This window comes from Electrona antarctica (assembly GCF_951216825.1).
Source record: "Electrona antarctica genome assembly, chromosome: 8".
In the NCBI taxonomy this organism is placed as follows: Eukaryota; Metazoa; Chordata; class Actinopteri; order Myctophiformes; family Myctophidae; genus Electrona; species Electrona antarctica.
Genome location: NC_136789.1, coordinates 31398551 through 31468691, shown reverse-complemented (window position 1 = coordinate 31468691; position 70141 = coordinate 31398551). Strand labels below are relative to the sequence as shown.

At 44.2% G+C, this 70141-nt stretch overlaps 5 protein-coding genes across 6 annotated transcripts; all 5 read left to right on the top strand.

Moving 5' to 3' along the window:
- Positions 1-9826: 9826 nt before the first annotated feature.
- LOC306928010 (carboxypeptidase inhibitor SmCI-like) lies at positions 9827-16426 on the top strand. 2 transcript variants are annotated; one of them, XM_079507932.1, is made up of 3 exons: positions 9827-10072; positions 10686-10862; positions 16100-16426. In XM_079507932.1, exons 2-3 carry the CDS (start codon positions 10709-10711, stop codon positions 16342-16344), a joined length of 399 nt encoding a protein of 132 aa, XP_079364058.1. In that variant the 5' UTR covers positions 9827-10072; positions 10686-10708; the 3' UTR covers positions 16345-16426. The 2 variants fall into 2 exon arrangements, with proteins under 2 accessions (XP_079364058.1, XP_079364057.1); XM_079507931.1 differs by having other exon boundaries at positions 9842-10121.
- A 3087-nt stretch (positions 16427-19513) lies between these two features.
- Positions 19514-21428, top strand: LOC306927738 (BPTI/Kunitz domain-containing protein-like). The gene is made up of 3 exons (XM_079507581.1): positions 19514-19710; positions 20178-20351; positions 20854-21428. The coding sequence occupies exons 1-3, from the start codon at positions 19650-19652 to the stop codon at positions 21048-21050; spliced, it is 432 nt and encodes a 143-aa protein (XP_079363707.1). The 5' UTR covers positions 19514-19649; the 3' UTR covers positions 21051-21428.
- A 9672-nt stretch (positions 21429-31100) lies between these two features.
- Positions 31101-34871, top strand: LOC306928005 (carboxypeptidase inhibitor SmCI-like). The gene is made up of 4 exons (XM_079507926.1): positions 31101-31298; positions 32818-33024; positions 33898-34065; positions 34568-34871. Exons 1-4 carry the CDS (start codon positions 31238-31240, stop codon positions 34783-34785), a joined length of 654 nt encoding a protein of 217 aa, XP_079364052.1. The 5' UTR covers positions 31101-31237; the 3' UTR covers positions 34786-34871.
- A 2091-nt stretch (positions 34872-36962) lies between these two features.
- On the top strand, positions 36963-38946 carry LOC306927908 (BPTI/Kunitz domain-containing protein-like). Its single transcript, XM_079507794.1, has 3 exons — positions 36963-37153; positions 37623-37799; positions 38632-38946. The coding sequence occupies exons 1-3, from the start codon at positions 37093-37095 to the stop codon at positions 38862-38864; spliced, it is 471 nt and encodes a 156-aa protein (XP_079363920.1). The 5' UTR covers positions 36963-37092; the 3' UTR covers positions 38865-38946.
- Positions 38947-42231: 3285 nt separating this feature from the next.
- On the top strand, positions 42232-44140 carry LOC306927955 (BPTI/Kunitz domain-containing protein-like). Its single transcript, XM_079507854.1, has 3 exons — positions 42232-42428; positions 42894-43067; positions 43568-44140. Exons 1-3 carry the CDS (start codon positions 42368-42370, stop codon positions 43762-43764), a joined length of 432 nt encoding a protein of 143 aa, XP_079363980.1. The 5' UTR covers positions 42232-42367; the 3' UTR covers positions 43765-44140.
- The last annotated feature ends 26001 nt before the right edge of the window (positions 44141-70141 follow it).

Below are 70141 nucleotides of genomic sequence, written 5' to 3'. Positions count from 1 at the left end.
GTCCAGTCGCTAGTCGCGATAGATTTATTATGACCTCCCGTTGTTGTCGAACGACTCTAGAGTGGTGTGGCTATTGTTAGCTGCTACACAGACATGCACACCAACTTCCGGTGCGCCGGTAAAAGTGGTCCGTGCGCTACAAATGATGGGCACCCTGGATGAAATGGATTAAATAGTTCCGGGCTTCTAAGGTGTTTTAACTACCTATTATGTAAAAGTATAGTACAGTACAGTACAGTAGGCTGAGAGTACACTCCACTAAAAAAATCTCAACTTCCCATCATGCACCTGTGCACGGTGTGAAGCTCGACAGCGCCACTTTGTCACCTGTTGGTACCCTAAACGGACTGACAGACATAGGGACACACATTGCCGTTCCTTAAGTGGCTGCACCACTCAATAATACATTATTATTATTATACACACAGCTAACCATATTATTATTAATAGGCCTATTATTACTATAAAATGGGTCACCACATGTGTTTTCCCACTTTTACCCATTCTTCCCTCCCGCCTTTACACACACTGAACTGTTTTTTGTTTGGGTTTTTTTAATCGGGAGGCCCCCAATGCTCGAGGCCCGTTTCAATTGAAACGATTGAAACATATATAAGGCCGCCACTGGATGTATTTGGATTTGTTTCGTTAATGAAGCAGCAGAACAGTTTGACTTCAACTTTTCTGATGGGGGAAATGAGTGGAGAAGATGAGCAGAAGAACAAAGGGATTGTAATGGTAGGCCTACCTAATACCTATAGGCTATAGAGCGCCACAGTCCCGCCCCCTACCATGGGCCCAGGAAATGAATCCCACTGCATTTTTCCCATAGACATTTCAAAAAGTAAATAAATAAAATAAATACTTTCTGAAATGTCTATGAGGAAAATGAACGGAGAATCATTTCCTGGGCCATGTAGGGGGCGGGACTGCGACGCTCTATAGGCCCACTGTTACAACGCTGCTGTTTGTGTAGGCCTACAGGCTACAGCCCTACTTGTAGATGGGCTTGCCCACTTCCAACCCATGCCAGTTAGCCCACATGTAGACCATGTTGGAACTACATGGGCTTGCCCACTTCCAACCCATGCAAGTTAGCCCACATGTAGACCATGTTGGACCAATATGGGCTTGCCTACTTCCAACCCATGCCAGTTAGCCCCTGTGTAGACCACGTGGGACCTATATAGGCTTGCCCACTTCCAACCCATGCAAGTTAGCCCACATGTAGACCATGTTGGAACTACATGTTCCCAGTTCAAGCCCATTCCCACTTGTACCCATGTATCCCGCATTGAAACCACATGGGACCCAAGTGGGCGTGCTGGCTGGGTTCCATCTCTCCTCTCTCATCTCTGTCGAGAATGCAACTAGCCTACTTGGACTGTGTCTGTTTAGCAATGGTAGGCTACTGAATGGTAGAGCCTTCAGATGTCGGAGTTGATTGATTTCCAGTTTATTTTGTGGCTAGTAATTAATAACCCTTATGGTCTGAGTCGTCTCGTCTTTATACTATTTATTATTAATTCAGCTTTCACATTTTACCCTACCCTATAGTTGCAATGGAAAGAATATTATATTAAATATCTATATACAATGAAAAATATTAAGAGTAGGCTACATGGCATGCAAGCCATTTAAAATGTAAAATAGGCTAATGTGGAATTTTACGCAGGTGGTTCCAAATTATGAATTGATTACATCACTAGCAAAAGACGTGAAACTAGGTCAAATCAATTACTGTAGCTGCAGCGGAGCTGTTCCAACTCTGACTTGAAGCAGCGGAGCTGGTCCGACTCTGACTCACTTGAAGCACACTAAACTGACCAGCTTCAAGTTTAAACCATAATGGCATGTAGGCATAGTATTGGATATCAACTTTCTTCAGCCAAACAGAAACAGATCTGCGATCACAGAGGCAGGGGTGGGGGGGCAGCGCATGCAACTTCAGGTAGCCTACGAGTGATTCTCATCATCCATTATCTCAGTGGCTGCAACACTTTTATTTATTTATACTTTTTATTTGCATGGGAGATTTTCGGCAATAGTTCCGTGTGTGTGCGCGCACGTGCGCTTGCAGAGAGAGAGGGGGAGAGGGAACGAGAGAGGAATACCGCCTCATCGCACTGCCAAAAACAAGGAGGTTAAGCAACAGAAATTGCCGACGATTTGATGTGCAGAAAGAACATATCAGATTCTAATCGGGTTAAGGTGTATACATGGAAGAAATGTCCTCTTGATCGGGTCTAAAAAAAGTCTAGACCACCCCTCTGCACCCGATTAGAATTTAAATCGGGTCGGACTTGATCGGGTTTATTTAGGTGTATACTGTGGTGAACACTAAATGGGGTCTCTCACCTCAGATTGAGCACTGGCTGGGTGGTAACGGGAGGATGTAGGAAGTGATAAAGGGAAGTGATGTACCTGTGTATTGTTGTTGTTTGTTTGTTGGAAGTAAAGTTCAGACTCACATTCTCCGTCTGCTCGTCTCATTCCTTCAACTTCCACAGTGGTGACCTTGAACGTTTGAAATTGAATTACTATGGATGAGGCTGTTGCGCCGGCTCCCGCTGTATATGCGGCGACAGTTAAACTGCCAGAGTTTTGGCAACACGATCCAGACCCGTGGTTCCAGCATATCGAGGCACAGTTTCACCTCAGAGGGATCACGGTAGATGAGACAAAATATTATCATGTCGTCGCGGCGTTGGATTCCACCACCACCCGCCGTATGATGGGATTTCTGAGGGATCCACCAGCGGCCGGCAAATACGTGGCTATCAAAGATAAGCTTCTGCAGTTGTTTCAGCTATCCGACGAAGAGCGCGCAGAGCGCCTACTGTCTCTGAATGGATTAGGAGACAGTAAACCCACGGAACTGATGGAGAATATGCTGGCACTGATCGGTTCAGGTGACACTACATTCCTTTTCATTCAACTTTTCCTGCGGCAGCTTCCCACTCCAGTGCGCACGGCTTTGGCCACCTCGCCACTGGTGCGCACCAAGGATTATCGCGGGTTAGCAGAAGAGGCGGACCGAGTACTACTGGCGTCCCGCGACTCCCGACATTATGTGGCGGCTGCGGTGCCTCAGCCTGAACGTCGGAGGGATGGTAATAGTAGCGCACTTTGTTATTATCATCGCCGTTTTGGCAACAAGGCGCAGCGGTGCATTCAGCCATGCTCTTGGGTGGAGCAGGGAAACGCACGAGCCAGCGCTCATTAACAGCTGTGAGCGCTGGCGCCAGCAACAACAAGCTGTTGTTCATTGAGGACACGTTGTCGGGTAGGCGCCTGCTTGTGGATTCTGGCGCCCAGCTGAGTATCCTGCCTGCATCATCAGCGGACGCGTTGGGAGACGGACAGGGGCCGCCGCTTGACGCTGCTAACGGCACTCCTATTCGCACGTTTTGCACTAGGGATGTAACGGTGTGTTTTCATGGACGTAAGTTCTGCTGGGACTTTGTCATTGCCTCTGTGTCAGTGCCTATACTGGGGGCTGATTTTTTGTGTGCTCACAGGCTATTAGTGGACATTTCCAACTGTCGGCTGATTGACGCTGTTTCTTTTGCCACATATCCATGCACACTGGGGGGGCCAGGGCCGCTTGCCCTGGCCAACTTGCTCGCCACGGGGGATGTGTACCAGCGCCTCCTTGCCGAGTTCCCTGCCCTGACCGTGCCCACCTTCTCCGCTGCCGTCGCTAAGCATGGGGTGGAGCATTACATCCCCACAGTTGGGCCACCCGTTTTTGCACGAGCGCGCCGTCTTGATGCGGCCAAGTTGGCAATAGCCAAGGAGGAGTTCTCTACAATGGAGCGGCTCGGGATTGTGCGCCGATCTAACAGCCCATGGGCCTCTCCTCTGCACATGGTCCCCAAGGCGGATGGGAATTGGCGGCCGTGTGGTGATTTCCGCCGCTTGAATAATATTACCACAAATGACCGTTACCCAGTCCCACACATACAGGACTTTTCTGCCCACCTGGCGGGGGCCACCATTTTTTCTAAGGTGGATTTGGTGCGCGGCTACCACCAGGTGCCGGTCCATCCGGTGGACGTGCCTAAGACTGCTGTCATCACTCCGTTTGGGCTGTTTGAATTTTTACGGATGCCATTCGGCCTTAAAGGGGCAGCGCAAACATTCCAGCGGCTGATGGACTCGGTGCTGCGTGGCATGTCATTTCTATTCACTTATTTGGATGACATTTTGGTGGCTAGCGGATCGGCACACCAGCACCAGACACATCTCCGGCAGCTTTTTGAGCGACTCAACGAGCACGGGCTGATCGTGAATCCGGCTAAATGCCACTTCGGCCTGCCGGCTATAGATTTCCTCGGCCACCACGTTTCCCCCCAGGGGGCTGTGCCGTTGCCCACCAAGGTGGAGGCCATTGCTGTTTTTCCCCGCCCCCTCACGGTCAAGCCCTTGCAGGAGTACCTGGGCATGGTGAACTTCTATAACCGGTTCATACCACACGCGGCCCACCTCATGCATCCTTTGTACGAGGCGTTGAAGGGGAAGAAGGACAATGAGGATGTGGGCTGGTCCCCGGAGCGGGTCCAGGCGTTTGAGGACACTAAGGCGGCCCTCGCCAAAGCTGCCATGCTAGCACACCCGTCCCCTGCTGCTCCTATAGCCCTGACCACCGACGCTTCCGATTACGCAGTAGGAGCGGTTTGTGAGCAGTGGGTGGCCGGTGCCTGGCAGCCCCTCGCTTTTTTCAGCAAGAAGCTCCGGGACGCAGAGAGGAAGTACAGCACGTTTGATAGGGAACTGCTGGCCCTTTTCCTCGCTGTACGGCATTTCAGATTCCTGCTGGAGGGAAGAGAGTTCACCGCGTTTGTGGACCATAAGCCCCTGACCTTTGCCATGGCCAAGACTACGGAGCCGTGGTCAGGGCGGCAGCAGCGCCAACTCTCTGCCATCTCAGAGTTCACAACGGACATTCAGCATGTGGCCGGTAAGGACAACCTGGTGGCGGACTGCCTCTCTCGGGGGCACATCAGTCCTGTGCACCTTGGCATCGATTATGTGGCACTGGCCGCTGACCAGCACACAGACGTGGAGCTCCAGGCGTTCAGGACGGCCGTGACAGGACTGCGGCTGGAGGATGTGGCGTTTCATGACAGTGGCGCTACGCTCCTCTGTGACGTCTCCACAGGCCAGCCCCGCCCCATGGTCCCAACTGGCTGGCGCCGCCGCATTTTCAACGCCATTCACTCCCTTTCACACCCAGGGGTGAGGGCGTCGGTTAAGCTGGTGGGGGCCAAGTTCGTCTGGCCGGGCCTCAGGAAGGAAGTAAAGGGGTGGGCAGCGTCCTGTGTGGCATGCCAGCGATCCAAGGTACACCGTCACACTAAGGCCCCCCTGGAGCCGTTTCTTATTCCAGAGAGGCGGTTTGACCACGTCAACGTGGACCTGGTGGGCCCACTTGCCCCGTCCCAAGGTTTCACATACCTTCTCACTATGGTGGACAGGACCACCAGGTGGCCGGAGGCGGTTCCCCTGAAGGCTAGCACGTCTGCGGAGGTTGCCCGTGCGTTCATCTCCGGCTGGGTGACACGTTTCGGCACGCCATTGGATTTGACTTCGGACAGGGGGGCCCAGTTCACTTCGGAGCTGTGGAGCGCCGTGGCCGAGAGCCTGGGAGTGAAACTCCATCGCACCACGGCGTACAATCCTAAGGCCAACGGGATGTGTGAGCGGTTTCACCGTTCCATGAAGGCGTCTCTCCGGGCCACGCTCACAGACAGCAACTGGATTGACCAGCTGCCATGGGTCATGTTGGGCCTGCGTTCGGCCCCCAAAGAAGACCTGCAGTCCTCGTCAGCCGAGCTGGTTTTTGGGCAGCCGCTGAGGGTCCCTGGGGAATTCCTCGCTGAGCCTTCTGCCCCTTGGTCCGCTGCAGCTCATCGTTCTGCCGGTCGGGACGCTGCAAGAACTTTTGCCCCGTTTCCCGCACATCACTGCCTTCCCCGCTCCTACATCCCGAAGGACCTGATGGCGGCCCGCTATGTGTTCATCCGTCACGATGCCCACCGTTCTCCACTGCAGGCTCCCTACGATGGGCCCTTCCGAGTCCTCGAAGCGGGGGCCAAGTACTTTGTGGTAGACATGGGGGGTAATAAAGAGCAGATTTCAGTGGATCGTCTTAAACCTGCTCATGTGGTCCGAGACGAGCCGGTGGAGCTGGCGCAGCCCCCACGCCGGGGTCGTCCACCCAAGTCTGCCTCTGTCCCGTCCCCCCCATCCGTGGCTACCCCTGTTGTTCCACCGACGAAGCCTCGTCGTCGACGTGGACGACCTCCTGCCCCTGCCCCTACCCCTGCCCCTTCCACATTCCCTGGGACTGTGAAATACAGCCGGTATGGCCGCATGGTCAGACCTCCTGAAAGACACTAGAGACACTGTGTTGGGGGGTTGTATAATGATGTTTTGCACTGCAGGTCAATTCTGAAGGTTCGGGGGGGGCCTGTGTGGTGAACACTAAATGGGGTCTCTCACCTCAGATTGAGCACTGGCTGGGTGGTAACGGGAGGATGTAGGAAGTGATAAAGGGAAGTGATGTACCTGTGTATTGTTGTTGTTTGTTTGTTGGAAGTAAAGTTCAGACTCACATTCTCCGTCTGCTCGTCTCATTCCTTCAACTTCCACAATACATGGATATTTTAAATCGGGTGTATTTAAAACCTTGTTTTAACCCGATTAGAACGTGACATGTAAACGTGCCTATTGAGGGCTTATATTAGGGGAAATAGCCAATAATGCACTTTTGCACAAAATAACTCTTTGCTGGGGACGTAACAACTACAAATAAAGCTAAGAAAGCCTTCTAGCAGGAATTCTCCTTTAAAGTGAACGCGGATGGCAGCACAGCTGACCTTAATAAATGCTAATGTTAGCTGGTACAGAAAGTATTTGACGTAAAACAACATAATAGTAACTGGATGTGGTGGAGGAGGTCTTAATTTGGCCTCTGTGAACATGAGGTGGGGCGGAACAGTGCATTTGTGCTGATCAGCGCAATATAGGACTAGTCATAATAACACGTTGCAAAATAAACGATACTGGCCTGTGTTTGACACAGGGAAGGGGCAGTGTTACCACGGAAATGGTCAGTGGTGTGACGCCGGGCCACGACGTCACGCTACCCTATAAAAGAGGACGCAGACGATCAGAAAGTGTGTGTTCCAGGATAATCTCAGTAGTAAGACCGACAAGACTACATAAACATATATATAATCATCATCACCAGTACAAAGAGAGGTACCTGCAGGATCAACATACTCCAGGCTCAAGCCCACATCTAGACTCCCTCTTACAAGCCTACACCACAGCCCTTAGACAGCTGCCTATATATAGGAATATATAGGGAATCGTCTTTACAGGCAGGGAAGAACAGATTCACTGTGTTTGACACGGGGAAGGGGCAGGGAAGAACAGATTCACTTTGTTTGACACGGGGAAGGGGAAGGGAAGAACAGATTCACTTTGTTTGACACGGGGAAGGGGCAGGAAGAACAGATTCACTTTGTTTGACACGGGGAAGGGGCAGGGAAGAACAGATTCACTTTGTTTGACACGGGGAAGGGGCAGGGAAGAACAGATTCACTTTGTTTGACACGGGGAAGGGGCAGGGAAGAACAGATTCACTGTTTGACACGGGGAAGGGGCAGGGAAGAACAGATTCACTTTTCTCACCCATTGACCTCAAGTTAAAAAATCACACCCGTGTGAACTGAGTGGTGTAAGGTCTTATATAGCCTGTCTGACGTAATGAAATCAGGGTGAACATAGCAACCATGCTCACTTTTTTCTGCACAGACTAACAAAGCCAGTTGTAGGTAATGAAATCACACCCGGGTGAACAGGGTGAACATAGCAACCATGCTCATTTTTTCTGCACTAACAAAGCCAGTTGTAGGAGTGGTTTACACCACTCAAAAAGAGCACGTCACAATAAAGTTGCATGAATTCAGACCGGATTCGTTCAACACCAAGATATGTTTTGTGAAAGGTTTGTCATGGGGTCTAATGAACAACAGATTAACTGCATGTCGACACGCCCAATATAATATCAGTAATCATTTTAATAACCAGTAAGACGCTGAAACAACAGATTCTTAACCCATTCTGGGCGGGAAACCCTTTTGGTGTTTTAACGATTATTTTAAACTTTCTATTGGAAAAATAGCAGATATAATAATGAATTGCATTTTTATAGTGCTTTTCCAAGTGCTCAAAGCGCTTTACAATGGTTCATTCATACATTGGGAGGTGAAGCGGCGAACAGTCGACGCCAGCGTACTCACTTCCCACATTCACACACCAATGGTGGGGAGCTCACACCGACCGACTCATTGGAGGCAATGTAGGGTTCAGTGTCTTGCCCAAGGACACTTTGACATGTGGACAGGAGGAGCCGGGATTCGAACCGCTGACCCAGGGATCATTGGACGACCTGCTCTACCTCCTGAGCCACAGCCGCCCAAGCTCGTAGCTTGTAGATCTGCTATTTTTTTTTTAAATCGTTAAAATGTGGTGCAAACCTTTGAATATATTCTTTCACAATGAACGTTTTAACTCATACCTTTGCTTCTGGGGGGGGGGGGGGGGGGGGGATCCCTGAAACCACATATTTTCAGTTGGGGGTCTGTGGACAAGTTCAGATAAATCTGGGCGTCTTTGACATGGAAAAGGTTGAGCACCACTGACATAGAAACATGGGGTTTTCAGAAAACTGTCTATTAATCTGGTGTCAGTGAGGTCAGAAGTACAGAGTTGCTGGCCGGCTCATATATGCAGATCTAGTAATCATTAATAATAGTAATAATGTAAGGCGGTTGCCAGGGCTCGCCAACATGTCCACACACGGACTAATGTGTCCGTGGCAAAGACTCGGTGTTGTCCGCCAGGACAACGCTCCACACGTCCCAAACTCTTCTCCCTTCTGGCTCCAAAACTATGGAATACACTTCGCATTACAATCAGAACTGCAGCCTCACTCCCAATCTTCCGCCATAGTCTGGAAACCCACCTTTTCAGATTCCATCATGGCCCGTAGCACTTACCCTAGCCCCTTAGATAAGCACTTTATGTAGACTTAGATAGCATTTTATACAGACTTATAGAATGTTACGTAGACAGCACTGGAATTGCATTTTATGTAGTCATAGCACTTTATAGTATATATGTATAGTATAGTATTATATAGTTTCATTATATAGATATTCCATGGTTACGTTCTTAGCTTACGCATGTTCATGACTTTTTATGTATGTGATGTATTGCCATGCTTTTGTTATTGCTTAATGTAAGTCGCTCTGGATTTAGAGTGTCTGCTAAATGCCTAAATTGTTCGTGGCAACAATTTTAGATTTTAGCCACCATTTTATACCAGGTGGGTCATACCAAGAACACTCACAGTAATTAGTAGCAATTAACTTAAACAAGGCAAACTAAGGCCCATAAGTTATACACCATTACTTAAACCATATACAATTTACATTTCATATTTCAAGCAACACTTTACAAACACATGATATAGGCCTGCTATAATTAGAAAAGCTACAATATAAAACAGGAACAAACACCCCTCTCCTCTACAGCGCTTGGCACCTCCCAATCAACAGGAGGATTGCCAGCACAGGAGAGGACAGGTGACCAACAATCATGTTTGAAACAATTGCAATGTCCTTGCTCAGGAATTCAGATATACTAGAGACACACATATAAAACACACCACTCCCCACAGTCACTTCCAAGCTGGCCAGCGATAATTAATTAGAAGAAACTGTGTATTCAGATGAGTGTGTGCGCATTAACCCTGTTTGTCTCTAATAGGGCACGTGGTCTCGGGGGGAGGGAGTGAATGACTGCCACGCCCACATGCTGATCACAAACTGGATATAAAAGTGCTTCTGTTGCTGCATTTCAACACAGGAAGGACGACGTACACAGCGTAGTCTACTGAAGGTTTGAGAATCCGCCTTGCCTCCTTGTTACGTCTCTTGAGAGATATCTCAACCGCTCTCTCTCAAGGCAACCATCTTCAAACATGATGCTGAGTGTGGGTCTACTTCTCTGTGCTGTGATGACTCTGACAGAAGCCAGATCAGGTGTGTGTGTTTGTGTGTTCTATATGTGTGTGTGTGTGTGTGTGTGTGTGTGTGTGTGTGTGTGTGTGTGTGTGTGTGTGTGTGTGTGTGTGTGTGTGTGTGTGTGTGTGTGTGTGTGTGTGTGTGTGTGTGTGTGTGTGTGTGTGTGTGTGTGTGTGTGTGTGTGTGTGTGTGTGTGTGTGTGTGTGTGTGTGCACGAGGCTATGGCCGTTTTTAGCCCAAAACTAATGCTTGGAATGGATTCAGAATCATGAAAACCCCCTAGTTTGACACATTCATGCTTCTTAAAGCATAATTAAAAAATAAGATTTGTTTTGCCTTAAAGGTTTTTAATGGTACTCCAACTTTCAACCCCTGGATTTACCATGATCCACAATTTATATAATACTTTATTTATATTATGTTATTTGGATGAACCTATAAGCCTTATAGCCTATACCTTAGTATATGGTATAGGCTAAAGGATCATAAAACAAATTATGATTATTTTTGCGATTTCTTTTGGGCTAATGTTGTCCAACAGAAAATGTAATTTGAGCATTCCATGCTGTTTATCTCCATCAGACCCTGGGCCCTGTTATGATCTCATGGACGCCGGACCCTGCGACGCTTCCATCCCTCGCTTCTATTACAACTCTACATCAAAGACGTGTGAAGAGTTCGTGTACGGAGGCTGTTACACCACCCGCAACAACTTCCTGACCAGAGCAGAGTGTGTCGAAGAATGTGTTCCCAAACCTGGTGCGTATGTTCACTGCATATAGAGCAGTGGGTCCCAAAGTGGGGTCCGGAGACCCCACTCTGAATTTTTAACTCAAATCTTTGCTTCTGCGGGGTCCCTGGAACAACATCTTTTCAGAGTGTGGCGATCTGTGTCACCTGAGCATCACGCCTGGTGCGTATAGAGCAGCAGGGTCCGGGGGGGGGGGGGGGGGGTCCCTGAGTGAGTTCCAGGGGGTCCCCAGCTAAATGATAGTATGGAATCAAATGGACCCTTGTGGGTCTGTAACTCTGAGAGTGTACAAATGGAACAGTGAGGGTCCATTTGTACACTCTCAGAGTTAAATTAACATTGATTTTACAATATAAATTGGGGGTCCCAGAGATATAAATGCCATTGAATGGGGGTCCGTAGCTTAATGCATGTCAAACTGGGGGTCCTTGACAGGAAAAGGTCTGGGAACCACTGGTATAGAGCAGTGGTTCAATATTTGGCCCACGGACCCCCAGGTCTAGAAAAGACCCCCACGGACCCCCACGTCTAGAAAAGACCCCCATGGACCCCCACGTCTAGAAAGGACCCCCACGTCTAGAAAAGACCCCCACGGACCCCCACGTCTAGAAAGGACCCCCACGGACCCCCACGTCTAGAAAAGACCCCCACGGACCCCCACGTCTAGAAAGGACCCCCACGGACCCCCAGGTCTAGAAAGGACCCCCACGGACCCCCAGGTCTAGAAAGGACCCCCACGGACCCCCAGGTCTAGAAAGGACCCCCACGGACCCCCACGTCTAGAAAAGACCCCCACGTCTAGAAAGGACCCCCACGGACCCCCAGGTCTAGAAAGGACCCCCACGGACCCCCACGTCTAGAAAAGACCCCCACGGACCCCCACGTCTAGAAAGGACCCCCACGTCTAGAAAAGACCCCCACGGACCCCCACGTCTAGAAAGGACCCCCACGGACCCCCAGGTCTAGAAAAGACCCCCACGGACCCCCACGTCTAGAAAGGACCCACGGACCCCCACGTCTAGAAAAGACCCCCACGGACCCCCACGTCTAGAAAGGACCCCCACGTCTAGAAAAGACCCCCACGGACCCCCACGTCTAGAAAGGACCCCCACGGACCCCCACGTCTAGAAAGGACCCCCACGGACCCCCACGTCTAGAAAGGACCCCCACGGACCCCCACGTCTAGAAAAGACCCCCACGGACCCCCACGTCTAGAAAGGACCCCCACGGACCCCCACGTCTAGAAAGGACCCCCACGGACCCCCACGTCTAGAAAGGACCCCCACGGACCCCCACGTCTAGAAAGGACCCCCACGGACCCCCACGTCTAGAAAAGACCCCCACGTCTAGAAAAGACCCCCACGTCTAGAAAAGACCCGACCCCCACGTCTAGAAAGGACCCCCACGTCTAGAAAGGACCCCTAGAAGAGAAGATTTATTCAAACTAAACCAACAACATTGTTCCAATACTTCCTGTATTGTTTTAACGCTATAGAACACTAAACCCAACTTTTGTCAAACCACTAAAATCCGGATATATATATATTCCATTAAAAACAAAATACCAAAATGTATTAAAGTACAGCAATACATGGCAATTTGAGGTACTCTTCTTTAATCTTTTAACATGATTTTGGTTTAACACTTTGATTGCTGGAAGATCTCAACAGGCCTATTTGGATGTTGCTGCCATTTAACATTGCACAAAGGCCTTGTTCGGGGGCCCACAGTAAAATGTTCTCTTATAGCGAGAATCACACGCCTACATCAAAAGAAAGCTGAACTTGTCCACTTCAATTAAAAAAATACATTTTGATTTTACCATGTTCCATTCTGGAGATATTGACCTTTTTGCAACACCTGCATTTGCCTGGAAGTGGTTATCTTGAACAGCGAGCAGAGTTATGGATGGTTTAAAGTCAGAGACATTGACAGGCAGATATAAAATTGAACCCAATAAATATCCTATACATCCTATACACCGAATGAAAGCCCTGAATGTGTACTTTTACGAGGAAAACAGTAAACATTGATCCCATCTACAGTTAGACAGTAATTGGTTATTGAATGCAGCTTGTGCCCACCAGATAACTTCAGAGAAGACATGGACGTGAACTCCTCAATATTCACAAAATAAGGCCTATAGCGACATATAAATACTATATACCGTATGAAACAGAAGACTCTCTGCTTTCATAAGGAAAAAAATTGTACTGTAATAATAAAAAAATCACACCCCTGTGAAGTGAGCAGTGCAACTCTACTTCTCTACTTATTCACTACAGCTCGCTATATACGGACTGAGGCAGAAAGTCATGTAAACCTTTTATTTACAGTTTGGTCTGTAAACTTCTACTGTAATAATAAAAATCACACCCCTGTGAAGTGAGCGTTGCAACTGTTCTGTACTTATTCACTATAGCTCGCTATATACGGACTGAGACAGAAAGTCATGTAAACCTTTTATTTACAGTTTGGTCTGTAAACTTCTACTGTAATAATAAAAATCACACCCCTGTGAAGTGAGCGGTGCAACTGTTCTTTATAGTTGCGCGGTGCAACTGTAGAGAACAGTTGCACCGCTCACTTCACAGGGGTGTGATTTTTATTATTACAGTAGAAGTTTACAGACCAAACTGTAAATAAAAGGTTTACATGACTTTCTGTCTCAGTCCGTATATAGCGAGCTGTAGTGAATAAGTACAGAACAGTTGCAACGCTCACTTCACAGGGGTGTGATTTTTATTATTACAGTAGAAGTTTACAGACCAAACTGTAAATAAAAGGTTTACATGACTTTCTGCCTCAGTCCGTATATAGCGAGCTGTAGTGAATAAGTAGAGAAGTAGAGTTGCACTGCTCACTTCACAGGGGTGTGATTTTTTTATTATTACAGTACAATTTTTTTCCTTATGAAAGCAGAGAGTCTTCTGTTTCATACGGTATATAGTATTTATATGTCGCTATAGGCCTTATTTTGTGAATATTGAGTTCGGGTCCATGTCTTCTCTGCAGTTATATCTGGTGGGCGCAATGTGCATCCACCCAGTATATGACAAACTGTACATGGGATCAATGTTTACTCTTTTCCTCGTAAAAGTACACATTCAGGGCTTTCATTCGATGTATAGGATGTATAGCATATTTATTGTGTTTATTGTTATATCTGCCTGTCAATGTCTGACTATAAACCTTCATAACTATGCTTTCTTTTTGATGATGATTGCCGCCTCGCCTAATCTATCTCACTGCTTTCATTGTTTTGATCGCAGTAACATTGGGGGGGGGGTCATGGGCACATTGGGCAGCAAAAGTCTTGATCCGTACGGCTATAAAAAGTCCCATTCCACCGTTCGGTTCAGAACTATAGTATAACACGGTGAGACGCGTTGTCATCAGCTGATTTTGTTTTTCAAGCTAGTGTAGGGGAACATGCCTGGGCATGCTAGCCTGGCACGGCCAGACTCATAGCGAGGGTTCACTGATGTTTCCTCCGGGGAAGAATCTTCAGTGAATCCCCGCTATGAGGCTGGCCAAGCCAGGCTATGGGCATGCAGCTTGGGGGCGATGGAGGGGGAAAAAAGCGTCACCCGGCTGTGATGTCGACGAGAAGGAAAAAATGACTTCCACAGATGACAACACCACGGTTTAGGTCGCGGAAAAGTTCGTTATACATTACACCCGGGTCGATTACGTCCCCGACGCGTTCATTGCGGTCTTATCACTACAATTATAATGAATAAAAAAGCGTTACAATCACACGTCTGAGCGATCTCCGATTATGACGGCTCTGCATGGCGATACGTGATCCACCAACGGTAGACCTCTCCTCCTGCAGGAGAAACAGGAGGGGAGGGGGGAATCGAGTATAAAAGCCAATAGGTGGAGGAAAGCCTGGTGAGGCGAGGTTAGGTGAAATTTGATTCTTTTCATACACGGGCTACATCGGCATGGGCGCAGCCATTCTACACTGGTTTATACACGTAAAGCGGTCCGCCCTCCTGTTTTCAGGAGGGGAGGGGTTTTTTTTTTTTTGGTTTTTTTTTCTGATCACGTGAGCGGGACTAAGCAGCAATGATAGGGCGATGGTTCTTCATTGTCCGGGTGGGTAAAAAGATGAATGAAAGTATGCTATAAAAAAGTGATTGAAACGTATTGATACGTGATCCGCACCCGACGTTTGATTAATTGATAACGTATTGATACGCGATCCGCGTTGGGAGTGTTAAGTGAAAAATGTGGGTATTATTTAAAAAAATCACACCCGTGTGAACTGAGTGGTGTAAGGTTTTATATAGCATGATCAGCTGTGGTCTGACGTAATGTCTGACGTCTTCTGATGTGATGATTTGTGACCATGAAGTTGATCCAGCTGGAGTTTTTGTCCGATGTGAGGTATTATGTGAGGTATTATATAAGGTAAGGTATTATATAGCCTGATCAGCTCTGATCTGACGTAATGAAATCACACCTGGATGTGATTTCACAACTGGCTTTTTTTGTGCAGAGAAAATGAGCATGGTTGCTACGGTCATCCAGTTCACCCGGGTGTGATTTAATTACGTCAGAAATTATTTTGAACATAGCAACCATGCTCATTTTTTCTGCACACAAAAGCCAGTTGTAGGAGTGGTTTACACCACTCAAAAAGGAACGAACACTGTCTTCAAATGCAGTGACCAACTTTTATTAGGGAAACTGGTGACATTCAAATCAGGCTATCTTTATAGCCTGATGAAGGCTGAAACGTTGCTGTTTCCCTAATAAAAGTTGGTCACTTGCATTTGAAGACAGTGTGCGGGTGTTCATTTTTGGGCACCGTACCCTCTCCACGCACCTGTAGGTGTGCAAAAGCCTTGCTTTTTATTGGTATTTTAAAAAGAAATATTCCTTAAAAAATTCTATTTCGACTTTACAAGAGTAGGTGGCCTATTTTAAAATGTCAATTCTTCTACATCTCGGAGGCAAATATTACTCTTGACTATTACTACAAAACGAGCATGAACCGCTTTCATCCTTATACGTTGGCTACGTGAAAATAGATACATTATGAACACTTGTGACATTCTGCATAATGACTTTTGGTACTTTATTTTGATGGCTATACTTTTGTAAGTCCATTTTGAATACCAGACTTTTACTTGTGACAGTACCATAATGAAGACTTACTCTAAAACATATTAGTCCTTCTTCCTCCAGTGATTGTCATGTTTTAATGGCCATATTGTTGTTTTATCTCCATCAGACGATAGTTGGTGTTTGGATCCCGTGGAGGTTGGGCCGTGCAAGGCTGAGGGCCTTGTGCCACCGAGGCCTGAGGGGCCTCGGTGGCACTTCAACAAAGACACAAAGAAGTGCGAGCTGTTCATGTACGGGGGCTGCCTCGCCAACAACAACAACAACAACAACTTCCTGACCGAACAAGCGTGTGTCAATCTGTGTGGTCACCTGAACCAGGCCCAGTGGGAACGACCTCCTGTCCAAAAATGACCAAGCAGTGTCTGCTTGGAGAAAAAAGGGACAACCCCCTCCTATCCACCACTCTCTAAAATAAACTTACCCTCATATCAAACTGGCGTGTGTGTGAATCATTTATGACTGTCTTCTAGACAATACCGTTTTGGAAACCAGTGGTGTGCTGGTTTTGCTGTTAAACCCAACCCCCATTGAGGGCTTATATTAGGGGAAATAGCCAATAATGCACTTTTGCACAAAATAACTCTTTGCTGGGGACGTAACAAATAAAGCTAAGAAAGCCTTCTAGCAGGAATTCTCCTGAAGTGGATGGCAGCACAGCTGACCTTAATAAATGCTAATGTTAGCTGGTACAGAAAGTATTTGACGTAAAACAACATAATAGTAACTGGATGTGGTGGAGGAGGTCTTAATTTGGCCTCTGTGAACATGAGGTGGGGCGGAACAGTGCATTTGTGCTGATCAGCGCAATATAGGACTAGGTCATATAACACGTTGCAAAATAAACGATACTGGACTGTGTTTGACACAGGGAAGGGGCAGTGTTACCACGGAAACGGTCAGTGGTGTGACGCTGGGCCACGACGTCACGCTACCCTATAAAAGAGGACGCAGACGATCAGAAAGTGTGTGTTCCAGGATAATCTCAGTAGTAAGACCGACAAGACTACATAAACATATATATAATCATCATCACCAGTACAAAGAGAGGTACCTGCAGGATCAACATACTCCAGGCTCAAGCCCACATCTAGACTCCCTCTTACAAGCCTACACCACAGCCCTTAGACAGCTGCCTATATATAGGAATATATAGGGAATCGTCTTTACAGGCAGGGAAGAACAGATTCACTTTGTTTGACACGGGGAAGGGGCAGGGAAGAACAGATTCACTTTTCTCACCCATTGACCTCAAGTTAAAAAATCACACCCGTGTGAACTGAGTGGTGTAAGGTCTTATATAGCCTGTCTGACGTAATTAAATCATGTCTGACGTAATGAAATCACAACAGGGTGAACATAGCAACCATGCTCACTTTTTTCTGCACAGACTAACAAAGCCAGTTGTAGGTAATGAAATCACACCCGGGTGAACAGGGTGAACATAGCAACCATGCTCATTTTTTCTGCACTAACAAAGCCAGTTGTAGGAGTGGTTTACACCACTCAAAAAGAGCATGTCACAATAAAGTTGCATGAATTCAGACCGGATTCGTTCAACACCAAGATATGTTTTGTGAAAGGTTTGTCATGGGGTCTAATGAACAACAGATTAACTGCATGTCGACACGCCCAATATAATATCAGTAATCATTTTAATAACCAGTAAGACGCTGAAACAACAGATTCTTAACCCATTCTGGGCGGGAAACCCTTTTGGTGTTTTAACGATTATTTTATTTTTATTGGAAAAATAGCAGATATAATAATGAATTGCATTTTTATAGTGCTTTTCCAAGTGCTCAAAGCGCTTTACAATGGTTCATTCATACATTGGGAGGTGAAGCGGCGAACAGTCGACGCCAGCGTCCTCACTTCCCACATTCACACACCAATGGTGGGGAGCTCACACCGACCGACTCATTGGAGGCAATGTAGGGTTCAGTGTCTTGCCCAAGGACACTTTGACATGTGGACAGGAGGAGCCGGGATTCGAACCGCTGACCCAGGGATCATTGGACGACCTGCTCTACCTCCTGAGCCACAGCCGCCCAAGCTCGAAGCTTGTAGATCTGCTTTTTTTTTTTAAATCATTAAAATTTGGCTTAAACCTTGAATATATTCTTTCACAATGAACGTTTTAACTCATACCTTTGCTTCTGGGGGGGGGGGGGGGTCCCTGAAACCACATATTTTCAGTTGGGGGTCTGTGGACAAGTTCAGATAAATCTGGGCGTCTTTGACATGGAAAAGGTTGAGCACCACTGACATAGAAACATGGGGTTTTCAGAAAACTGTCTATTAATCTGGTGTCAGTGAGGTCAGAAGTACAGAGTTGCTGGCCGGCTCATATATGCAGATCTAGTAATCATTAATAATAATAGTAATAATGTAAGGCGGTTGCCAGGGCTCGCCAACATGTCCACACACGGACTAATGTGTCCGTGGCAAATACTCGGTCTTGTCCGCCAGGACAATGCTCCACACGTCCCAAACTCTTCTCCCTTCTGGCTCCAAAACTATGGAATACACTTCGCATTACAATCAGAACTGCAGCCTCACTCCCAATCTTCCGCCATAGTCTGAAAACCCACCTTTTCAGACTCCATCATGGCCCGTAGCACTTACCCTAGCCCCTTAGATAAGCACTTTATGTAGACTTAGATAGCATTTTATACAGACTTATAGAATGTTACGTAGACAGCACTGGAATTGCATTTTATGTAGTCATAGCACTTTATAGTATATATGTATAGTATAGTATAGTATTGTATAGTTTCATTATATAGATATTCCACGGTTACGTTCTTAGCTTACGCATGTTCATGACTTTTTATGTATGTGATGTATTGCCATGCTTTTGTTATTGCTTAATGTAAGTCGCTCTGGATTTAGAGTGTCTGCTAAATGCCTAAATTGTCCGTGGCAACAATTTTTGATTTTTTTTTACTGCCTGCAGATTCAGCCACCATTTTATACCAGTTGGGTCATACCAAGAACACTCACAGTAATTAGTAGCAATTAACTTAAACAAGGCAAACTAAGGCCCATAAGTTATACACCATTACTTAAACCATATACAATTTACATTTCATATTTCAAGCAACACTTTACAAACACATGATATAGGCCTGCTATAATTAGAAAATTTACAATATAAAACGGGAACAAACACCCCTCTCCTCTACAGCGCTTGGCACCTCCCAATCAACAGGAGGATTGCCAGCACAGGAGAGGACAGGTGACCAACAATCAATTGAACATCATGTTTGAAACAATTCCAATGTCCATGCTCAGGACTTCAGATATACTAGAGACACACATATAAAACGCACCACTCCCCACAGTCACTTCCAAGCTGGCCAGCGATAATGAATTAGAAGAAACTAGTGTATTCAGATGAATGTCTGCGCATTGTCCCTGTTTGTCTCTAATAGGGCACGTGGTCTCGGGGGGAGGGAGTGAATGACTGCCACGCCCACATGCTGATCACAAACTGGATATAAAAGTGCTTCTGTTGCTGCATTTCAACACTTCAACACAGGAAGGACGACGTACACAGCGTAGTCTACTGAAGGTTTGAGAATCCGCCTTGCCTCCTTGTTACTTCTCTTGAGAGATATCTCAACCGCTCTTTCTCAAGGCAACCATCTTCAAACATGATGCTGAGTGTGGGTCTACTTCTCTGTGCTGTGATGACTCTGACAGAAGCCAGATCAGGTGTGTGTGTTTGTGTTTTCAATATATGTCTCTGTCTGTGTGTGTGTGTGTGTTGTGCGTATGTGCGTGTGCGTGTATTTGGGCACGAGGCTATGGCCGTTTTTAGCCCAAGGAGTGTTTCGTGCAAAACTAATGCTTGGAATGGATTCAGAATCATGAAAACCCCCTAGTTTGACACATTCATGCTTCTTAAAGCATAATTAAAAAATAAGATTTGTTTTGCCTTAAAGGTTTTTAATGGTACTCCAACTTTCAACCCCTGGATTTACCATGATCCACAATTTATATAATACTTTATTTATAATATGTTATTTGGATGAACCTATAAGCCTTATAGCCTATACCTTAATACGGTATAGGCTAAAGGATCATAAAACAAATTATGATTATTTTTGCGATTTCTTTTGGGCTAATGTTGTCCAACAGAAAATGTAATTTGAGCATTCCATGCTGTTTATCTCCATCAGACCCTGGGCCCTGTTATGATCTCATGGACGCCGGACCCTGCGACGCTTCCATCCCTCGCTTCTATTACAACTCTACATCAAAGACGTGTGAAGAGTTCGTGTACGGAGGCTGTTACACCACCCGCAACAACTTCCCGACCGAACAAGAGTGTGGCGATCTGTGCATCACGCCTGGTGTGTGTATAGAGCAGCAGGGTCCGGGGTGGGTCCCTGAGGGAGTTCCAGGGGGTCCCCAGCTAAATGATAGTTTAGAATCAAATGGACCCTTGTGCACCTGTAGGTGTGCAAAAGCCTTGCTTTTTATTGTTATTTTAAAAATAAATATTCCTTAAAAAATTCTATTTCAACTTTACAAGAGTAAGCGGCCTATTTTAAAATGTCAATTCTTCTACATCTCGGAGGCAAATATTACTCTCTTGACTATTACTACAAAACGAGCATGAACCGCTTTCATCCCTATACGTTGGCTATGTGAAAATAGATACATTATGAACACTTGTGACATTCTGCACAATGACTTTTGGTACTTTATTTTGATGGCTTTTGTAAGTCCATTTTGAATACCAGACTTACTTGTGACAGTACCATAATGAAGACTTACTCTAAAACATATTAGTCCTTCTTCCTCCAGTGATTGTCATGTTTTAATGGCCATATTGTTTTTTATCTCCATCAGACGAAAGTTGGTGTTTGGATCCTGAGGACGTTGGGCCTATTGGGTGCTATGCCCTCATGCCTCGGTGGCACTTCAACAAAGACACAAATAATTGCGAGCGGTTCATGTACGGGGGCTGCCTCGCCAACAAGAACAACTTCCTGACCGAACAAGCGTGTGTCAATCTGTGTGGTCACCTGAACATCACGCCTGTATAGAGCAGCTGTTCTCACACCTTTGTCAGTTGATTATGTATCTGGCCGCGGGACCCCACATCTGAGGTTTTGTGTATAATTTATTTTGTTTGTATCTTTGTTTCCGACGGATCCTTGACGATCTAGGTCTGACGCCTAAGCTATGGTCTGCTGTGTGGAGCCCCATTAAGGAGGTCGGACCATGTAAAGCTTGCCAAACGTCGGTGGCATTTCAATTCTGCCTCGAAGGGGGGGGGGGGGGGGGGGGGGTTGCATGCAGGCCCAGTGGGAACGACCTCCTGTCCAAAAATGAGTGTTTTCCAAGCAGTGTCTGCTTGGAGAAAAAAGGGACAACCCCCTCCTATCCACCACTCTCTAAAATAAACTTACCCTCATATCAAACTGGTGTGTGTGTGTGAATCATTTATGACGGTCTTCTAGACAATACCTTTTTGGAAACCAGTGGTGTGCTGGTTTTGCTGTTAAACCCAACCCCCATTGAGGGCTTATGTAAGAGCCAAAGTGGTTACTATGTGTAATTCATATGTTTTATTTCATTTTTGCCTTATTAGTGCATTATGTATAATGATGATGACCTGCTTTCCATGCTTAGCTATAGCTGTTTTGCAGTTGGTAAAGAGCGCCCCCTAAAGTTTAATTTAATGTTTATGCGCAGCTGAGGAGGTTAATTGGTGTGTTTATGCAACTGAGAAAAGGAAAGACGGACGGTAGTTTGACACGTTGGAACACAACATTTTGACCGTAACTATTGGGTGATTTTTCCTGTTACTGGAACCCAAGAAAGATAACAAGACGTTTTGTGCAAGGAATTTGTTTGTATGCATTTTCTGTACTGCCGCTTTTCTTCACTAAAACTCCATTATTCATCTGCGCTGCCTGGAGTCTGTTCTGTGAGTACCGTGGTCCAGTTTATGCCCTTGGGATGTGCAAACACTATGTGCCCACTGTAGTTACGTGTCACTAAACCCTGCTTCAAACTGGTGAACGTGGCTTTGGAAAGAAGTGGAAATATTATTATTATTTTTGGAAAACAAATGCCACTACATTAGTCAAAATGTTTCCACATGAATGGAAAACTCTAGAAAGCGCCTTCTGAGCAACATATGCACCCAGCAGCAAGTTTGAAACCGTTTTTTGTGGAACTTGTGACTGTTTAATTGAAGATTATATTCGATTTTGTGGAAAACTGTCATAAGTAGCTCGGTTTCACGTAAAGCTGGTGACGTCATTATGGAAGACGAGAGCACGATGCAATCAGAGGGTGCAGTGTTCGACCCTGGCCATAAGCGGGAACCAAAGCCTACCCCTAAGGCCTTAGAAGACAAACTGCACAGGCTCATGAATGCAAGGAGATACAAGCTCAGAGTATTTACTGCAAAGGAGAAAGAAATTGAAATGTTTATGGAACATGATTGCAATGTGGAGGAAATTGAAGATGTCCTTTTGATGAACCTAAAACAAATCCTTGAAGGTTTCATTGAAGCAAACAAAGTTGTGCTGCCTTTCATTAATGAGGAAGAGCAAAATGCAGACCAAGAACAATGGTTTCAACCAAAACTAGACTACTTCCATGACTTTATTAAGAAGACAAATGAATGGATAGTGGAAGCCAAACAAAGACGGCTTACGACGGCACAGGAATGTGACGAAGATGTGACCCCCATGGACAGTGTCTCTGTGGTGTCCACATTAAAACGCAAAACAGACAAATCCAGTACTGGACATGGGTCTGTCAGTGGTCTTTCCCGGCACAGCGGTGCTTCAGCAGCTTCCTCAGCTCGTTTAAGGGAAGAAGCCAACAGAGCAGCATTAATCGCAAAGGCAGCTGCCATACAGAAACAACAAGAATTGGATTTACAACAAGCACAATTAAATGCTAAAATGGCACAGTTGGAAGTGGAAACCGCTATTGCAGAGTCTACTGCAAAAATCAAGGTTTATTCAGAGTTTGAAGCCCCACAGCACAACATGCGACGGCAGATGAAGCCTGAAGAGGGCGCTATTTTTGCTCCTGTGCAGCAGCAAAGAAACACAGGCTCGTTGCCACGACGGGTGAAGCCTGAAGAGGGCGCTACTTCGGCTCCTACTCACCCACAAAGGCAGATGGGCTCATTGCCACACGCCGCCGATGTCAGACGCAAGACGACGGGCTCGGTACCACAGTATATACCTGGCTTTGCTGATGTCAGGTCTGTGAGATATCAGGATCAGCCACCAAGGCAGGAGTACGCCTATGGTGAGCAGCAACAAGAGGATGGTATGGGGAACATAGTTAAAGTGATGCAGAGGCAGAACGACATTACGGAGATGCTTGCAAGGCAACAACAGATTTCTCATCTTCCTCAAGTGAACATCCCAGTGTTCAATGGCGACCCACTCCAATACAGATCCTTTATGAGAGCGTTTGAACACGCAATTGAATCAAAGACACAGAACGATGCAGACAAACTCTACTACCTAGAACAATATACTTTGGGAGAGCCGAGAGATCTCATCAGGAGCTGTCAACATATGACATCTACGCGTGGTTTCAAAGAGGCAATGAAGCTACTCACAGAACATTATGGAAATGAGTTAAAGATCGCCACTGCTTACATGGAGAAGGCATTCCAGTGGCCTTCAATAAAGTCAGAAGATGGCAAATCACTGCACTCTTTCTCACTGTTCCTTGTGTCATGTCGCAATGCCATGGAGGACATTGAATACATGGATGAGATGGACAACCCTGCTAACATGAGAGCCATCATCTCAAAGCTCCCTTACAAACTCTGTGAGAGATGGAGAGGTGCTGCTTTCGACCTCCAAGAGAGAGGGCGGGGACGAGCCAAGTTTTCGGACTTAGTCAGGTTCATTGAAAGGCAGGCTAAAGTCACCATGGACCCGCTCTTCGGGAATATTGCAGACGCTGGGCCTGCTGCGGAAAGAAGAGACAAAAACACAGCACCAGCGAAAGGTTTCAAGAAAGGTGAAACTAAAAGGAGTAGCTTTGCAACAAACGTTGTCTCAAGCGAAGAACAAGCACAGCGTCCTTCTAAGACAAAGAATGACACTACCCCTTTCAATGTGGCTCTTGTCAAACATTGCCTATTCTGTGGAAAGAGCCATGCTTTGGAAGTCTGTCACTCCTTCCGTGACAAACCACACAACGACAAAGTTGAATTTTTGAAGAAATCTGGACTCTGTTTTGGATGCTTAGTTAAGGGACACCGAAGTTCAGAGTGCAAAAAGAAGGCAAGCTGCCAAGTGTGCTCTGGAAAGCACCCCAGTCTGCTCCATATTTCTAGGCCAGCACAAAGTTCCAGTGAAAAGTTCCGGTGAGAAAGAACAAACCACCTCAAGAGCTGTTGTGTCTGTACATGAAGAAACCAGTGCGTACACTGGGGCCGGTAATGGGGACGGAATACTTGCTATTGTGCCTGTCCGTGTCAAATCCAAGAAAAGTCCCAAGTCAGTGGAGACTTATGCCTTTATGGACCCGGGCAGCACAGGTACGTTTTGCACCGAAGACTTAGCCAGGCAGCTGAACCTCACTGGCAGAAAGACAGAGATTATTCTGCAAACCATGAATCTAAAAGGGAGCATTGACAGTCACGTGCTCTCTGATATGGAAGTGAGCAGTCTAGAAGAAAACAACTTCATAGACCTGCCCAAAGTGTTCACACAGAAGGAGATACCAGTGAGCAGACAGAACATTCCTTTGCAGAGGGATGTAGACAGATGGCCGTACTTGAGAGAGGTGAAACTGCCATACATTGATGCCAAGGTGGGACTCATGATTGGGACCAACGCCCACAAGGCAATGGAGCCGTGGAGAGTAATAAACAGTCAGGGCAACGGACCGTACGCTGTCAAGACAGCCCTTGGCTGGGTCATAAATGGGCCACTCAAAGAACATAAGGATGCCACTTCAGAAAGTGATGAACGACAATGGTTCACTGTTAATCGAATCTCTCTGCAGAGCATTGAAGAGTTAACCATACAACAATACAACCACGACTTTCCTGAGAGGAACTGTGAAGGTGGAGATGTCTTTGGAGGACCATCAGTTTATGGACAAGATGACAAGCTCTGTTCATCAGGTTGATGGGCACTACTATCTCAACCTACCTGTGAAGAGTCAAAGTCTCACCTTGCCAAACAATCGAAGCGTTGCCGTGCAGCGTGCAGTCAACTTGAAGAGGAAACTCAGCAAGAACCCTGAATTCCACAAGGAATACACAACCTTCGTGAACAACATGCTCGACAAAGGTCATGCAGTTCGGGTACGTGAGGACGAACACAGTCGTCGAGATGGCAGAACCTGGTATATTCCCCACCATGGGGTATACCACCCTAAGAAGAAGAAGTTGCGAGTTGTATTCGACTGCGCTGCTTCCTTTCAAGGTACTTCACTGAACGACATACTACTCCAAGGTCCAGACCTAACAAATTCACTTGTGGGAGTGTTGTTGAGATTTCGACAGGATGAAGTTGCAGTCATGGCTGATGTCGAAGCAATGTACTACCAAGTCAGGGTACCTGACGAAGATACGGACCTCATGCGCTTTTTGTGGTGGCCTCAGGGATGCCTCACAGAGAACCTTGTGGAATACAAGATGGTGGTACACATCTTTGGTGCAAAGTCATCGCCCAGCTGTGCAACGTTTGCACTGAGAAAGACAGCCAAGGACAACAGAAGCAACTCATCGACCGAGACAGTGGACACTGTTCTCAGAAATTTCTACGTAGATGACTGTTTAAAGTCTGTTCCAAGTGAAGAGGAAGCAGTTGCTCTGGTTCAAGAGCTCACTGCGCTATGTGCTACAGGAGGGTTTCACTTAACAAAGTGGGCCAGCAACAGCCGCTTGCTGATGTCGTCGATCCCAGAAGAGGAGAGGGCAAAAGATTTCAAGAACCTGGACTTAAGTGAGGATGCACTGCCCGTGGAGAGGGCTCTTGGCGTACAATGGTGCACTGAAGATGACTCATTCAGGTTCACCATCAATACTGCAGACAAGCCAATCTCAAGACGTGGAGTCCTCTCAGTCGTAAGTTCGATCTTCGACCCACTAGGCTTTCTGGCGCCACTCACCCTACCTGCAAAGATGCTCCTGCAACAAATGTGCAAAGACAAACTAGGATGGGACGAAGACGTTACAAAAGAACTTGCACAGAAATGGCTAAAGTGGTTGAGAGACCTTCATCAGCTATCTGACTTCAGTGTGAGAAGGTCTATCAAGCCTACTGGTTTTGGGTCCAACACCACAGCCCAACTACACCATTTTTCTGACGCAAGCGAACTTGGATATGGGACGGTGTCTTACCTGCGGCTTGTTGATGAAGACGGTCAGTCACACTGCGCTTTCTTAATGGGAAAGTCTAGGGTGGCACCTCTAAAGCAGACCACTATCCCACGCATGGAACTGACAGCAGCCGTCGTAGCTGTAAAAGTGGACAAGATGATGAAAAAGGAACTTCAACTTGAATTGCTGGACTCAGTCTTCTGGACCGACAGCACCACAGTCCTAAGGTATCTTGCAAGTGAAACAAGTCGTTTCAAGACCTTTGTCGCTAACAGAGTTGCTGTCATCAGAGATAACACAAGATCGATACAGTGGAGGTACGTCAACTCCTCACTGAATCCAGCAGACTGTGCGTCACGCGGACAAACAGCAGAGATCTTCTTGAAGAACCACAGTTGGATCTGTGGACCATCCTACTTTCAGACACCAGAAGAACAGTGGCCTGAACACCCTGATCTACAACAGGTCAAGCCTGATGACATTGAACTGAGGAAATCAGTCACAGTGAATGTGAACCTAACTCACACAGCGGAAAGTCCTGTGAGCAAAATGATTCATCACTACTCCAAGTGGTATCGACTGAAGAAAGCCGTTGCATGGCTGCTCAAGCTCAAACAGATTCTTCTGCAGCTCAGCAAAAAACGACAGGAGCTCAGAAATACTATGACTCAGACTATCACCGATGCTACAAAGCTAAAGGATGCAGTTGAGCAGAGCATGTGTGACTACAAGAGAACACTGGAAAGAAAGTATCTGACAGTGAAGGACTTAACAGATGCAGAAAAGGAAATTATCCTCTTCAGTCAACACCAAAGATTTTGCGACGAGCTGTCTGCTCTGAAACAAGGAGCCAGTGTCAAAATAAGTAGTCCAACCTACAAGTTGGATCCTATTCTGCAGGACGGCATGCTCAGGGTCGGAGGCAGGCTCTGCAATTCTGCAATGCCGGAAGAGGCTATGCACCCCGTCATTTTGTCTAAGGACATGCACATTGCTAATCTCATTCTGCAAGACATCCATGAGAGGATTGGGCACTCTGGCCGAAACTACATGCTTTCAGAGTTACGACAAAGTTACTGGATTCCCAAAGCGAACTCAGCAATAAGAAGACTCCTTACGAAGTGCGTTGTCTGTAGCAGACATCATGGAAAAGTTGGGGAACAAAAGATGTCCAACTTGCCTCCCGACAGAGTGCTGCCTGACCAACCGCCCTTCACAAACGTGGGGGTCGATTACTTTGGCCCTGTTGAGGTCAAAAGAGGACGCAGCATTGTGAAAAGGTATGGCGTGCTCTTTACTTGCTTAACTATTAGAGCCGTACATATTGAGGTTGCACACTCCCAGGACACGGACTCGTGCATAAATGCACTGCGCAGGTTTGTGTGCCGAAGAGGACAAGTGAAGATTTTCCGATCGGACAACGGCACCAATTTTGTTGGTGCCGAGCGGGAGCTCCGCGAGTCCATACAGCAATGGAACCAAGCCAAAATCCAAGATTCACTTATGCAGAAAGGAATCACATGGATTTTCAATCCACCCAGTGGCTCTCACCATGGCGGAGTTTGGGAGAGGCAAATCCGCACTGTGAGAAAGGTCCTGCACTCTGTACTGAAGCAGCAAACGCTTGACGATGAATGCCTTCAGACAGTGTTGTGTGAAGCTGAAGCCATCATTAACAGCAGGCCCATCACTACATCTTCAGAGGATCCCAGGGATCTGGAACCCCTGACGCCCAATCACCTGTTGTTGATGAAGAAACAGCCATTGATGCCTGTAGGGCTGTTCCAAACGGCAGATCTGTATGCTCGTCGGCGCTGGAGGCAGACTCAGTATATTGCTGATTTGTTCTGGAAGCGGTGGGCCAAAGAGTATCTGCCCCTTCTACAAGAACGCCAAAAGTGGTCTCAAGTCAAGAGGAACCTGGCACCTGACGATGTTGTACTGATCGTGGACGACACTGCCCCCCGTAACTCATGGACCATGGGCAGGGTTCTAAAGACTATTCCAGACAAAAACGGTCTGGTCCGCAGAGTCCTGATCAAGACGAAGACCAACACCTTGGAGAGGCCTATTGACAAGCTTTGCCTGCTTTGTTCAGCCGATGCTTAAGAAAAGGCCAAGACGATAAGAGAAAGACATTATTGAACAGTATTTGATTGTTGAAATTGGCTCTTGATATGTTTTTTGTTGTATTTGTAATTGATATGCATCCTGCCTACTCAATTAGGGGCCGGTAATGTAAGAGCCAAAGTGGTTACTATGTGTAATTCATATGTTTTATTTCATTTTTGCCTTATTAGTGCATTTATGTATAATGATGATGACCTGCTTTCCATGCTTAGCTATAGCTGTTTTGCAGTTGGTAAAGTTTAATTTAATGTTTATTATGCGCAGCTGAGGAGGTTAATTGGTGTGTTTATGCAACTGAGAAAGAGGAAAGACGGACGCTAGTTTGACACGTTGGAACACAACATTTTGACCGTAACTATTGGGTGATTTTTCCTGTTACTGGAACCCAAGAAAGATAACAGAAGACATTTCGTGTTTTGTGCAAGGAATTAAGGAAAGGACTATACTTTTGTTTGTATGCATTTTCTGTACTGCCGCTTTTCTTCACTAAAACTCCATTATTCATCTGCGCTGCCTGAAGTCTGTTCTGTGAGTACCGTGGTCCAGTTTATGCCCTTGGGATGTGCAAACACTATGTGCCCACTGTAGTTACGTGTCACTAAACCCTGCTTCAAACTGGTGAACGTGGCTTTGGAAAGAAGTGGAAATATTATTATTATTTTTGGAAAACAAATGCCACTACAGCTTATATTAGGGGAAATAGCCAATAATGCACTTTTGCACAAAATAACTCTTTGCTGGGGACGTAACAAATAAAGCTAAGAAAGCCTTCTAGCAGGAATTCTCCTTTAAAGTGAAGTGGATGGCAGCACAGCTGACCTTAATAAATGCTAATGTTAGCTGGTACAGAAAGTATTTGACGTAAAACAACATTTGTGCTGATCAGCGCAATATAGGACTAGGTCATATAACACGTTGCAAAATAAACGATACTGGACTGTGATCTAATAATGAATTGCATTTTTATAGCGCTTTTCCAAGTGCTCAAAGCGCTTTACAATGGTTCATTCATACATTGGGAGGTGAAGCGGCGAACAGTCGACACCAGCGTCCTCACTTCCCACATTCACACACCAATGGTGGTGAGCTCACACCGACCGACTCATTGGAGGCAATGTAGGGTTCAGTGTCTTGCCCAAGGACACTTTACATGTGGACAGGGGGAGCCGGGATTCGAACCGCCGACCCAGGGATCATTGGACGACCTGCTCTACCTCCTGAGCCACAGCCGCCCAAGCTTGCAGCGCGGCAGACGAGCTTGTAGATCTGCTATTTTTGGAAAAATCGTTAAAATTTGCCGCAAACCTTTGAATATATTCTTTCACAATGAACGTTTTAACTCATACCTTTGCGTCTGGGGGGGGGTCCCCTGAAACCACATATTTTCAGATGGGGGTCTGTGGACAAGTTCTGATAAATCTGGGCAAAAGGTTGAGCACCACTGACATAGAAACATGGGTTTTTCAGAAAACTGTCTATTAATCTGGTGTCAGTGAGGTCAGAAGTACAGAGTTGCTGGCCGGCTCATATATGCAGATCTAGTAATCATTAATAATAGTAATATTGTAAGGCGGTTGCCAGGGCTCGCCAACATGTCCACACACGTCCGTGGCAAAGACTCGGTCTTGTCCGCCAGGACAACGCTCCACACGTCCCAAACTCTTCTCCCTTCTGGCTCCAAAACTATGGAATACACTTCGCATTACAATCAGAACCACAGCCTCACTCCCAATCTTCCGCCATAGTCTGGAAACCCACCTTTTCAGACTCCATCATGGCCCGTAGCACTTACCCTAGCCCCTTAGATAAGCACTTTATGTAGACTTAGATAGCATTTTATACAGACTTATAGAATGTTACGTAGACAGCACTGGAATTGCATTTTATGTAGTCATAGCACTTTATAGTATATATGTATAGTATAGTATTGTATAGTTTCATTATATAGATATTCCATGGTTACGTTCTTAGCTTACGCATGTTCATGACTTTTTATGTATGTGATGTATTGCCATGCTTTTGTTATTGCTTAATGTAAGTCGCTCTGGATTTAGAGTGTCTGCTAAATGCCTAAATTGTTCGTGGCAACAATTTTAGATTTTAGCCACCATTTTATACCAGGTGGGTCATACCAAGAACACTCACAGTAATTAGTAGCAATTAACTTAAACAAGGCAAACTAAGGCCCATAAGTTATACACCATTACTTAAACCATATACAATTTACATTTCATATTTCAAGCAACACTTTACAAACACATGATATAGGCCTGCTATAATTAGAAAAGCTACAATATAAAACAGGAACAAACACCCCTCTCCTCTACAGCGCTTGGCACCTCCCAATCAACAGGAGGATTGCCAGCACAGGAGAGGACAGGTGACCAACAATCATGTTTGAAACAATTGCAATGTCCTTGCTCAGGAATTCAGATATACTAGAGACACACATATAAAACGCACCACTCCCCACAGTCACTTCCAAGCTGGCCAGCGATAATGAATAAGAAGAAACTGTGTATTCAGATGAGTGTGTGTGCATTATTCCTGTTTGTCTCTAATAGGGCACGTGGTCTCGGGGGGAGGGAGTGAATGACTGACACGCCCACATGCTGATCACAAACTGGATATAAAAGTGCTTCTGTTGCTGCATTTCAACACAGGAAGGACGACGTACACAGCGTAGTCTACTGAAGGTTTGAGAATCCTCCTTTCTGCCTAGTTTTACGTCTCGTGAGAGATATCTCAACCTCTCTCTCAAGGCCACCATCTTCAAACATGATGCTGAGTGTGGGTCTACTTCTCTGTGCTGTGATGACTCTGACAGGAGCCACAACAGGTGTGTGTTTGTGTGTGCTATATCGTCTATATATACTGTGTGTGTGCGTGTGTGTGTGTGTGTGTGTGTGTGTGTGTGTGTCTGCGTGTGCGCATGCATGACAGACACACACAGACCATGTGCTGATCTCATCACATTTGGGCAAGAGGCTATGGCTGTTTTTTTAGCCCAAGGAGTGTTTTTCGTGCAAAACTATTAACTAATGCTTGGAATGGATTCAGAATAATGACCAGCCCTATAGCTGCAATTTGCAACTCTAGATTCTTTTTTTTTTATAATTATAATGGGATGAATCTAGAGTTGCAATACCCTCCATTGACTCCCTACTCATCACGTTTGTGATCTGCTTGTATTAAAACGATGTTAAACTCACCAACATTGCAGCTCTAGGCCAATAAGCCAAGCTTGAATTATCCTCTTTCAATCTGCCGAGCTTTTGTTTCATAAAAATCCACCGTAGACATGTTATGAGATACTTTCTGTCAAGAAATTATGTTCATGTGATTCTTTTCTAAGTGCTGGAGTTTGGAAGCACTCGTCGTAAGTCACTGAACAGCCCTAGAGTACCACCTGTTTTGAATTTGCACATAATGCAGGAGGCAGCAGCGTGACCCCGTTAATAAAAATGAGTGCTTCCAAACTGCAACACTTAGAAAAAGAATCTCATGCATAGAATTTCTTGACAAAGTAGCTCATAACATGTCTACGGTGGATTTTTATGAAACAAGCTTGGCAGATTGTAAGGATAATTCAAGCTTGGCCTAGAGCTGCAACGATGGTGAGTTTAACGTTGTTTAATACAAGCAGATCGCAAATGCAAATTGGATGAGTAGGGATCGAGTCAATGGAGGGTATTGCAACTCTAGATTCTTCCCATTATTAAAAAAATCTAATAGAGTTGCAAATTGCGGCTAGACAAGCCCCTAGTTTGACACATTCATGCTTCTTAAAGCATAATTTAAAAAATAAGATTTGTTTTCCCTTAAAGGTTTTTAATGGTACTCTAACTTTCAACCCCTGAATTTACCATGATCCACAATTTATATAATACTCCATTTTCCTTGTTTAACGTTTGTTTTTAGTTCAATGTTTGTTTTAAAAAGGCCATTGACAATGAAGGGACATTTTATGTCATCTTGTCCCTCACAAACATTAAATGCCATTAACCATAAAGAGAATGTAATGTTTGTGTTGGTACCGTTTGTTTTACATCACCTAATCAACATGAGTTAGACTTTAATATATTAGTGCCCCTCACTTCACACGGTTGGGATTTTCTTTAATGTTATTTGGATGACTAGGAATAAAAAATAAACCCTTGAATGATTACTTTTGCGATTTCTTTTGGGCGATTAATGTTGTCCAACTAGAAAATGTCATTACCATGCTGTTGTATCTCCATCAGACCCTGGGCCCTGTTATGATCTGTTTTATCTCCATCAGACCCTGGGCCCTGTTATGATCTGTTGTATCTCCATCAGACCCTGGGTCCTGTTATGATCTGTTTTATCTCCATCAGACCCTGGGCCCTGTTATGATCTCATGGATGCCGGACCCTGCAACTCTTCCATTCCATCAAGTTCCGTCCCTCCCGTCTCTCTTCGCTTCCAGTACAACTCCACCTCAAAGGAGTGTGAAGCCTTCATTTACGGAGGCTGTTCCACCACCAGAAACAACTTCGTGACCAGAGAACAGTGTGTCCAAGAATGTGTTGTTCCCTCCCCTGGTGCGTATACAGAGCAGTGGGGTCCGGCGGGGGTCCCTGAGGGAGTTCCAGGGGTCCCCAGCTAAATGATAGTTTAGAACCAAATGGACCCTTGTGGCTCTGTAACTCTGAGTGTACAAATTGAACAGTGAGGGTCCATTTGTACGCTCTCAGAGTTAAATTAACATTGATTTTACAATATAAATTGGGGGTCCCAGAGATAGAAATGCCATTGAATGGGGGTCCGTAGACTAATGCATGTGAAACTGGGGGTCCTTGAAATTAAACGGGTTGATAATCAATGTTGGAGCTGTAGAAATTCTTCTCTTATGGGGGTCCCTGGCATATTATTTTCAAATGGGAAATTTCAGGTACTCTTCTTTAATCTTTTAACATGATTTCGTTTTTAAGTGAAAAATGTGGGTATTTAAAAAAAAATATATTCCTTAAAAAAATTAATTGTTAGCTTCTCCTTTGGTCCACCCATTACAAACTTTCGACTTTACAGGAGTAGGTGGCCTATGTTTAAATGTCAATACTTCTACTCTACTACATCTCAGAGGCAAATATTACTCCACTTATTTGAAAACCTTACTTATTAGTTTACTTTGTAAAGGTTGACTATTACTACAAAACAAGCATGAACCACTTTCATCCCTATACGTTGGCTACGTGAAAATAGACGTTTGTTTATACATTATTAACACTTGTGACATTCTGCATAATGACTTTTGATGGCTATACTTTTGTAAGTCCATTTTGAATACCAGACTTTTACTTGTGACAGTATCAATACCATGATGAAGACATACTCTTAAGTAAAACATATTGGTCCTTCTTCCTCCAGTGATTGTCATGTTGTAATGGCCATATTGTTGTTTGTATCTCCATCAGACTGGTGTTTGGATCCCGTGAAGGTTGGGCCGTGCAAGGCCCGCAAGCCTCGGTGGCACTTCAACACGGACACAAAGTATTGCGAGCGGTTCATGTACGGGGGCTGCCACGGCAACAAGAACAACTTCCCGACCGAACAAGAGTGTGGTGATCTGTGCATCACGCCTGGTGTGTATAGAGCAGCAGGGTCCAGGGTGGGTCCCTGAGGGAGTTCCAGGGGGTCCCCAGCTAAATGATAGTTTAGAATCAAATGGACCCTTGTGCACCTGTAGGTGTGCAAAAGCCTTGCTTTTTATTGTTATTTTAAAAATAAATATTCCTTAAAAAATTCTATTTCAACTTTACAAGAGTAAGCGGCCTATTTTAAAATGTCAATTCTTCTACATCTCGGAGGCAAATATTACTCTCTTGACTATTACTACAAAACGAGCATGAACCGCTTTCATCCCTATACGTTGGCTATGTGAAAATAGATACATTATGAACACTTGTGACATTCTGCACAATGACTTTTGGTACTTTATTTTGATGGCTTTTGTAAGTCCATTTTGAATACCAGACTTACTTGTGACAGTACCATAATGAAGACTTACTCTAAAACATATTAGTCCTTCTTCCTCCAGTGATTGTCATGTTTTAATGGCCATATTGTTGTGTTTATCTCCATCAGACGAAAGTTGGTGTTTGGATCCTGAGGACGTTGGGCCTATTGGGTGCTATGCCCTCATGCCTCGGTGGCACTTCACCAAAGACACAAAGAAGTGCGAGCTGTTCATGTACGGGGGCTGCCTCGCCAACAAGAACAACTTCCTGACCGAACAAGCGTGTGTCAATCTGTGTGGTCACCTGAACCAGGCCCAGTGGGAACGACCTCCTGTCCAAAAATGACCAAGCAGTGTCTGCTTGGAGAAAAAAGGGACAACCCCCTCCTATCCACCACTCTCTAAAATAAACTTACCCTCATATCAAACTGGCATGTGTGTGTGAATCATTTATGACTGTCTTCTAGACAATACCGTTTTGGAAACCAGTGGTGTGCTGGTTTTGCTGTTAAACCCAACCCCCATTGAGGGCTTATATTAGGGGAAATAGCCAATAATGCACTTTTGCACAAAATAACTCTTTGCTGGGGACGTAACAAATAAAGCTAAGAAAGCCTTCTAGCAGGAATTCTCCTTTAAAGTGAAGTGGATGGCAGCACAGCTGACCTTAATAAATGCTAATGTTAGCTGGTACAGAAAGTATTTGACGTAAAACAACATTTGTGCTGATCAGCGCAATATAGGACTAGGTCATATAACACGTTGCAAAATAAACGATACTGGACTGTGATCTAATAATGAATTGCATTTTTATAGCGCTTTTCCAAGTGCTCAAAGCGCTTTACAATGGTTCATTCATACATTGGGAGGTGAAGCGGCGAACAGTCGACACCAGCGTCCTCACTTCCCACATTCACACACCAATGGTGGTGAGCTCACACCGACCGACTCATTGGAGGCAATGTAGGGTTCAGTGTCTTGCCCAAGGACACTTTACATGTGGACAGGGGGAGCCGGGATTCGAACCGCCGACCCAGGGATCATTGGCCGACCTGCTCTACCTCCTGAGCCACAGCCGCCTAAGCTTGCAGCGCGGCAGACGAGCTTGTAGATCTGCTATTTTTGGAAAAATCGTTAAAATTTGGCGCAAACCTTTGAATATATTCTTTCACAATGAACGTTTTAACTCATACCTTTGCGTCTGGGGGGGGGGTCCCCTGAAACCACATATTTTCAGATGGGGGTCTGTGGACAAGTTCTGATAAATCTGGGCAAAAGGTTGAGCACCACTGACATAGAAACATGGGTTTTTCAGAAAACTGTCTATTAATCTGGTGTCAGTGAGGTCAGAAGTACAGAGTTGCTGGCCGGCTCATATATGCAGATCTAGTAATCATTAATAATAGTAATATTGTAAGGCGGTTGCCAGGGCTCGCCAACATGTCCACACACGTCCGTGGCAAAGACTCGGTCTTGTCCGCCAGGACAACGCTCCACACGTCCCAAACTCTTCTCCCTTCTGGCTCCAAAACTATGGAATACACTTCGCATTACAATCAGAACCACAGCCTCACTCCCAATCTTCCGCCATAGTCTGGAAACCCACCTTTTCAGACTCCATCATGGCCCGTAGCACTTACCCTAGCCCCTTAGATAAGCACTTTATGTAGACTTAGATAGCATTTTATACAGACTTATAGAATGTTACGTAGACAGCACTGGAATTGCATTTTATGTAGTCATAGCACTTTATAGTATATATGTATAGTATAGTATTGTATAGTTTCATTATATAGATATTCCACGGTTACGTTCTTAGCTTACGCATGTTCATGACTTTTTATGTATGTGATGTATTGCCATGCTTTTGTTATTGCTTAATGTAAGTCGCTCTGGATTTAGAGTGTCTGCTAAATGCCTAAATTGTCCGTGGCAACAATTTTTGATTTTTTTTACTGCCTGCAGATTCAGCCACCATTTTATACCAGTTGGGTCATACCAAGAACACTCACAGTAATTAGTAGCAATTAACTTAAACAAGGCAAACTAAGGCCCATAAGTTATACACCATTACTTAAACCATATACAATTTACATTTCATATTTCAAGCAACACTTTACAAACACATGATATAGGCCTGCTATAATTAGAAAGTTTACAATATAAAACGGGAACAAACACCCCTCTCCTCTACAGCGCTTGGCACCTCCCAATCAACAGGAGGATTGCCAGCACAGGAGAGGACAGGTGACCAACAATCAATTGAACATCATGTTTGAAACAATTCCAATGTCCTTGCTCAGGACTTCAGATATACTAGAGACACACATATAAAACGCACCACTCCCCACAGTCACTTCCAAGCTGGCCAGCGATAATGAATTGTGTACTGTGTATTCAGATGAATGTGTGCGCATTGTCCCTGTTTGTCTCTAATAGGGCACGTGGTCTCGGGGGGAGGGAGTGAATGACTGCCACGCCCACATGCTGATCACAAACTGGATATAAAAGTGCTTCTGTTGCTGCATTTCAACACAGGAAGGACGACGTACACAGCGTAGTCTACTGAAGGTTTGAGAATCCGCCTTGCCTCCTTGTTACTTCTCGTGAGAGATATCTCAACCGCGCTCTCTCAAGGCAACCATCTTCAAACATGATGCTGAGTGTGGGTCTACTTCTCTGTGCTGTGATGACTCTGACAGAAGCCAGATCAGGTGTGTGTGTTTGTGTGTTCTATATATGTCTGTCTGTCTGTCTGTGTGTGTGTGTGTGTGTGTGTGTGTGTGTGTGTATTTGGGCACGAGGCTATGGCCGTTTTAGCCCAAGGAGTGTTTTTCGTGCAAAACTAATGCTTGGAATGGATTCAGAATCATGAAAACCCCCTAGTTTGACACATTCATGCTTCTTAAAGCATAATTAAAAAATAAGATTTGTTTTGCCTTAAAGGTTTTTAATGGTACTCCAACTTTCAACCCCTGAATTTACCATGATCCACAATTTATATAATACTTTATTTATATTATGTTATTTGGATGAACCTATAAGCCTTATAGCCTATACCTTAATACGGTATAGGCTAAAGGATCATAAAACAAATTATGATTATTTTTGCGATTTCTTTTGGGCTAATGTTGTCCAACAGAAAATGTAATTTGAGCATTCCATGCTGTTTATCTCCATCAGACCCTGGGCCCTGTTATGATCTCATGGACGCCGGACCCTGCGACGCTTCCATCCCTCGCTTCTATTACAACTCTACATCAAAGACGTGTGAAGAGTTCGTGTACGGAGGCTGTTACACCACCCGCAACAACTTCCTGACCAGAGCAGAGTGTGTCGAAGAATGTGTTCCCAAACCTGGTGCGTATGTATACTGCATCTAGAGCAGTGGGTCCCAAAGTGGGGTCCGGAGACCCCACTCTGATTTTTTTTTTTTTTTTAACTCAAATCTTTGCTTCTGCGGGGTCCCTGGAACAACATCTTTTCAGAGTGTGGCGATCTGTGTCACCTGAGCATCACGCCTGGTGCGTATAGAGCAGCAGGGTCCGGGGGGGGGGGGGAGTTCCAGGGGGTCCCCAGCTAAATGATAGTATGGAATCAAATGGACCCTTGTGGGTCTGTAACTCTGAGAGTGTACAAATGGAACAGTGAGGGTCCATTTGTACACTCTCAGAGTTAAATTAACATTGATTTTACAATATAAATTGGGGTCCCAGAGATATAAATGCCATTGAATGGTTGGTCCATTGTCATTTTTGGGCACCGTACCCTCTCCACACACCTGTAGGTGTGCAAAAGCCTTGCTTTTTATTGGTATTTTAAAAAGAAATATTCCTTAAAAAATTCTATTTCGACTTTACAAGAGTAGGTGGCCTATTTTAAAATGTCAATTCTTCTACATCTCGGAGGCAAATATTACTCTTGACTATTACTACAAAACGAGCATGAACCGCTTTCATCCCTATACGTTGGCTACGTGAAAATAGATACATTATGAACACTTGTGACATTCTGCATAATGACTTTTGGTACTTTATTTTGATGGCTATACTTTTGTAAGTCTATTTTGAATACCAGACTTTTACTTGTGACAGTATCAGTACCATAATGAAGACTTACTCTAAAACATATTAGTCCTTCTTCCTCCAGTGATTGTCATGTTTTAATGGCCATATTGTTTTATCTCCATCAGACGATAGTTGGTGTTTGGATCCCGTGGAGGTTGGGCCGTGCAAGGCTGAGGGCCTTGTGCCACCGAGGCCTGAGGGGCCTCGGTGGCACTTCAACAAAGACACAAAGAAGTGCGAGCTGTTCATGTACGGGGGCTGCCTCGCCAACAACAACTTCCTGACCGAACAAGCGTGTGTCAATCTGTGTGGTCACCTGAACCAGGCCCAGTGGGAACGACCTCCTGTCCAAAAATGACCAAGCAGTGTCTGCTTGGAGAAAAAAGGGACAACCCCCTCCTATCCACCACTCTCTAAAATAAACTTACCCTCATATCAAACTGGCGTGTGTGTGAATCATTTATGACTGTCTTCTAGACAATACCGTTTTGGAAACCAGTGGTGTGCTGGTTTTGCTGTTAAACCCAACCCCCATTGAGGGCTTATATTAGGGGAAATAGCCAATAATGCACTTTTGCACAAAATAACTCTTTGCTGGGGACGTAACAACTACAAATAAAGCTAAGAAAGCCTTCTAGCAGGAACTCTCCTTGGAAGTGGAGGCGGATGGCAGCACAGCTGACCTTAATAAATGCTAATGTTAGCTGGTACAGAAAGTATTTGACGTAAAACAACATAATAGTAACTGGATGTGGTGGAGGAGGTCTTAATTTGGCCTCTGTGAACATGAGGTGGGGCGGAACAGTGCATTTGTGCTGATCAGCGCAATATAGGACTAGGTCATATAACACGTTGCAAAATAAACGATACTGGACTGTTTGACACAGGGAAGGGGCAGTGTTACCACGGAAACGGTCAGTGGTGTGACGCCGGGCCACGACGTCACGCTACCCTATAAAAGAGGACGCAGACGATCAGAAAGTGTGTGTTCCAGGATAATCTCAGTAAGACCGACAAGACTACATAAACATATATATATAATCATCATCACCAGTACAAAGAGAGGTACCTGCAGGATCAACATACTCCAGGCTCAAGCCCACATCTAGACTCCCTCTTACAAGCCTACACCACAGCCCTTAGACAGCTGCCTATATATAGGGAATCGTCTTTACAGGCAGGGAAGAACAGATTCACTTTGACACGGGGAAGGGGCAGGGAAGAACAGATTCACTGTGTTTGACACGGGGAAGGGGAAGGGAAGAACAGATTCACTTTGTTTGACACGGGGAAGGGGCAGGAAGAACAGATTCACTTTGTTTGACACGGGGAAGGGGCAGGAAGAACAGATTCACTTTGTTTGACGCAGGGAAGAACAGATTCACTTTGTTTGACACGGGGAAGGGGCAGGAAGAACAGATTCACTTTTCTCACCCATTGACCTCAAGTTAAAAAATCACACCCGTGTGAACTGAGTGGTGTAAGGTCTTATATAGCCTGTCTGACGTAATGAAATCATGTCTGACGTAATTAAATCACACCCGGGTGAACAGGGAGAACATGGCAACCATGCTCACTTTTTTCTGCACAGACTAACAAAGCCAGTTGTAGGTAATGAAATCACACCCGGGTGAACAGGGTGAACATAGCAACCATGCTCATTTTTTCTGCACTAACAAAGCCAGTTGTAGGAGTGGTTTACACCACTCAAAAAGAGCATGTCACAATAAAGTTGCATGAATTCAGACCGGATTCGTTCAACACCAAGATATGTTTTGTGAAAGGTTTGTCATGGGGTCTAATGAACAACAGATTAACTGCATGTCGACACGCCCAATATAATATCAGTAATCATTTTAATAACCAGTAAGACGCTGAAACAACAGATTCTTAACCCATTCTGGGCGGGAAACCCTTTTGGTGTTTTAACGATTATTTTATTTTTATTGGAAAAATAGCAGATATAATAATGAATTGCATTTTTATAGTGCTTTTCCAAGTGCTCAAAGCGCTTTACAATGGTTCATTCATACATTGGGAGGTGAAGCGGCGAACAGTCGACGCCAGCGTCCTCACTTCCCACATTCACACACCAATGGTGGGGAGCTCACACCGACCGACTCATTGGAGGCAATGTAGGGTTCAGTGTCTTGCCCAAGGACACTTTGACATGTGGACAGGAGGAGCCGGGATTCGAACCGCTGACCCAGGGATCATTGGACGACCTGCTCTACCTCCTGAGACACAGCCGCCCAAGCTCGAAGCTTGTAGATCTGCTTTTTTTTTTTAAATCATTAAAATTTGGCGCAAACCTTGAATATATTCTTTCACAATGAACGTTTTAACTCATACCTTTGCTTCTGGGGGGGGGGGGGGGGTCCCTGAAACCACATATTTTCAGTTGGGGGTCTGTGGACAAGTTCAGATAAATCTGGGCGTCTTTGACATGGAAAAGGTTGAGCACCACTGACATAGAAACATGGGGTTTTCAGAAAACTGTCTATTAATCTGGTGTCAGTGAGGTCAGAAGTACAGAGTTGCTGGCCGGCTCATATATGCAGATCTAGTAATCATTAATAATAATAGTAATAATGTAAGGCGGTTGCCAGGGCTCGCCAACATGTCCACACACGGACTAATGTGTCCGTGGCAAATACTCGGTCTTGTCCGCCAGGACAATGCTCCACACGTCCCAAACTCTTCTCCCTTCTGGCTCCGAAACTATGGAATACACTTCGCATTACAATCAGAACTGCAGCCTCACTCCCAATCTTCCGCCATAGTCTGAAACCCCACCTTTTCAGACTCCATCATGGCCCGTAGCACTTACCCTAGCCCCTTAGATAAGCACTTTATGTAGACTTAGATAGCATTTTATACAGACTTATAGAATGTTACGTAGACAGCACTGGAATTGCATTTTATGTAGTCATAGCACTTTATAGTATATATGTATAGTATAGTATAGTATTGTATAGTTTCATTATATAGATATTCCACGGTTACGTTCTTAGCTTACGCATGTTCATGACTTTTTATGTATGTGATGTATTGCCATGCTTTTGTTATTGCTTAATGTAAGTCGCTCTGGATTTAGAGTGTCTGCTAAATGCCTAAATTGTCCGTGGCAACAATTTTTGATTTTTTTTTACTGCCTGCAGATTCAGCCACCATTTTATACCAGTTGGGTCATACCAAGAACACTCACAGTAATTAGTAGCAATTAACTTAAACAAGGCAAACTAAGGCCCATAAGTTATACACCATTACTTAAACCATATACAATTTACATTTCATATTTCAAGCAACACTTTACAAACACATGATATAGGCCTGCTATAATTAGAACATTTACAATATAAAACGGGAACAAACACCCCTCTCCTCTACAGCGCTTGGCACCTCCCAATCAACAGGAGGATTGCCAGCACAGGAGAGGACAGGTGACCAACAATCAATTGAACATCATGTTTGAAACAATTCCAATGTCCATGCTCAGGACTTCAGATATACTAGAGACACACATATAAAACGCACCACTCCCCACAGTCACTTCCAAGCTGGCCAGCGATAATGAATTAGAAGAAACTAGTGTATTCAGATGAATGTCTGCGCATTGTCCCTGTTTGTCTCTAATAGGGCACGTGGTCTCGGGGGGAGGGAGTGAATGACTGCCACGCCCACATGCTGATCACAAACTGGATATAAAAGTGCTTCTGTTGCTGCATTTCAACACTTCAACACAGGAAGGACGACGTACACAGCGTAGTCTACTGAAGGTTTGAGAATCCGCCTTGCCTCCTTGTTACTTCTCTTGAGAGATATCTCAACCGCTCTTTCTCAAGGCAACCATCTTCAAACATGATGCTGAGTGTGGGTCTACTTCTCTGTGCTGTGATGACTCTGACAGAAGCCAGATCAGGTGTGTGTGTTTGTGTTTTCAATATATGTCTCTGTGTGTGTGTGTGTGTTGTGCGTATGTGCGTGTGCGTGTATTTGGGCATGAGGCTATGGCCGTTTTTAGCCCAAGGAGTGTTTTTCGTGCAAAACTAATGCTTGGAATGGATTCAGAATCATGAAAACCCCCTAGTTTGACACATTCATGCTTCTTAAAGCATAATTAAAAAATAAGATTTGTTTTGCCTTAAAGGTTTTTAATGGTACTCCAACTTTCAACCCCTGGATTTACCATGATCCACAATTTATATAATACTTTATTTATAATATGTTATTTTGATGAACCTATAAGCCTTATAGCCTATACCTTAATACGGTATAGGCTAAAGGATCATAAAACAAATTATGATTATTTTTGCGATTTCTTTTGGGCTAATGTTGTCCAACAGAAAATGTAATTTGAGCATTCCATGCTGTTTATCTCCATCAGACCCTGGGCCCTGTTATGATCTCATGGACGCCGGACCCTGCGACGCTTCCATCCCTCGCTTCTATTACAACTCTACATCAAAGACGTGTGAAGAGTTCGTGTACGGAGGCTGTTACACCACCCGCAACAACTTCCCGACCGAACAAGAGTGTGGCGATCTGTGCATCACGCCTGGTGTGTATAGAGCAGCAGGGTCCGGGGTGGGTCCCTGAGGGAGTTCCAGGGGGTCCCCAGCTAAATGATAGTTTAGAATCAAATGGACCCTTGTGCACCTGTAGGTGTGCAAAAGCCTTGCTTTTTATTGTTATTTTAAAAATAAATATTCCTTAAAAAATTCTATTTCAACTTTACAAGAGTAAGCGGCCTATTTTAAAATGTCAATTCTTCTACATCTCGGAGGCAAATATTACTCTCTTGACTATTACTACAAAACGAGCATGAACCGCTTTCATCCCTATACGTTGGCTATGTGAAAATAGATACATTATGAACACTTGTGACATTCTGCACAATGACTTTTGGTACTTTATTTTGATGGCTTTTGTAAGTCCATTTTGAATACCAGACTTACTTGTGACAGTACCATAATGAAGACTTACTCTAAAACATATTAGTCCTTCTTCCTCCAGTGATTGTCATGTTTTAATGGCCATATTGTTTTTTATCTCCATCAGACGAAAGTTGGTGTTTGGATCCTGAGGACGTTGGGCCTATTGGGTGCTATGCCCTCATGCCTCGGTGGCACTTCAACAAAGACACAAATAATTGCGAGCGGTTCATGTACGGGGGCTGCCTCGCCAACAAGAACAACTTCCTGACCGAACAAGCGTGTGTCAATCTGTGTGGTCACCTGAACATCACGCCTGTATAGAGCAGCTGTTCTCACACCTTTGTCAGTTGATTATGTATCTGGCCGCGGGACCCCACATCTGAGGTTTTGTGTATAATTTATTTTGTTTGTATCTTTGTTTCCGACGGATCCTTGACGATCTAGGTCTGACGCCTAAGCTATGGTCTGCTGTGTGGAGCCCCATTAAGGAGGTCGGACCATGTAAAGCTTGCCAAACGTCGGTGGCATTTCAATTCTGCCTCGAAGGGGGGGGGGGGGGGGGGGGTTGCATGCAGGCCCAGTGGGAACGACCTCCTGTCCAAAAATTAGTGTTTTCCAAGCAGTGTCTGCTTGGAGAAAAAAGGGACAACCCCCTCCTATCCACCACTCTCTAAAATAAACTTACCCTCATATCAAACTGGTGTGTGTGTGAATCATTTATGACGGTCTTCTAGACAATACCTTTTTGGAAACCAGTGGTGTGCTGGTTTTGCTGTTAAACCCAACCCCCATTGAGGGCTTATGTAAGAGCCAAAGTGGTTACTATGTGTAATTCATATGTTTTATTTCATTTTTGCCTTATTAGTGCATTATGTATAATGATGATGACCTGCTTTCCATGCTTAGCTATAGCTGTTTTGCAGTTGGTAAAGAGCGCCCCCTAAAGTTTAATTTAATGTTTATGCGCAGCTGAGGAGGTTAATTGGTGTGTTTATGCAACTGAGAAAAGGAAAGACGGACGGTAGTTTGACACGTTGGAACACAACATTTTGACCGTAACTATTGGGTGATTTTTCCTGTTACTGGAACCCAAGAAAGATAACAAGACGTTTTGTGCAAGGAATTTGTTTGTATGCATTTTCTGTACTGCCGCTTTTCTTCACTAAAACTCCATTATTCATCTGCGCTGCCTGGAGTCTGTTCTGTGAGTACCGTGGTCCAGTTTATGCCCTTGGGATGTGCAAACACTATGTGCCCACTGTAGTTACGTGTCACTAAACCCTGCTTCAAACTGGTGAACGTGGCTTTGGAAAGAAGTGGAAATATTATTATTATTTTTGGAAAACAAATGCCACTACATTAGTCAATGTTTCCACATGAATGGAAAACTCTAGAAAGTGCCTTCTGAGCAACATATGCACCCAGCAGCAAGTTTGAAACCGTTTTTTGTGGAACTTGTGACTGTTTAATTGAAGATTATATTCGATTTTGTGGAAAACTGTCATAAGTAGCTCGGTTTCACGTAAAGCTGGTGACGTCATTATGGAAGACGAGAGCACGATGCAATCAGAGGGTGCAGTGTTCGACCCTGGCCATAAGAGGGAACCAAAGCCTACCCCTAAGGCCTTAGAAGACAAACTGCACAGGCTCATGAATGCAAGGAGATACAAGCTCAGAGTATTTACTGCAAAGGAGAAAGAAATTGAAATGTTTATGGAACATGATTGCAATGTGGAGGAAATTGAAGATGTCCTTTTGATGAACCTAAAACAAATCCTTGAAGGTTTCATTGAAGCAAACAAAGTTGTGCTGCCTTTCATTAATGAGGAAGAGCAAAATGCAGACCAAGAACAATGGTTTCAACCAAAACTAGACTACTTCCATGACTTTATTAAGAAGACAAATGAATGGATAGTGGAAGCCAAACAAAGACGGCTTACGACGGCACAGGAATGTGACGAAGATGTGACCCCCATGGACAGTGTCTCTGTGGTGTCCACATTAAAACGCAAAACAGACAAATCCAGTACTGGACATGGGTCTGTCAGTGGTCTTTCCCGGCACAGCGGTGCTTCAGCAGCTTCCTCAGCTCGTTTAAGGGAAGAAGCCAACAGAGCAGCATTAATCGCAAAGGCAGCTGCCATACAGAAACAACAAGAATTGGATTTACAACAAGCACAATTAAATGCTAAAATGGCACAGTTGGAAGTGGAAACCGCTATTGCAGAGTCTACTGCAAAAATCAAGGTTTATTCAGAGTTTGAAGCCCCACAGCACAACATGCGACGGCAGATGAAGCCTGAAGAGGGCGCTATTTTTGCTCCTGTGCAGCAGCAAAGAAACACAGGCTCGTTGCCACGACGGGTGAAGCCTGAAGAGGGCGCTACTTCGGCTCCTACTCACCCACAAAGGCAGATGGGCTCATTGCCACACGCCGCCGATGTCAGACGCAAGACGACGGGCTCGGTACCACAGTATATACCTGGCTTTGCTGATGTCAGGTCTGTGAGATATCAGGATCAGCCACCAAGGCAGGAGTACGCCTATGGTGAGCAGCAACAAGAGGATGGTATGGGGAACATAGTTAAAGTGATGCAGAGGCAGAACGACATTACGGAGATGCTTGCAAGGCAACAACAGATTTCTCATCTTCCTCAAGTGAACATCCCAGTGTTCAATGGCGACCCACTCCAATACAGATCCTTTATGAGAGCGTTTGAACACGCAATTGAATCAAAGACACAGAACGATGCAGACAAACTCTACTACCTAGAACAATATACTTTGGGAGAGCCGAGAGATCTCATCAGGAGCTGTCAACATATGACATCTACGCGTGGTTTCAAAGAGGCAATGAAGCTACTCACAGAACATTATGGAAATGAGTTAAAGATCGCCACTGCTTACATGGAGAAGGCATTCCAGTGGCCTTCAATAAAGTCAGAAGATGGCAAATCACTGCACTCTTTCTCACTGTTCCTTGTGTCATGTCGCAATGCCATGGAGGACATTGAATACATGGATGAGATGGACAACCCTGCTAACATGAGAGCCATCATCTCAAAGCTCCCTTACAAACTCTGTGAGAGATGGAGAGGTGCTGCTTTCGACCTCCAAGAGAGAGGGCGGGGACGAGCCAAGTTTTCGGACTTAGTCAGGTTCATTGAAAGGCAGGCTAAAGTCACCATGGACCCGCTCTTCGGGAATATTGCAGACGCTGGGCCTGCTGCGGAAAGAAGAGACAAAAACACAGCACCAGCGAAAGGTTTCAAGAAAGGTGAAACTAAAAGGAGTAGCTTTGCAACAAACGTTGTCTCAAGCGAAGAACAAGCACAGCGTCCTTCTAAGACAAAGAATGACACTACCCCTTTCAATGTGGCTCTTGTCAAACATTGCCTATTCTGTGGAAAGAGCCATGCTTTGGAAGTCTGTCACTCCTTCCGTGACAAACCACACAACGACAAAGTTGAATTTTTGAAGAAATCTGGACTCTGTTTTGGATGCTTAGTTAAGGGACACCGAAGTTCAGAGTGCAAAAAGAAGGCAAGCTGCCAAGTGTGCTCTGGAAAGCACCCCAGTCTGCTCCATATTTCTAGGCCAGCACAAAGTTCCAGTGAAAAGTTCCGGTGAGAAAGAACAAACCACCTCAAGAGCTGTTGTGTCTGTACATGAAGAAACCAGTGCGTACACTGGGGCCGGTAATGGGGACGGAATACTTGCTATTGTGCCTGTCCGTGTCAAATCCAAGAAAAGTCCCAAGTCAGTGGAGACTTATGCCTTTATGGACCCGGGCAGCACAGGTACGTTTTGCACCGAAGACTTAGCCAGGCAGCTGAACCTCACTGGCAGAAAGACAGAGATTATTCTGCAAACCATGAATCTAAAAGGGAGCATTGACAGTCACGTGCTCTCTGATATGGAAGTGAGCAGTCTAGAAGAAAACAACTTCATAGACCTGCCCAAAGTGTTCACACAGAAGGAGATACCAGTGAGCAGACAGAACATTCCTTTGCAGAGGGATGTAGACAGATGGCCGTACTTGAGAGAGGTGAAACTGCCATACATTGATGCCAAGGTGGGACTCATGATTGGGACCAACGCCCACAAGGCAATGGAGCCGTGGAGAGTAATAAACAGTCAGGGCAACGGACCGTACGCTGTCAAGACAGCCCTTGGCTGGGTCATAAATGGGCCACTCAAAGAACATAAGGATGCCACTTCAGAAAGTGATGAACGACAATGGTTCACTGTTAATCGAATCTCTCTGCAGAGCATTGAAGAGTTAACCATACAACAATACAACCACGACTTTCCTGAGAGGAACTGTGAAGGTGGAGATGTCTTTGGAGGACCATCAGTTTATGGACAAGATGACAAGCTCTGTTCATCAGGTTGATGGGCACTACTATCTCAACCTACCTGTGAAGAGTCAAAGTCTCACCTTGCCAAACAATCGAAGCGTTGCCGTGCAGCGTGCAGTCAACTTGAAGAGGAAACTCAGCAAGAACCCTGAATTCCACAAGGAATACACAACCTTCGTGAACAACATGCTCGACAAAGGTCATGCAGTTCGGGTACGTGAGGACGAACACAGTCGTCGAGATGGCAGAACCTGGTATATTCCCCACCATGGGGTATACCACCCTAAGAAGAAGAAGTTGCGAGTTGTATTCGACTGCGCTGCTTCCTTTCAAGGTACTTCACTGAACGACATACTACTCCAAGGTCCAGACCTAACAAATTCACTTGTGGGAGTGTTGTTGAGATTTCGACAGGATGAAGTTGCAGTCATGGCTGATGTCGAAGCAATGTACTACCAAGTCAGGGTACCTGACGAAGATACGGACCTCATGCGCTTTTTGTGGTGGCCTCAGGGATGCCTCACAGAGAACCTTGTGGAATACAAGATGGTGGTACACATCTTTGGTGCAAAGTCATCGCCCAGCTGTGCAACGTTTGCACTGAGAAAGACAGCCAAGGACAACAGAAGCAACTCATCGACCGAGACAGTGGACACTGTTCTCAGAAATTTCTACGTAGATGACTGTTTAAAGTCTGTTCCAAGTGAAGAGGAAGCAGTTGCTCTGGTTCAAGAGCTCACTGCGCTATGTGCTACAGGAGGGTTTCACTTAACAAAGTGGGCCAGCAACAGCCGCTTGCTGATGTCGTCGATCCCAGAAGAGGAGAGGGCAAAAGATTTCAAGAACCTGGACTTAAGTGAGGATGCACTGCCCGTGGAGAGGGCTCTTGGCGTACAATGGTGCACTGAAGATGACTCATTCAGGTTCACCATCAATACTGCAGACAAGCCAATCTCAAGACGTGGAGTCCTCTCAGTCGTAAGTTCGATCTTCGACCCACTAGGCTTTCTGGCGCCACTCACCCTACCTGCAAAGATGCTCCTGCAACAAATGTGCAAAGACAAACTAGGATGGGACGAAGACGTTACAAAAGAACTTGCACAGAAATGGCTAAAGTGGTTGAGAGACCTTCATCAGCTATCTGACTTCAGTGTGAGAAGGTCTATCAAGCCTACTGGTTTTGGGTCCAACACCACAGCCCAACTACACCATTTTTCTGACGCAAGCGAACTTGGATATGGGACGGTGTCTTACCTGCGGCTTGTTGATGAAGACGGTCAGTCACACTGCGCTTTCTTAATGGGAAAGTCTAGGGTGGCACCTCTAAAGCAGACCACTATCCCACGCATGGAACTGACAGCAGCCGTCGTAGCTGTAAAAGTGGACAAGATGATGAAAAAGGAACTTCAACTTGAATTGCTGGACTCAGTCTTCTGGACCGACAGCACCACAGTCCTAAGGTATCTTGCAAGTGAAACAAGTCGTTTCAAGACCTTTGTCACTAACAGAGTTGCTGTCATCAGAGATAACACAAGATCGATACAGTGGAGGTACGTCAACTCCTCACTGAATCCAGCAGACTGTGCGTCACGCGGACAAACAGCAGAGATCTTCTTGAAGAACCACAGTTGGATCTGTGGACCATCCTACTTTCAGACACCAGAAGAACAGTGGCCTGAACACCCTGATCTACAACAGGTCAAGCCTGATGACATTGAACTGAGGAAATCAGTCACAGTGAATGTGAACCTAACTCACACAGCGGAAAGTCCTGTGAGCAAAATGATTCATCACTACTCCAAGTGGTATCGACTGAAGAAAGCCGTTGCATGGCTGCTCAAGCTCAAACAGATTCTTCTGCAGCTCAGCAAAAAACGACAGGAGCTCAGAAATACTATGACTCAGACTATCACCGATGCTACAAAGCTAAAGGATGCAGTTGAGCAGAGCATGTGTGACTACAAGAGAACACTGGAAAGAAAGTATCTGACAGTGAAGGACTTAACAGATGCAGAAAAGGAAATTATCCTCTTCAGTCAACACCAAAGATTTTGCGACGAGCTGTCTGCTCTGAAACAAGGAGCCAGTGTCAAAAGAAGTAGTCCAACCTACAAGTTGGATCCTATTCTGCAGGACGGCATGCTCAGGGTCGGAGGCAGGCTCTGCAATTCTGCAATGCCGGAAGAGGCTATGCACCCCGTCATTTTGTCTAAGGACATGCACATTGCTAATCTCATTCTGCAAGACATCCATGAGAGGATTGGGCACTCTGGCCGAAACTACATGTTTTCAGAGTTACGACAAAGTTACTGGATTCCCAAAGCGAACTCAGCAATAAGAAGACTCCTTACAAAGTGCGTTGTCTGTAGCAGACATCATGGAAAAGTTGGGGAACAAAAGATGTCCAACTTGCCTCCCGACAGAGTGCTGCCTGACCAACCGCCCTTCACAAACGTGGGGGTCGATTACTTTGGCCCTGTTGAGGTCAAAAGAGGACGCAGCATTGTGAAAAGGTATGGCGTGCTCTTTACTTGCTTAACTATTAGAGCCGTACATATTGAGGTTGCACACTCCCAGGACACGGACTCGTGCATAAATGCACTGCGCAGGTTTGTGTGCCGAAGAGGACAAGTGAAGATTTTCCGATCGGACAACGGCACCAATTTTGTTGGTGCCGAGCGGGAGCTCCGCGAGTCCATACAGCAATGGAACCAAGCCAAAATCCAAGATTCACTTATGCAGAAAGGAATCACATGGATTTTCAATCCACCCAGTGGCTCTCACCATGGCGGAGTTTGGGAGAGGCAAATCCGCACTGTGAGAAAGGTCCTGCACTCTGTACTGAAGCAGCAAACGCTTGACGATGAATGCCTTCAGACAGTGTTGTGTGAAGCTGAAGCCATCATTAACAGCAGGCCCATCACTACATCTTCAGAGGATCCCAGGGATCTGGAACCCCTGACGCCCAATCACCTGTTGTTGATGAAGAAACAGCCATTGATGCCTGTAGGGCTGTTCCAAACGGCAGATCTGTATGCTCGTCGGCGCTGGAGGCAGACTCAGTATATTGCTGATTTGTTCTGGAAGCGGTGGGCCAAAGAGTATCTGCCCCTTCTACAAGAACGCCAAAAGTGGTCTCAAGTCAAGAGGAACCTGGCACCTGACGATGTACTGATCGTGGACGACACTGCCCCCCGTAACTCATGGACCATGGGCAGGGTTCTAAAGACTATTCCAGACAAAAACGGTCTGGTCCGCAGAGTCCTGATCAAGACGAAGACCAACACCTTGGAGAGGCCTATTGACAAGCTTTGCCTGCTTTGTTCAGCCGATGCTTAAGAAAAGGCCAAGACGATAAGAGAAAGACATTATTGAACAGTATTTGATTGTTGAAATTGGCTCTTGATATGTTTTTTGTTGTATTTGTAATTGATATGCATCCTGCCTACTCAATTAGGGGCCGGTAATGTAAGAGCCAAAGTGGTTACTATGTGTAATTCATATGTTTTATTTCATTTTTGCCTTATTAGTGCATTTATGTATAATGATGATGACCTGCTTTCCATGCTTAGCTATAGCTGTTTTGCAGTTGGTAAAGAGCGCCCCCTAAAGTTTAATTTAATGTTTATTATGCGCAGCTGAGGAGGTTAATTGGTGTGTTTATGCAACTGAGAAAGAGGAAAGACGGACGCTAGTTTGACACGTTGGAACACAACATTCTGACCGTAACTATTGCGTGATTTTTCCTGTTACTGGAACCCAAGAAAGATAACAGAAGACATTTAGTGTTTTGTGCAAGGAATTAAGGAAAGGGCTATACTTTTGTTTGTATGCATTTTCTGTACTGCCGCTTTTCTTCACTAAAACTCCATTATTCATCTGCGCTGCCTGGAGTCTGTTCTGTGAGTACCGTGGTCCAGTTTATGCCCTTGGGATGTGCAAACACTATGTGCCCACTGTAGTTACGTGTCACTAAACCCTGCTTCAAACTGGTGAACGTGGCTTTGGAAAGAAGTGGAAATATTATTATTATTTTTGGAAAACAAATGCCACTACAGCTTATATTAGGGGAAATAGCCAATAATGCACTTTTGCACAAAATAACTCTTTGCTGGGGACGTAACAAATAAAGCTAAGAAAGCCTTCTAGCAGGAATTCTCCTTTAAAGTGAAGTGGATGGCAGCACAGCTGACCTTAATAAATGCTAATGTTAGCTGGTACAGAAAGTATTTGACGTAAAACAACATTTGTGCTGATCAGCGCAATATAGGACTAGGTCATATAACACGTTGCAAAATAAACGATACTGGACTGTGATCTAATAATGAATTGCATTTTTATAGCGCTTTTCCAAGTGCTCAAAGCGCTTTACAATGGTTCATTCATACATTGGGAGGTGAAGCGGTGAACAGTCGACACCAGCGTCCTCACTTCCCACATTCACACACCAATGGTGGTGAGCTCACACCGACCGACTCATTGGAGGCAATGTAGGGTTCAGTGTCTTGCCCAAGGACACTTTACATGTGGACAGGGGGAGCCGGGATTCGAACCGCCGACCCAGGGATCATTGGACGACCTGCTCTACCTCCTGAGCCACAGCCGCCCAAGCTCGCAGCGCGGCACAGACGAGCTTGTAGATCTGCTATTTTTGGAAAAATCGTTAAAATTTGGCGCAAACCTTTGAATATATTCTTTCACAATGAACGTTTTAACTCATACCTTTGCGTCTGGGGGGGGGGGGTCCCTGAAACCACATATTTTCAGATGGGGGTCTGTGGACAAGTTCTGATAAATCTGGGCAAAAGGTTGAGCACCACTGACATAGAAACATGGGTTTTTCAGAAAACTGTCTATTAATCTGGTGTCAGTGAGGTCAGAAGTACAGAGTTGCTGGCCGGCTCATATATGCAGATCTAGTAATCATTAATAATAGTAATAATGTAAGGCGGTTGCCAGGGCTCGCCAACATGTCCACACACGTCCGTGGCAAAGACTCGGTCTTGTCCACCAGGACAACGCTCCACACGTCCCAAACTCTTCTCCCTTCTGGCTCCAAAACTATGCACTTCGCATTACAATCAGAACCACAGCCTCACTCCCAATCTTCCGCCGTAGTCTGAAAACCCACCTTTTCAGACTCCATCATGGCCCGTAGCACTTACCCTAGCCCCTTAGATAAGCACTTTATGTAGACTTAGATAGCATTTTATACAGACTTATAGAATGTTACGTAGACAGCACTGGAATTGCATTTTATGTAGTCATAGCACTTTATAGTATATATGTATAGTATAGTATTGTATAGTTTCATTATATAGATATTCCACGGTTACGTTCTTAGCTTACGCATGTTCATGACTTTTTATGTATGTGATGTATTGCCATGCTTTTGTTATTGCTTAATGTAAGTCGCTCTGGATTTAGAGTGTCTGCTAAATGCCTAAATTGTTCGTGGCAACAATTTTAGATTTTAGCCACCATTTTATACCAGGTGGGTCATACCAAGAACACTCACAGTAATAGAGCGTCGCAGTCCCGCCTCCTACCCTGGACCAGGAAATGAAACCCAATGCATTATTCTCATAGACATTTCTTAAAGTATTTATTTAAAGACGGTTACGCCGCGGACAAAGCCAACTCGAGTCGTGACAACTCATGACAACACAAACAATATTTTGGACCAAACAAATAATTACAAAGAAGAAAAACAACAAAAAAAGTGTTGTAACCTGCCGTTTTTTTCTTCTTTCTAATTATTTGTTTGGTCCAAAATATTGTTTGTGTTGTCATGAGTTGTCACGACTCGAGTTGGCTTTGTCCGCGGCGTAACCGTCTTTAAATAAATACTTTAAGAAATGTCTATGAGAATAATGCATTGGGTTTCATTTCCTGGTCCAGGGCAAGGAAGCTCAGAGAAGGAAGAGACACCAACGTCATTTTCTCTACCATGCAATTCAAGCCGGCAGATTCGTCACAGTGAGTGGCAATCTGCTGCCGAAACTGCGGGGAATGCATTGGAGTGAATGGAGCCGAGTGGACAAGCACACGAACAAACTCTATTTCTGAACGACTGAGACCATTGTAAAATAATCACTTCTGGAAAATAACAGACATATAACACATTATTGTCTGCTGTGTTGCTTTTCTATGTATACACTGTGTAATTTTATAGAGCTATCCAAAGAGCACAAAGTACGTTTCTGAACGTGAAGACTGTCTGCAATTCCAGCCGGCAGATTCGTCACAATGGGTGGCAGCCTTGCAAACTGAAGCAGACACTGCGGTGAATGCATTGGAGTCAATGGAGCCGAGTAGACAAGCATATTAATATACACTATTTCTGAATGATTGAGACCATTGTAAAATAATATCTTATGGAAAATAAAAGACATATATCACACATTGCTTTCTACTGTCTTGTTTTTAGATGTACACACCTATATAATTTGATTTAGCTATCCAAACCGCAGCTGAGTGTTGATAGACTGAGTGATTAGGCCTACAGTCACTGATTGACAGCTGTCTGCAAATCAATCCAAACACCTGTTGCCAGCTCTAATCCATTTTCAGTAGGAGTTGAACGAGCAACAAAGTAAGTAGGCCTATATCTTGTTATGGAAATATTTGTAAATACATGCATAAATATTATGAAATTAAATAAATTTAAAGGACTGACCTGCAGTGCCAACTAAGCATTTTTATTCAAGTACTGTATTGCTACTATTTTGAGGGACATGACACAATCGTTTTATATTACCTCTACATTTCACATGCAAATATTGTACTTTCACTACAATTATTATAGTTATTACTACTTACTACCTAAAACTAATGTATTAGGCCTCTATTGTTATTACAACAATAGACTGTCTGTATGGCTAGTTAATGTATTGTTACTAGGCCTACAACAGTATCTAGGCCTACTCTAGACTGTAGGCTACAGTTAATTTGCGTAGGCCTATTATTTTAAAACTTAACCACTTAAGCCCTATTTTGGATATCTGCTATTCATTAACGCTAGACATTTAAAAGAATAAAGTGAACTTTTACTTTGGTACTGTAAGCAGGCCTATATTTTGCTGGCAATACTATACTGTAGGCTACTTGTAAATTGTATTGCTATATTACTTTGAGATAGCCTACTGTTAGGCAACTTTTGCTTGAGTGAAAAAAACGTATTAGTATTTCATCCAACACCACTGACATTGCAATTTGCAAAAAACTTCAACATTTTAAGACGCTATTTAGTCTGTAATGTTGATGAATTAAAACCAATATGGTCTCGCGTCCTCAATGAAATTGAGAATAGTGGGCTAGGCCTATTACAATTTATTAGGCCTACATAGTTTAATTTCATGTAATAGCCTATATCGTGTTATAATTGTAGAATCTATCGGATTCACCAAGCTGTGCCGTGCAGCTGCACCAAGCTTCATTTAGCCTAATTGGCGCAGCAAATTAAGGGGTTGTCCAGCTGGTTCGATCCCAGCGCGCCGAGCGTGGAGTTCTATAAAACGTGCAATGTTTCTATTATATTTTTAGGCCTACTATATTAGTCTATAAATTGTTGCTGTTTGGTGAAAACATTGTAGCCTATGTCCAAAACGGCACTCATTAGTCATTAAACAAATGGGGTTAACCGTTCCGTTGTCCGATAGCAATTATCCACTTGTCTTGCGCTGTACATTATTCAGGTTTTGCTGGGATTATATTTATCTGACTGAATATTCAATCTATCATATTATGCAGTCCACTGTCAGTCCACTTACAGTAGCCTACACATTGAAGGGTTTAACATTAGCAATGTGGTAGAAGAATTAGAAGTAGGCCTACTTAAATTTCTTAGGCCCACTGTTTTACAAGCCTAGGCCTAATAAAACAATGTAGAAATACTTGTGAAGTATATTCTTCTAGCTGCGGCCGACGCTAAACAAGTATTTACAGTAGGCCTATACCAAAGTACCCGGCCTTCATCATGCATATAGTCAAATTTTCACACTCGTTTTCAATACTACGAAGGGTCTAATTATATACAGTATTATATATATTATTTTAAACGTTGTTAAAGCTCTGTATTCCATCATTGCTATAGTATTTGTTCAGTAACAGTGGTCTGACTGGTCTCCCTGTCCCTGCTTTAATCTGAGAACCCATGGTCAAAATATTGAAAAACAGCGCCCCCAACCGTCTGTGTCAGACTAGGTAAACAGTAGTGGTGTTATACTACTTCTCTACTGATTGGCTCAAATTGGTATCACGACCTGAACATGCATTGGTTAAGAGCTGAAGCAACTCTATAGCAAGTATTACTATCAGAATATAGAGCCATTAACACTTTAAAATATCACTTACTATATATACCTTGTGTTTTGTAATCATCTAAACTGTAAATGTAACATTTTACCTAAAGACTTCAAATGTTTTCTTTTCCCATCTGAGATGTAGGGGTATAAAGCATTGAAAGGTACCTACAAAAACTAAATACAGTACTTGAGTAAATGTAATTAGTTACTTTCCACTGCTGAACATGGTAATTTGGATTAGGGATGGACCGGAAAGACAAATGATAATATGATTATGAAGTATGATCAATCAATCAATACAACAATCGTTTCACTGATAAAATGTTAATTTCCTTATTTGTCTAATTTAATGGGTTATTTCACAACAGTTAAAAATGGTTAGCTGTGCAGCACCACACTGCAAGTCCAGGAGGACAGGGCCTGGGCCACACAAGACATTTTTTACATTTCCCAAAGACCTTGTAAGGCTAAAGCAATGGGCAAAAGCCCTTAAAAGAGATGGCTCAGATGGGTTCACACCTTGGAAACCCACAACGTGGGCAAGGATCTGTGAGGTAGGACACTGTAAAAACACATACAATGCTATTTCAGTGTCTAATTGAAAAGTTCATAATTCTTCTTTTCTTTTCAAAACTAGGATCACTTTTCAAAAGCCCAGTTGTATCCCACTGGGCATCTTCTGCCTAATGCAGTCCCTGATCAAATGATCAAGCTCTGCATGACCGTGACCCCCTGTGTGACCGAGACCCCCAGTGTGACAGAGAGCCCCAGTGTGTCGGAGAGCTCTGGTGTGCCTGAGACCCTCGGTGTGCCTGAGAGCTCTGATGTGCCTGAGAGCCCTGTGACCCGTGGTGTGTCTGAGAGCTCTGTGACCCTTGGTGTGTCTGAGAGCTGCAGTGTATCCGAGACCCCCGGTGTGCCTGAGAGCTCTGGAGTGCCCGAGACCCTCGGTGTGCCTGAGAGCTCTGGAGTGCCCGAGACCCTCGGTGTGCCTGAGAGCTCTGGAGTGCCCGAGACCCTCGGTGTGCCTGAGAGCTCTGGAGTGCCCGAGACCCTCGGTGTGCCTGAGAGCTCTGGAGTGCCCGAGACCCTCGGTGTGCCTGAGAGCTCTGGAGTGCCCGAGACCCTCGGTGTGCCTGAGAGCTCTGGTGTGCCCGAGACCCTCGGTGTGCCTGAGAGCTCTGGTGTGCCCGAGACCCCCAGTGTGACAGAGAACCCCTGCATGATTAACAGCAATGGCATGGATCACAGTTAGAGCAGGCAATCAACTGGTAAAAAAAATAACATAGGATGATCTCATCGAGAACAGAACCCTTTTAATCAAGTGTAATCATGAACATAATCAGATAAACAAAAACATATTAAGGATCACTTTTCAATCACCCAGTTTTAAACGTCTGTTTTCTCCCTACTTCAGTCAGTGATCAAATGAGCAATCCCCGTATGATTGAGGGCATCTGCATGACTGGGAGCACTTGCAGAACACCCCTGGATCACACGTACACCAATACATCAACAGGTAAAGCGACATGGGATACAGTCATGCAGAACATAACCTTTGTAATTAAGTGTACATAACATGAACAAAAATATCATGTTTATTAAAAGGATTTCCCTACTTTTGAAATTGAAACTATAAAAACTAGAGTATGAAGATGTTGCCACAATTGTAATTTATTCAGTAACTTTCTGCCAAAGCACATTTGAAACCTAGATGCACCAGACACCTTCCATCACAGCCATGCTGAGGTTGTCACTGCCACTGTCCACTTTCCTGATTGCAGAACAAGACGAAGAACCTGCAGAGGAAATAGACAGAGACACACGCAGACGGATCGCTGAACTCGAAGTTGAGCTAGAGATCAAGGTATTATTATATATGCTTTATTTATGCTCCAGACCCCAAGCAGGACACTCAGCTAAGAGCATCGGGGGGCGCCGGAAGGCAGGGCCTGCGACGGACGGTGGGCTCGCCTGTCTGTGGACCATCAGCTTGGTCCTGAGATCCAACGGAGCTTTTTAACTGCAATGTTTCAAAACCTTCATTAATGCAAAAAGGCTTCTCTTTTCATTTTCCAATTTTCACTATTCCTCTTTCAGAATAAGATGCTTAGCCTGGTCTTCAATCCTGACCAACTTCAGAGCCTTGAAAGCAGGTGAGATAATAACCACATCACTACTTACAGTGCTATAAAGCAAGGTAGTAACAGAAGCAGTTTTACCCAACTAATTTCTGGGTCAAAGGTAGTGAAGAAGTGCATGTCAACAAGGCTGACGACCAGAGAGGGAAAGAATGAACATCAGTGGTCTGAACATAGGGGATGATTGGGAGATGGGATTAACGTATGCACCATACGTTAATCCCATACAACCATACCAATACAGTAAACAAACTGATTTACAACACACACGACCAAGCCACTGCTGAATTATTGGTAGGGTGTGATATAAGGGTGACAGTCACTGCCAGTGCTTGCCTGTTCATGTCTCTTCATATTCCCTTCTCGGTTATTTCAACCAGCAGAGTCTGCAGACAAGGTCAATAAATGGTCATCTGCAACTATAAGCAAATGCTTAAAAGTCAGAGTTGCCACAGGGATCAGTGGCTATGAATATTTAAGAAAAGGTATGAGCCCTAGACTTGTTATAACATATTTACATCTTTCTAACACGAAGAGACAACAAGGTACAAACTTTGCTAAAATATCTTTACACATTCTAGAGATGAATTTGCCCATGCCATCCTACCGGACACTCAGCAGGCGCCTGGAGGCCATAGCATTCGCACCAGGAATCCAAAAGGAAGTCCTGGACTTAATGGTGCTGAAACTGCAGCAACTCCCTCCCAGTGCCCGCCTTGCTGTCCTGAAGGTACCTTAAAATTAAAATGTATAGTTAGTTTGTATAGTTTCATCAGTACGATAAAATCAGAATGATTAACAACAAATACATACACAGTATAGAATATACAGTATAGTATTTTCCAAAAGACACACTTACAGAACAGACATACAGACTTATGACTGCACACTGTTGAACTTAGTCATGTTGCTTATTCACAAGAAATTGTTTCACTCCCATAGCCTATAAAGTATTTTGTTTCATCTGCACATTGTAATGGAATATATATTTTTTTCTCCTTTTTTTAATAGATTGATGAAATGGCCATCAAAAAAGAAATGCAATATGACGCAGGGAGCAAAACAATTTTGGGTACAGTAACCTTGCCCCCCCAAACTAAGACATTGGCCACAAAAGTGCTGACGACTATTCTGGCCTCCTTAACCAAAGATTTTAAGCAGGTTGTGGCTTATGATTACACTGGGCCTTCGGTGTCAGGGAAAGATCTCTGGGCCTACATGAAATCCATAATTGTGGCATGTGGAGAGCGGGGCATACAAGTCGTTGCTGTGGTACGTTCAGGCTTTAGCCTTTAATTTACCACCACATCCTATATGAACAAACCAGTTATTAGCTTTGTAAAAGCTTAATTCTCAGCTTTGCTATTAACATTATGTCAATGAATGTTCTTACCTTCTCTATCACCTTCTAGTGTTCTGACATGGACTCATCCAACCAGGCGATGTGGCGGGAGGCTGGCCTTCATAATGGACAATCCATGGACAGGACATACATTGCCCATCCATGTTTTGATGGAGCTTATCTGTTCTTTTGTCCTGACACCCCCCACCTGCTTAAATGCATGAAAACAGCACTGTGTAACCACGACTTTGTCATACCAGATGACATAGTCAGGAACAACAGCTTGCCTGGTGATACAGTGAGTACATTTATTAATGGGATGCTACTCAGATCACAAAATAACAAAAAGCAAATAGATGGTTTTGACATTTATGAATCATAACCCCAAATGAGCTATACTTACTGAATTACTGAAATGACAAAATCTACCTACTTCTGCTTGAAATGTTTTCCAGGTGTCTATACTTGCCATTGAGAAGGTGATCGCTGTGCAGGCCGACATGGCAGAGAAACTGGTGCCTGGTCTGACACAAAGAGCCATATCAACAGGCAACAGCTTCGATAAAATGAAAGTATGTTGCACTAACAACACACATTTACAGTTTGGTATATGTACAAAGGCCTTGCATCTTAAATGAAATTTAAGTGCAGACAGTATCTAAAATGAGGTCCAAAAGGCTTAGTAAATCTGGCCCTGAGTGTATAAAATACTGAAAGTGCCTTCTCTTTCTATGACATACAATGACCAGGTAGATCTAGATACAGACAGGGTACTGTATGTGCAGTATTTTCTATGCTTCTCTTCAGGTCCTACCTGCATGCAAGGTGTATTCGCACAGCACTGCAAGTGCCATTCGAATGCTGGTGCACTGTCATCAGCTCCCAACTGAGGCTTTAAGCACAGCATGGTTTATTGACATGGTGAATGACTGGTTCGACCTGATGACATCGAGAGGTCCCCTTTATGGTCAGCGCATGCACGCTCACACGCTCTCACACACTCACCTTACTTACCTTACTTGGCATTCCTCTGGCTTGAACTCCTGTGCACTCCATCTGTATTACACAGAAACAACATTATTATGACTAGCAAGAAACAATGAACAAAATTAGTGTGATTGTGCATGTTACACTAACAACACTAGGAAAAAATAGAGTCCGCAACACTGGTATGAAAACTCAGCTCCACTGGTTTATTTGATTCAACGTTTCGATCACTAGGATCTTCTTCAGGAATTCATTCATTCCTGAAGAAGATCCTACACACACACACACACACACACACACACACACACACACACACACACACACACACACACACACACACACACACACACACACACACACACACACACACGTTGAATGGTGTTAGTCCTTCTCTTGCCTTGTTCAGCAATATACACAGTTGTTTCACCTGAAGACGGAGTGTCTCAGGATTCTTCTCCTTAGACCGTCTGCACCACAAGCAGAACTTTGGGGGATTTATAAATATACCTACCTGTTTCACTGAAGAGCACCTGTTTAAGAATGCCACTGAGCCCAGGCAGTGCTTGCTCCTTCTGTTTGACCCTAATGAAATATGTTTGATTTACGCAGCACTATATCCACCTAACGCCACTGCTGGGGCAACCTGGAAATTGGAGAGGCTGCAGGAGTTCATGCGAACATTCACTGCCATAGTGTTTCGCTTCAAGAAAAAGGGAACACAACAGCGTAAGTGCCTCTGAGACAAACAATTAAAAGCAGAATTAATGGCAGCAGTTATGAGACTTACAATACTAAATTAATCCATTTTATTCACAGCCTGGAAGCCATCTCAGACTGGGGTGAGAATGGCAACCACGACCATGCTGGTAATGGCAGGTGCTGCACTGTTCCCAGAGGAACTGGAGCAGCACCTGCCATCAGTCCCCCCTTCCTTCCTGCCAGAAAACAGGGTCTGGATGGTGCAGCTGACAGGACAGGTATCAGCCCTCAATAATTTCCACACTGGGCGCATCTCCACGGATGCAAATGAAAATCTGCATTCGCAGTTGAGGGCAGATAATGTCATCCACCCCAGCGCCAAAACCTGCCGTGCCAGATTGAAGGCTATTGCCCTCACCCAATATGAAGGCAAGGGCGCCTCATCTGACACCACAATGGTCGAATACATCGACACCTTGGCCCACACAGAGCAGCCAGTCAATATAATGGAGTTGCCAGCTCAGGCCTCAGATGAGCAACAAGAGCTGCCCTTGATACAAGGGCAGGTTCTGTATTACCTTTCAGGATGGGCAGTGTTCACTGAACTCCGCAAGACTGCATGTGAAGCCTGTCGTGAGTACTGCCTCTCAAGCAGTGCCCTCAGTGAGCATGGCTACCACAGCCTCCACCCCGTGGAGTCAGAGGCAGTACTCACTACAGTGAAGAGCAAGGGGAAACTGGTCCACCCATCCACAGCTGTGCACCACCTGCATGAGAGGCTCCACCACCTCATGAACGAACACCAGGCACTCCTCACAACTGAGAAGCCTTTGGATGTCATCATGAGGTGGATGGACACCACTTCCACCTGGCTCCCTCCTTGTCACAACATAACAAGGAAAATAATTAAGAGATTGGCTACTTTAAAATTACACATGCTGGTTAAGCAAAAAACTAGCCAGACTGGCGAACTCTATCAATATGATAGCAGGTCGGCTCTAAGAGCGACTTCAGTTAAGTAATCATTGTTTTTCCTTTCGTTTTTTGCATCTCAGTGTGACGTGATGCAAGCTTGTAGATGGGCTAGTTTCTCTTTTTTTCCATTTTAGCAGTACTCGATGAGTAAATTGTTATGATTTGCTCGATCCACTTTTCGGGCATTTTTTGGCCAGTAATGAGTAAATTGTTACGATTTGCTCGATCCACTTTTCGGGCATTTTTTGGCCACGTCACAGAAATGTCATATGTGTCTGAGCAAATATACATGTTATGTCATGATTTTGTAAGATGATAAGAACACCTCTCACTTCACACGGGTGTGATTTTTCTTTTCTTTTTACCAGTTTTTGTAAAAGTAATAGTTTTCGTCCAAGTCGCCGTTTGATGTGTATGCGCCGTGCCAGCGTATGACGTAATGACTACTTGTGCTTGATATGGCAGTGGTGTCAGATTACATACATGTATACATAGGGGCATTACCAGACACTAAAGCATATCGTCATTACGTCACCATCGAAAACCAATTACACCCTGGCATTGGGTCCTTTAATCCACATCTTTATTACGTCATCATTGAGAGCTAGTTGTACCAGTTATACCCTGACGTCATATGCTGCTACGATACATACGCATCAAACGGGGCAAAGTAACCACAGTATCCCGCTAATCAACTTACAAACTACATATACATAGAGGCATTTCCTTTAATCCACCCGACACTGATCGACATATAGGGTGTACCAAAATCTCCTGGAGGGGGCGTCAACATATGTGTCACGTGGTAGCGGCCGCCATACTTGCTGGCTTGTCTGGTTTGTTTACATTGAGCGACTATCCGTGTGCTTGTATACGTTCTTTTTTTAAACTGACCTCACAATGGTGCAGACTTGCTCAGTAAATAAGTGCCACAGCAGGTCACGTTGAGGAAATGAGCCAGAAAACGGAATTAGATGTTCAGCTTTCCAGCATGGAGACAGCATCAAGGAACCCAGATTGACAAGTTTACAAAAAGACGTAGAATGGCTTGGATCGGCGCACGGGCGCAGAGACATAATGTTCAACAAAGTATCTAAGCACAGCCGTGTTTGTTCACAACATTTTCCTTGTCCTTGTAATGTATTTGGGCCCGACGTTCTTTCTATCCACCCTGGTGTTGGTTCACTATGTGGTCGCCAAGAACAAGCTTAATATTTACAAATACATACCACCGTCACTCTATTCTGAGTGATGTGGGCTAGAATTTAATGCCCACGAGAGGGCCGTCCCAAGCTTTTCAGACACCGCCCCCCTCTTGGTGACGTACACGTTCTCACACGCTATACGTCACCATCGAATGCCGTCACTCGTCCGTATTAATTACAACATTACGTAATTGATTGTTGTTAATTACGTAACGAAATAATGAATTTGAAATGCTTAAAAACGTTCAAACGTTCTTTCACAGAGAAGCTGAGATTGTACTGTTTGTAGCGGTTGTTTCATTTCACGCTCTCAAGAATTAAAGATCTATAAGGGTCCTTTTGGTTACCAACTCTACATCATTCAGCTCAAGGATTTTCAACCAGTTTTCAACCAGTGGTCCCCGGACCACTGGTTGAAAACCACTGATTTAGTCAATGTTTTTGTGTAAAATAACAGCTTGCTTTTCGATTAATTTACTTGAAGCTGCCAATGCACTTTTACTCTTCTTTGCACTTTAATCTCATGTACAATGCACTGCTATTCTTTTTTGCACTTTAATGTCTAAAACCATGTACAGTGAATGCTGCTATATTCACACATGTGACACACCAAATATATATATATATATATATAGCTATATTCACACATGTGACACACCATATATATATATATATGGTGTGTCACATGTGTGAATATAGCAGCATTCACTGTACATGGTTTTAGACATTAAAGTGCAAAAAAGAATAGCAGTGCATTGTACATGAGATTAAAGTGCAAAGAAGAGTAAAAGTGCATTGGCAGCTTCAAGTAAATTAATCGAAAAGCAAGCTGTTATTTTACACAAAAACATTGACTAAATCAGTGGTTTTCAACCAGTGGTCCGGGGACCACTGGTTGAAAACTGGTTGAAAATCCTTGAGCTGAATGATGTAGAGTTGGTAACCAAAAGGACCCTTATAGATCTTTAATTCTTGAGAGCGTGAAATGAAACAACCGCTACAAACAGTGTGAATATAGCAGCATTCACTGTGTGTGTGTGTGTGTGTGTGTGTGTGTGTGTGTGTGTGTGTGTGTGTGTGTGTGTGTGTGTGTGTGTGAGAGATTTTTTTTTTACTTTTCTCTTGCTCCCCCTAGCTGTTCACCTGTGATCTGACATTGACAATAAAGTTAAGTTGATGTAATGTTGCAGGCAGCTATACATACCTCATATCTTGGATCCAGTGTTTTAATCATGCCTTTAAAGCCCACCAACTTTACATTGCAATGGAATCGTTCCTTAGATGTTTGTCCAGACTCCAGTGTCCACCACTTTCTTATTTTCCACACACACAAACACACACACAGACACACACACACACACACACACACACACACACACACACACACACACACACACACACACACACACACACAGCGGTACATTCTACAATTAATTCATAACGGTACCTTAATTCTATACTGATAACCAAAATGGGCTATGGTGGATTTATGTCTGGGTATTATAACTACTTTCTAGGTTCTCACTTATGCCCATTTAATAGTTGCTTTTAGAGCGGTGTTCATCAAGAGTGAGTGAAAAGATAAGGTATGCGGGGTAATTTATAATCTGAGTCCTTATACTCTTTCACCATGTTGCCGATTTTTGCAGATTTACAAGCTCATGTGCCGATCGGAGATCTCAACATGTGACACGTTTGATCTTGTAGTAGTCTTGGATCAATTCAAGAGTCTATCATAGAATAGATCTATTTAATCGAATCTGACTTTGCTTACGTGATACGTAAACAAATGCCAGACTCGATTCAATAAATCTGTCATATTTGATCCAGGCTTAAAGGCCAGCATGTCATGATAGCTAGTTTTTAGAAGGTATACAATAAATGCTCAAACTTAGTACTATGGAACACAAAAAGCAATAGATTAATTCATGCATAAATGACCAATTTATACTTACCTTACCTCTTTGTTGACTTTAGATTGCTTGGCGCTGTCGGCGGTCGCTTCTCCAGTCTCCACACAAACTGTTATGATCTAGAAAATGTGGTAATGTCATGCGTTGAGTCTCGCGATGACAACCCATGCAGCTGTTGTGGAAATTATACTAACACAATAACACTTAGACTAAAATATAAGGTGAGGACAAGATGCGATGAGCCATTCAGTTCAATTTAATAGAGATCTCTAGAGCACAACCATCGTCCAGCATGTCGGATGACTGAACTCCAGAACAATACATGTGTGTGAATTTTATACAGTCTTACTCAGAGGAGGAGGAGTAACTGTTGGTCACATGACCAGACAGGTAGCTCTACATCAGACAATGGGATAAATCTAATTAGAATGACAAGTGGTCCAAGTGTGGGTGGGTTTGGAGAAACTGCGATGGGTAAACATGACCTTACAAAGACATCGTCTAGGCTGGTGTTGCTAACACAGCTGGAGACTGGAGCCATCTCACACCAACACTTTGGTCATAACAAAAGCCTATTGATGTGCGTAAATGGTTGATTAAGTCAAGAGAGGCCTATTACTTACAGTGTAGACCACATCCAGCTAGACTAGACAATCAAGATATGCAGTTTTAAGAATTAATAGTGTGAGTGCAGATTCACACAATTATGTTTGAATGCACGATTTCATATTTCCCATTACATTCCCCCGTTTCGACAATTTTGTCGACATTGAAGAGATAGATTTCGACAATGTTGTTGACATCATGGCAATATGAAAATGTCTGTGAACAAGTTTATATACATATTTTTCATTTAAAACGAAAATCAAAACAATAATGTAAATCAAATTAAAACAATATAGCATAGCAGAAAATATAGAAAAACAAAACAAAAAACAAAATGTTTCAAACGTTACCATAAAATACAGCATATGACTTTCAAACTTCAGAGGACATAATACATGAATACTGCAGTTTATTCATGCACCATATCACTCCCCAGTCCGGAAATCACAGCTGTTACATTTTCCCATAATACTGCATCTCCCCTTCCCACAACACAAGATCATACAGTATCACTTTCATTAAATGGTGGAATCCACTGTGTTTTAGGAGGTGAGGGTGGCTGTATCATGTGGGACGTGGTGCTAACTAGTTTTGACATGATAGTTCTAAAGCAAACGGATATACATATGAATATCAGGAATATCACAACAATTACAACGGCAATGGAGATTAATGCACGCATCAGTGTGCTTTTTATCCCTCCGAACAAACCTTCAACAAAGTCCCAGAAGGGTCCTCCTTGAGTTTTGTGCAATTCATTTAGACCATGCTTTGTGTCCTCAGTCAACTTGTCAATGGCCTGAGTCGGGTCGGATACATAAGAACAGCATTCTGTACCAATAACTGCACATGCTCCACCTTGACTAGCTAACATGACATCCAAAGCCATTCTATTTTGTAAAACAATGGTTTTTATTTCATTAACTTCTGTTGCCAAGGCATGTACTGCTGCATTTGATGCATTCATGTGAGACTCTAGTACAGTGGATAAAGTTTGCTGTTCACTCTGAGTATTATAAACACCATAAGCAGGTATAATTATTCCTAGTGCTTTTTGCCACCAGGATAATGCTCTTTTCCCACGGTTTGTCTTACTCACATGCTGAGAATAAAATGCTTGGATATCCACATTGTTCACTTTCCTGATCATTGGAATGATATGAGCTAAGTAGCATGAACCCTGACTGTTTCCAGGTAAGTGTGTGTAGGCTTTCTCCCCACAGATCGCATATACCTGACCGGGGAGGCGAGATGGAGCTGAAAGATTAGTGTACATCATGGTTTTTCCTTCACAAGAGCTTTCACCTACATTCACCCCAGCCTGTCCATGGTATCCAGTAAAACAGTAAGAGACATTGAGTAAAGGAACTACAGGCAGAGTATGACGCACTGATGAGCTTCGGAGGACCAGATTATTATTTTTTACCTGAGGATGACAGACATGAGTTGCACATTCTAAGAATCCAATCAGAAATTTGGCTTCGTCAGCATAATAAAATATTTCTGATTGGCATTTAAGTCTAGTGCTGACACCGGTTATTATACAATTTGTGGATTTTGACCTTGCGGAACAATTGGTTTGTGCGTGTGTAGTGTCAATCTTAAATACCATGTCTCCTTCTTCCAATCTCCACTTCATTTTAAACGTTGAGGTCTTTCGTGAGGTTATTTTCTCATAGGCTACTAGCCTAAAAATGTCAGTGGTATTCAAATAAAAAATCACACCCGTGTGAACTGAGTGGTGTAAGGTTTTATATAGCATGATCAGCTGTGGTCTGACGTAATGTCTGACGTAATGAAATAAGGTAAGGTATTATGTAGCCTGATCAGCTCTGATCTGACGTAATGAAATCACACCCGGATGTGATTTCACAACTGGCTTTTTCTGTGCAGAGAAAATGACCACGGTTGCTACAGTCATCCAGTTCACCCGGGTGTGATTTAATTACGTCAGAAATTATTTTGAACATAGCAACCATGGTCATTTTTTTCTGCACACAAAAGCCAGTTGTAGGAGTGGTTTACACCACTCAAAAATCCATGGGTAAATGTCCCTTATTTACCTCAGCTGACACGACTGCCAACACCTTCTGTGTGAGGTAGGGATTGATGTAGCTGTCAGGGTAAGTCATTTGTGCTGTTAGTTCGGTGTGTTCTGGGTGGGTATAGCAGTCATAGAGCCCTATTAAGCAAGACGAAAAACCCATGCGGTAATACAGATTTCGCCCTCGCTCTGCGCCTTTTCGTATTATGGAAGCCGTGGTGAGCGCTCACTCATATGGAATACCACGTTCCTGCATAATTTAGCATTGGGGGAGTGTCCATATGTTAATTATTTTCGCTTTGCGCTAATTTGCTATTAAGCCCCTTGACCTAAAAACACTCAGCGCATACCGATTCCGCCTGGGTCTGACCACGTCTTAAAAGCAAAAAGCACTGTTTCATTTTACACTTGAGCGGCTCTGGAGTGCTGCTGGAGTGTTGCCATGTCTGTTTATTATAAGCGGCTTCTTTTTCTGCAAAGATGCTTGTAAATATTGGTAGTTGTGGTTGCTTTTCTTGTTTCTAAAGTGCTTATTTGGGCTTTTCTCCTAATGTTGTTTAAACCAGTGATCCTCACACAGCGACATTCCCATGTCAAGGACCCCCAGATTAATGCATTTGCCCAACTAAGCCAGTGACCCCCATGACAGATTTGTGTTTTTAAATGTTTCAATAACATTTTTCAAAAATATTCCACAATTGTCACTTTTTTCAAAGATTACTTTTGAAAATAGCAGATCTACCAGCTCACAATGCATCACATTCATTCATTAAAACAATGAACTCTGACTGCAGGGGGATATATATTTATAATGATCATTCTAACAATGTGCAAGAAAATATGTAAAAAGAAGGAAGAACTTTATATTTGTGGACAATCAAAATATGCTGGAAATTTTAATGTGGTGTCATTAAAAGGAATCTTGATATGGCAGACTCACTATCTAGAAAATAAAAACATGGCACTTCATTTAAAATAGGTTGTAGACCCCTGTTATATGCGATTCTTTTGGGAGTATGTTTATAGACCTATTTACTTGTTTCTATGACACATGGCAACAGCGAGTTTTCTGGCTTTCTCGTTGAGATTATAAAGGGTCATATATCGCTCATTTCTCAACCTTTTTTAGAAATGAAAACATCTCCATACTCATTGGGAGGTTTGCTTTCATACGCTGTATCACACCCGACTCAATTCTTCTTCAATAATATGCTACGAGCGAAGACCATAACATTGGGGCCGCAGCAATACGCATGGCGCACGTATGGCATTTCAACTCATTCCTTCGTCGTGACTCGAATGAAATAAAATAAAATAAACGTTATTTTACTGGTGTTTTTCAATAGAAACAAATAAAGAGCGTGTGTGCAACAGTCAGTGCATATACGTGCATGCACTATAGGCTATATTTCCTCCTTGTCGGGATGGTGAGCTGAGCTCTTCACAGCCCGTTTGTCTTTCATATTATTCTTATAATATTTGATATTATAAACACTCATGGTTCTCTCATTTCTCAACCGTTTTTTAAAATGTAAAAATCCCCATATTCCTTAGGAATCTTGCTTTCATTCGCTGTATGGTACATGGTTCTATTTTTATCGAATTAAACAATATCAAACGAACTTGTATGTTCGGGGGTTAGACGATTCTGGGAACATTACGCATGGATTGCCAATTTGCCAGCCAATGCTGCGTATCTACTCGCAGTTCCACTCCGATCTGAAAGGTATAGGTAGGTGCCATTTCAAAGTCTTAGTTATTCATTTATGAATCAAATGAACTAGAATAAAGATTTTTACAGCTGTTTTTCATGCTTAGAACAGAAACAAATTAAGTGACGATGTGCGTATATCTCCCTCCCTTAGCATATGGCTGCGCCGCTGTAATGACTTTCCAATGAAAACTGCAAGTTACTTAACAAAATAGAGACATAGGCCTACAAGCTATGCACATCATGGCTGTGACAGCTTGTGGATCTGTTCTTTGGAGGCATAAAGGTGACAGCATGCAGTGCAATATGAATAATTAACCCAAATGTGACAAAGTCATGTCATGTCTATGGTGCCAGTCTGCAGAAATGTAATACCACTTGCCGAAAAGGGGCATCATCAGCTGGTGT

Coding starts and splice junctions, on each gene's coding strand:
- LOC306928005 (XM_079507926.1), top strand. CDS start 31,238: ATGATGCTGAGTGTGGGTCTACTTCTCTGTGCTGTGATGACTCTGACA. Junction 33,025..33,897: donor ATGTGTTGTTCCCTCCCCTG/GTGCGTATACAG, acceptor TATCTCCATCAG/ACTGGTGTTTGGATCCCGTG. Junction 34,066..34,567: donor TGATCTGTGCATCACGCCTG/GTGTGTATAGAG, acceptor TATCTCCATCAG/ACGAAAGTTGGTGTTTGGAT.
- LOC306927955 (XM_079507854.1), top strand. CDS start 42,368: ATGATGCTGAGTGTGGGTCTACTTCTCTGTGCTGTGATGACTCTGACA. Junction 42,429..42,893: donor TCTGACAGAAGCCAGATCAG/GTGTGTGTGTTT, acceptor TATCTCCATCAG/ACCCTGGGCCCTGTTATGAT. Junction 43,068..43,567: donor CGATCTGTGCATCACGCCTG/GTGTGTATAGAG, acceptor TATCTCCATCAG/ACGAAAGTTGGTGTTTGGAT.
- LOC306927908 (XM_079507794.1), top strand. CDS start 37,093: ATGATGCTGAGTGTGGGTCTACTTCTCTGTGCTGTGATGACTCTGACA. Junction 37,154..37,622: donor TCTGACAGAAGCCAGATCAG/GTGTGTGTGTTT, acceptor TATCTCCATCAG/ACCCTGGGCCCTGTTATGAT. Junction 37,800..38,631: donor AGAATGTGTTCCCAAACCTG/GTGCGTATGTAT, acceptor TATCTCCATCAG/ACGATAGTTGGTGTTTGGAT.
- LOC306928010 (XM_079507931.1), top strand. CDS start 10,061: ATGATGCTGAGTGTGGGTCTACTTCTCTGTGCTGTGATGACTCTGACA. Junction 10,122..10,685: donor TCTGACAGAAGCCAGATCAG/GTGTGTGTGTTT, acceptor TATCTCCATCAG/ACCCTGGGCCCTGTTATGAT. Junction 10,863..16,099: donor AGAATGTGTTCCCAAACCTG/GTGCGTATGTTC, acceptor TATCTCCATCAG/ACGATAGTTGGTGTTTGGAT.
- LOC306927738 (XM_079507581.1), top strand. CDS start 19,650: ATGATGCTGAGTGTGGGTCTACTTCTCTGTGCTGTGATGACTCTGACA. Junction 19,711..20,177: donor TCTGACAGAAGCCAGATCAG/GTGTGTGTGTTT, acceptor TATCTCCATCAG/ACCCTGGGCCCTGTTATGAT. Junction 20,352..20,853: donor CGATCTGTGCATCACGCCTG/GTGTGTGTATAG, acceptor TATCTCCATCAG/ACGAAAGTTGGTGTTTGGAT.